General features: G+C 38.6%; 2 protein-coding genes across 2 annotated transcripts in view; both read right to left on the reverse strand.

Moving 5' to 3' along the window:
• Window positions 1-16616: 16616 nt before the first annotated feature.
• Window positions 16617-48201, reverse strand: LOC306869122 (ubiquitin carboxyl-terminal hydrolase 31-like). The gene is made up of 16 exons (XM_079415736.1): window positions 47580-48201; window positions 43400-43537; window positions 39146-39240; window positions 38967-39059; window positions 35690-35825; window positions 35267-35414; window positions 34350-34524; window positions 34077-34188; window positions 33867-33961; window positions 33460-33537; window positions 32217-32346; window positions 31364-31483; window positions 22960-23185; window positions 22693-22851; window positions 21225-21377; window positions 16617-20919 (listed from the first exon to the last, which is right to left on the reverse strand). The coding sequence occupies exons 1-16, from the start codon at window positions 48105-48107 to the stop codon at window positions 19418-19420; spliced, it is 3888 nt and encodes a 1295-aa protein (XP_079271862.1). The 5' UTR covers window positions 48108-48201; the 3' UTR covers window positions 16617-19417.
• Window positions 48202-57668: 9467 nt separating this feature from the next.
• LOC306860296 (ubiquitin carboxyl-terminal hydrolase 31-like) overlaps window positions 57669-72089 on the reverse strand; it is a 22519-nt gene continuing 8098 nt past the window's right edge. The window contains exons 3-13 of the mRNA XM_079401920.1: window positions 70613-70707; window positions 70434-70526; window positions 67155-67290; window positions 66732-66879; window positions 65815-65989; window positions 65542-65653; window positions 65332-65426; window positions 64928-65005; window positions 63690-63819; window positions 62840-62959; window positions 57669-59976 (exon numbers count right to left, since the gene is read on the reverse strand). Of these exons, the coding sequence (XP_079258046.1) occupies window positions 59947-59976; window positions 62840-62959; window positions 63690-63819; window positions 64928-65005; window positions 65332-65426; window positions 65542-65653; window positions 65815-65989; window positions 66732-66879; window positions 67155-67290; window positions 70434-70526; window positions 70613-70707 (1212 nt within the window). The 3' untranslated portion in view covers window positions 57669-59946. The remainder of the gene's footprint in view (window positions 59977-62839; window positions 62960-63689; window positions 63820-64927; window positions 65006-65331; window positions 65427-65541; window positions 65654-65814; window positions 65990-66731; window positions 66880-67154; window positions 67291-70433; window positions 70527-70612; window positions 70708-72089) is intronic.

A 72089-nucleotide genomic window follows, 5' to 3' on the forward strand; every position in this document is an offset into this window, starting at 1 on the left:
TGTGCACTTGGATGGGTTAAACGCAGAGCACCAATTTCGAGTATGGGTCACCATACTTGACAATACGTCACGACTTTACTTTACTTTACTTTACCATGCTTCACTGTTGGGACTGTATTGGACAGGTGATGAGCAGTGCCTGGTTTTCTCCACACATACCGCTTAGAATTAAGGCCAAAATGTTCTATCTTGGTCTCATCAGACCAGAGAATATTCAGGTGTTTTTTAGCAAACTCCATGCGGGCTTTCATGCATCTTGCACTGAGGAGAGGCTTCCGTCGGGCCACTCTGCCATAAAGCCCCAACTGGTGGAGGGCTGCAGTGATGGTTGACTTTCTACAACTTTCTCCCATCTCCCGACTGCATCTCTGGAGCTCAGCCACAGTGATCTTTGGGTTCTTCTTTACCTCTCTCACCAAGGCTCTTCTCCCCCGATAGCTCAGTTTGGCCGGACGGCCAGCTCTAGAAAGGGTTCTGGTCGTCCCAAACGTCTTCCATTTAAGGATTATGGATGCCACTGTGCTCTTAGGAACCTTAAGTGCAGCAGAAATTTTTTTGTAACCATGGCCAGATCTGTGCCTTGCCACAATTCTGTCTCTGAGCTCTTCAGGCAGTTCCTTTTGACCTCATGATTCTCATTTGCTCTGACATGCACTGTGAGCTGTAAGGTCTTATATAGACAGGTGTGTGGCTTTCCTAATCAAGTCCAGTCAGTATAATCAAACACAGTTGGACTCAAATGAATGTGTAGAACCATCTCAAGGATGATCCGAAGAAATGGACAGCACCTGAGTTAAATATATGAGTGTCACAGCAAAGGGTCTGAATACTTAGGAACATGCGATATTTCAGTTTTTCTTTTTTAATAAATCTGCAAAAATGTCAACAATTCTGTGTTTTTCTGTCAATATGGGGTGCTGTGTGTACATTAATGAGGAAAAAAATGAACTTAAATGATTTTAGCAAATGGCTGCAATATAACAAAGAGTGAAAATTTTAAGGGGGTCTGAATACTTACCGTACACACTGTATGTATATATATATATATATATATATATATATATATATATATATATATATATACTTTACTTACTTACTTTTGTCATTTAGCAGACGCTTTTGTCCAAAGCGACTTACAAATAAGAAAAAGTAACTAAAACTAAAAAGTTACAACTCTATAAATACTATCTACCCACATATTTAAGAAAATAAAGAAATTAAATAAAATTAACACATGCATATAACAACAACATTTCAATAATAAACATATCAATGAAAAAATTAAATAAATTAAATTAAATTAAATTAAATATATATATATATATATATATATATATATATATATATATATATATATATATATATATATATATATATATATATATATAAATTTTAAACAGATTAACAGATCAAATAATACACAAGTTTTAACAGAAGAGTTTATGCAAATGATTTCATATAATTACACGATTCTGCTTAGAAATCCTCCAAACATTGCTCTCATTCAGTTCCATTGTAAATGCCACTGTAACATCAGTTTTTGCTTTTTAATTAATTTACTATTGTTTTTGTTGTTTCAACATTACCTTGGAATGTTTATTTAAAAACTATCCTGCACTACATTTCCCTCGTTGAAAACCGTATTTGATGTGAAAATATGGATGTAAAAAAAATAAAAAATAAAAAATTGTGAAAGCAGTTTCATGTTGACTAATATGACTTGGAGTGGTAACCAGATGGCTATAGGTTCAGAAAAAAAAAAGAAGAAAAAAAAGTGTTGGGGGGTAGGGGTGCGATCCATGGGGGAAAGTGCTTCAGACAATAAATATTCCTCCAGGCTGGTCCATAGAGACTGTTTCTGTAATAACTGTTCTGTAAGTCAAAGCCTTGGCTAAAGTGCAAATTAATAATTAACACTTTGATTGGCATGGTGTTAGTCATGTTGTTAAAGCTTTGGGCTGGTTTTGTTAGAATCACAGGTTCAGTGGCAGGTATAGATCAGTGTGAACTCCAAAGAGGGAATTTCACCTTCATTGTGTTCGGCACTCAACCCCAGATTGCTCCAGAGGGACTGTTCCCGCAATTAGCGCACTGCAATTTACTTTGGATGAAAGCATCTGTTACATGACAAGTAATGAAATGAGATACAAATGCCCTGTTCAAACAGGAGAAATACGGCATTACAACTGAGTCAAAACATGTTTCATTATGCTCGAGTGTAGCAAAGACGCCAGTGGCATCTGTTGTTATGGAACGTGGCATTGAAGTTTCTTGAGGAAGACAGAGTAAAGCGATCAGTAAAATTTTACCACATGAGGGTTACCCTGAATTAAAAATGAGTTTCATTCAACTAATATTACTGAGGTAAAGTCAGGCTAATGATACATGGGGCAACTTCTTGAGTAATTTTACCGCAAAACTTTTTTGAGCAATGTTGCTTGGGCCATTTGTCTTGTTTGGTTGCCCATTGACAGCAACATTGCCAAAAATTGCCCGGTAACATTGCTCATAAAGTTACCCCATGTATCATCAGCCTAAGTAATAATTAAGATAGAACCACAGAAACTTGTGTGCCAATTGTCATTTGACAACAATTATGTTTTCAGTTGTTGCAATGTTGTTAGTTGTGTAATGTCTTAACCATCCAGATTAAAATCTGTATGTAATTACAGATGTTGTGTATGTACTGATTTGCTTGAATACAAACTATCTGCTAGTCTAAGCCTCAGATGGTCCTTGAACATTGCTTAAAGAAAGCACTGTGGTTGGTTGCTTTGATTTTGATTGGACGATCCCATCCTGTGTAAGGTTTCGAAATAAACAGCAATGCCTACTTTATGATGACCGTCAAAAGAACAGCATGTATATGTGAGACTGTTCACAAAATTACTTTATCCTTAATGTGTTATAAAATATTCAGACAAGCTTTTGGATAATTATGCAAATATACTTTCCTTGAATCTGAAGGGTAACTCTAGGGTACAACTAAGTACAACTTAAGCTCTTAAAGCTTGATGCTCTACATACTGTCAATTGCTGGCTGATTGACTGAATGAATGAATGAATGAATGAATCAGTTTGTTTAATAAAGACTGTAAATGTATAAATGTTTACATAGCAACATTCTGTTGGACTGGATTGTATAGTGTAAGGATGCCACTTTATAAACATGCTAAATATAATAACGTTTAATGAGGATTTGTTTACAATTGAGACAACTCAAGTAACATTTTACAAAATAATCATTGAAATTGCTTCAGATTTCTGTTTATAAAATCTCCAGTACACTTGCCCCATAGACTTTTGATCTATTGTAAGAATTATGCTGCACTATGTAAAATGGCCTGGGAATGGTTAATAAAACTGAATGGGTCATGCAAAAGAACATTGTTTTGATTGTGCTTCGGGTGCCTCTAGGCATGTGCATGTGGTTAGAAGCACTGATGTACTGATGTCATCTGAGCAGATAAGTCTTATGCTGTTGTTTTGATTAATTGGAAACAGTGATGTTTTTTTTAAGTTAATGTTGTTATAAAAGTTCACAAGTTGTCAGCTCTGCGCCTTTGTGGATGAAACGTACCCCCCAAAAAAGGCTCAAGAGATAACCAGTTTAGATAGTTGCAAGTTGATTATTTAGACAACTATAACGTTGTTAATTTGGCAACCCATTAGATTTATCATTTATACAGTCCATCCTTAAAAATAAAATCTAGCACAGTACAACAACCCATAATGACATTTCCCTTTACAATAGCTAACGCAACATAATTAAATCACTCTGCTCTGTTAGAGAGCTTCATCTGGTTAAATAAAATATCTTGCCTGTTGAGGAAGAAAGAATCCATCTCTGGGTGGTTTATAGTCCTTTCAGGGGTATTTTAAGCCACCTCTAAACAGCCAATCCAATGTTGATTTAGGTTTTATTACGGACTCACATCACTTATGTCACTTTCCATTTTTGTATAGGCTCTCTTCTGTTGGGAGTTTCTTTGTTTTTACAACCAACGCATTGTCAGTTTGGAAGATGCATGCGCTCATTATTATTATCTTTTTTTTATATATTCTCTCACACAGTGTACCTTTAAGTTGAATTTAAAGCATTCCTTAAAATGCTTTTTTAGCCTGCTTTGATTTATTTACTTATATTTATTCAGACTTGTTAGCAGGTTTGCTTCAGTTCCTTTGGCACAAAAGAACAATTTGCCAAAGTGTCAAGGTTATGTTAAATGTAGATATATTAGATATGGACATTAGCAAGGATAGATTTTACGACATGAAAGCATATCCATGTCATTTAAAAGCAATGCACTTATAAGGTTGAGACATTAATAAAAATATTTAATTGTTTTTGAAGAGACAGTGCTAATATGGCCTGATTTATTGTCTCTGTGAGCTCCTGTTCTGGTGCTGAAGAATTTAGCAGCTGCATCCTAATAGAAGTAATGAGAAATCCCTCTTGCTGACAAATCTATTAAAGCACCAATTTACTTTCTAGAGCTGCTGTAGGTGATATTTATGATGCAAATGTGCGAGGGGGAGACAGAGCTGACGACCAAGTCATTAACAGTAAATGTATCTGCATTTGCATTTTGAGTGTCTCGGTTTAAAGATGATTTTTAGACACCCTGAGCTTTTACCTCCTTTATATTCCCCCACAGGCTTGGTGGCAAGAAGCCCTTTAATGACAGCCTACCATAATGTAGGTTTGCTTCATGAGTGCCAATGAGTTTTAAAGGCATTTTCTCACTTAGACAGGCTGTTAAACAGCAGCTGTACTCAAGGGCATTAATTTGCATATTATCACTTCACGGGTTTAAAAAAAAGAGAAAAAAAATACTATATGTATATTTACACAGTTTACACATTGTGATGCATTAATTTGGTAATTAAACAGCAAGTGGGTGAATGAAATGCACATTACAGCTATGCATCATAAGAACTGAAATTCTGTGCATTTAATATCTTTCAGAAAATGAAATTAGGGTCAGTGAACTCAGGATGAACAATAAGGAGTGAAAAATACCCAATTCAACATCCGCTTAATCCCCATGACAGTTAATAGGGTTAATTAAAAAACAGAGAACAAAGACTCACATACCCATTAGCTTTTTTGGCTAAGCTCGGAGAAATATTAGAAGAGCCTGAACTTATTCGTCCATAAATAAATAATGTTGAGAGCTGCTTAAGAGGGCATCTGGCTCCCCAGCCCCATATTAGCACTCAAGGGACTTATGGATCCTGATAAAGCTCTATTCTGCCTCCATTATGACTGCATGAAAATGAAACTGTCCATTTAGGAAGGCACTGAGAAGATGGGGGACGGCTTAGCTGTGGTCTTAGATGTGTAATAATGTATGTTTCCTGTTACAATACATTTTATCTGTAAAGTAATTGTGTGATTTAACAAATAAAACTCAATAAAAAGGACAGATGGCTCTAATGCAGGGTCCAAGATGAACTTTTTGCAACACCTGCCAGTGGTGGGTGAATTGAGATGTTTTTATTTGCCATGAAACTGTACTTTACGTGTGTGTGTGTTCAATTCAATTCAATTCAATTCAATTCAAGTTTATTTAAATAGAGTTAATTTGTATTCATTAACCCTATTTATTGTTTATTTTGTATATTATTGTATATATCTATCAATAATAAATGTAACTCTTTTGTTACATTACAAATGTGACTCTTTCCAACATTAGTGCCAATAATATGTTAAATATTTTTGCAATAATATTTTAATTTTAAAATAAGCACTTATATTCCAAATAAGACAAAATGTATGCATATTTATCTTTATACCCCTAAATAAATTTAAAACCTTTATTTGTTTAGCTATTTAAAGTCACCATCGATGTCTTTTAATAAAAAAAAAAAAATTAAAAAAATGGTCTAAACTCAATTTATTCGCTCATCTAAGCACATTGTGCACAAGTGTTCATTTTGGAACTCACTTCAGCCTTTTCCTTTCCTATGATATTAAATATTTGCAGTGTTCCAGGTGCACCGTTGCATGACCATGGAGACGTAACCCTGTTACGAGCAGTGCTAAGACTTATATATTAGATGCCAAGAACATTAGGCTATATGACTAGAAACAACAGCAACAACTTTAAAGGAGGTGGTGGAATGTATAAAGAGAAAAATATGTTTACTCCAGCTATCAGCCTTTGTTTGGAATTATATTAATCAAGTTGTGAAAGTACGAGAGCTGTAATATGACCTAACTGACAGGTGCAGAAGCTTCATTAAATCTGAGTGAAAGCTTCAGAAGCACCAATCAAACCAGACGGCATCTACTGTCATGATGAATGAATGTGCATCAGTTCTCTGCAGTGATATATATCAGTAGGCCTTGTGAAATGCTGTAATTATGCATGGCTGATCAAAAGCAAGTCCATCCCTCTCTCGCACAAACACATGCTGTCGTGATTGTTGCATGAGTCTCTGAAGATTTGAGCCTAAGTATCTGTGTTAGGCTGTTCTACATGCATTGGGCTTTCCAGCATATAAATGAAGGCCAGTGGAAACGCTGTTTGATTATTGATCGTTCCCTTGTTTGTGAACAGAAGCAGAAAACTCTCAGAGTTATGTAGACATCGAGCTTGTGCACCATTCAGAACCCAATTGAGAATGTCTGTAAAGTTCGATTCAATTCCTGATTTCAAATTCAGTCAGCAAACAGAATGCCATCTTATATTTTGAATTGGAATTCAAAGGATAGTAAAATCCTGTCATCATGTACTTACACTGATGTCATTCTGAACCATATCAATTTCTCTTTCTGTGGAACACAAAAGACATTCTGAAGACTTTGCTGCATTCAATTACAATGAATGAGAACTGAAGCTTTCAAACTTCAAAAAGGACATAAAAGCAGAATAAAAACAGTCCATGCCAAGTCTTCTGAGGCCATAGCTTTGTATGACGATCAGACTGGAATTTAAGCAGCTTGTGCTGTTAACTATTATTGCTGAAACCATTACACACCAAGTTGATTCTGCAGAACCGGATCAATCTGATGCATAAACAAATCACTCAAACCTGTTTTGTGAACTGGATCGACTGATTTTTGTAAAAAAAAAAATATAAATATAAATATATAATAATAATAAAAATAAAAATAAAGAGTGATTAATTTACAAAATGGAAATGTCTACTCTTCTGAATGCAGCAAGGAGATTTTCAGTGAAGAATATGCTTTAAAAATTCACTACAGGAATGTTTGGAACAATATAAGAGTAAATCATGACAGAATTGGCATTTTTGGGTAAACTAGTATAATAAAAAATTTAATGAAATTCAAAGAAATTCCTGTAACTAAGTGTAGTTTTAAATTATATATGTACACTATTCTCAAGTTTGGGGTCAGTAAGATAATGTTTTCGAAAAAGTCCCCTATCAAGGCTGAACTTATTTGGTAAAAAAAAAAAAGTTACGGTGAAATATTATTGTAATTAAAACTGTTTTCTGTTTGAACATACTTTAAAAATACATTTAAAAAAAATAATAAATGCGTTTTAAAATGTAATTTATTTCTGTGATGTCAAAGCACCATTACCCCAGTCTTCAGTGTCACATGATCCTTCAGAAATCATTGCACAAAAAAAATTCTTATCAATGTTGAAAACAGTTGTGCTGTTTAATATTTTTGTGAGAATTGTCATACATTTGCTGAAAAAAAAAAAAAAATGTGTTGAAAAATTTTCACTCCTAAATTTCACTCAGCTTGTAAATGACAAAGAAACGGCAAGTGGAAAGATTTTATTTTTTTGTAAAACCTACTCCAATAATCTTTATTTTATTTGCAACTTTGAAAATCATTTTTACAGTGTTGATTTTGGGATTCTTTGATGAATAGAAAGTTCAAAAGAGCAGCATTTATTTGAAATAGAAATCTTTGGTATCATTAGAAATGTCTTAACTGTCACTGTCACACCTAGTCTTCTTGTCTTTGTGGTTTAAAATCCTGTGAGATGTGGGCAGCATTAATTCTTAAAATACTAATTTTTGCCCACACGAAACTGTCTGACAATGACTAAGACAGACTTTAAGAATTACAGCAAATCATATTAAATGAGAAACCTCCGGATGCTAGATGAAGTGAAACAGATTGAGTATCAATATCTTGGAGCAACTCATCCAGTATGAGGGGTGATAAAATCATATAGCATTTGAGCTCTGCTTAATGGCTGAGTACATGAACCCCAAAGATCTATATTAAAATCAAGCTTGGGTTTGGATTGCTGCGGTGGGAATCTCAGTCAAACACTGTGCTTTTGTTTCCATGCCAGATAAACTCTGTATTTGTTTCTGCAGATAACATCAGACAGGAAAGAAAAGGAAACTATAGCAAGTCATCTCGAAAACAAGAACAATGGCCCCCCAAAAAATATTTTGCTCCTGCACGCTCACATTGTGTTTTCTGAGCATGTCATCTTCCCCAGAGCGGGAGGGTTTAGAGGATGAATGTCCTGAAACAATCCTTGATGATGAGGGTGTGAAGCAGGCGAGAGGCTCATCAAGACCGCAGGGAGTCTAGTGTCCAGAAATCCCTGCAGGGTTCTCTGTTTCCCGCTCGTGTTGTTCAGTGGGCTGCGGTGGTCTACGAGGATGTCCTGCATCAATCTAAAAGCTGTCGGCCCAGTTGACCTCATTGCAGCACAGGAGAGACAGATCCCGGACCTCTTTATCTGTGGCCATGCTCTGGGTGTGTTGTTCCTGTTGTATCTCTTACTCTACACATCACTCTACAAAGGTAATGACAGAATCATCTGAGGAAAGAGAAAGTGGCACACAGGAAATTAATAGTGAGGGAATGTATTCAGGCCTGGGCGGACATGGAGTGAAACAGCTGAGTATATCTGATATGAGAATATCAGTGTTTCTCAACCTTTTGATCTCAAAGCCCTTCATTGTCAAATATGATATGAGAAGCCCCTAAAGATACTTCCACTCTGATCGTGCAAGAAAAACTTAACTATTTTATGAGGTGGTGTTTTCATATGTATTTGTATGATGTGAATCATAAGCAAAATGTATGATTTTTTTTGGGAGGGGGGGGGGGGGGGGGGGGGTAAGCATAAGGGCCCAACCTAAACATAACCATCACTGTGGCATGAGCAGATCCTATGAAAATGCACAAATTCATACAAATTAGCCACCAATATGCCAAAACATAAAATAGTATAAATTATTCAATAAAATAACGTGTTTATAGCTAAGTGTTCTTCAGCATTTAAACTTTTTAGTACCAATATTTTTTTATTATTATTATTATTATTATTCAGAAATATCAATTTCTCAGCAATTTCTATCCAATAAAATATTTTAGAACTTGCTATAACTACAAAAAATTATATTCATTATAAAATTCACACTTTAAAAATCACTTCATATGACCATGAGAACACTGGTTTATTAAAAATAAATAACAGAAAAAACAGACTACAAAAATACATTTACATCTTGATATTGTGTTGTTGTTGTTTTCTTATATTTATGCTATTGTATTACTTAGTATTATTTTTAATTGTTTTAAGCTATATTGTGGCCCTTGGAAGTATGCTGATGGCCCCTAATGGGGCCCGGCCCTCTGCTTTATAACCACTGATTTAAAGGGATAGTTCATGCAAAATTACAATTTTGTCATCATTTACTCACCCTTTAGTGCAGCCATCCTCAAATCTGGCCCACTCCTGCAGAGTTTAGCTCTAACCCTAATCAAACACACCTGAGCATGCTAATGAGAGTCTTCAAGATCATTAGAAAATCACAGGTAAGTGAGTTTGATCAGGATTGGAGCTAAACTCGGCAGTAGATTGGCCCTCCAGGGAAAAATTTGAGGAACCCTGCTTTAGAGCATTGGTCTCAAAGTCAATTCCTGGAGGGCCACAGCTCTGCACAGTTAACTCCAACCAAAATCAAACACACCTGATCCAGCTAATCAAGGTCTTCAGGATTACTAGAAACTCCCAAGCAGGTATGAGTTGGAGCTGGTTGGAGCCAAACTCAGCAGAGCTGTGGCCCTCCAGGAATTGAGTTTGAGACCACTGCTTTAGAGTGATATGAGGATGAGTAAATGCTGTATTTTCATTTTGGGGTGGACTATTCATTCAAGCACTATCACAATAGCAAAAATACTGTGATTTGTTTCTACTATATGATCAAGGACAAGAAGTTAACTGAAGAACTTATGAGTTTCAGACAAAGTTTGTCCAATTAGCTTCTGTGCATTTCTTTGCTGCTAGAGAAATGAATTCCCAAAATAACCAATGATGACTAACTTTATAACAAAGATTTTAGCAATAGCAAATAAAACCGATTTGAAAAAGAAGCATTACCATTGGTAATTAGTCCAGTTGCTCTTAACCTTCAGCCTCCATGACAAAGTTGCCATCTCATTTCCCAGCAGGAAGAAACTAATAAATAAGGCCAAAAATTCCCCCTAAGCAATCGACTGCAACTCGGATTTATGTCGGACTTCATTTTTATGTGCAACACCCACTTTTACAATCATTACCCAGTGGATGAAATCAAGTCCTGATCATTTTTCTCATGTTGAAAATCTGTTCTTAGTTTCATGTTATCTTCCGTGACAGGTGAAAAATATAAAATAAAGCAAAAAGAGAAACGCAAATGTGTTGCACAAAGCATGGCAAGTAAACTTTTCACATGACACACAATACAGTCTTTAATCCAAGATCTCAAAAGCATGCCTTCAAATAACCTTTAGAAAACAGCCACCCTCCCAGTAATTGGGGCTCCTCTCCACAAAGCTGTAAATATACAGTTGCTTGGGATCTTTTTGATAATCTGCAGCTGTAAACAGCATCACACTGGTGACCTTTAGCAGGGTTTGTTGCGTGCATGTTAAACCCAAGGTCCTCTTCCTCTCACTCTGATGCTCCTATGCTTGGCTCTGAATAGTGGCCCTCTATGTCTAGCCTTGGAGGAATCAATTACTATTGATTTTCTTACAAAGTTCTGTTCACTCTCCAGGGTAGAGTCGGAGAAAGGGGATGAAACCCACTGGTGAATTACTAAAGTAACCTGCTTTACTATGGCAGAGAGAAATTATTGAGTGCAAACAAGAAGAGCACAGTACGATGGACCAGGTGAATGTACGTAAATGATGCCATCTGCACCACTTAAAAACTCTTGTCGTACTGGAGTGTACCATAGTTTCCGCCACGTGGCTGCTGTCTACCTCTCTTTATTGAGCCACCACGGGAAGAGATCCAGACAATGTCTGACTTCTTGTACGATTGAGAAACCAAAGGGAACAGCAGCAGTGTCCAAGTATACTAAAGAAAAAGCTGTAGTTCTCAATTCACAACAACATGATCTAGTTAAAGGGATAGTCCACCCCAAAAATAACAATTCTGACATTTGTCGTTCCAAACTTTCTGCCTTCTGTAGAACACAAAACAGAAGTTAAGAACAATGTTCACACTGCCCCTTTCCATTTAATGAAAGTTAACGAGAGACCCTGTATCTCTCTTTTCTTGTTTATACTTTTGCATATGTAAACTGTGTGCATCCTAAGGCTTTCACATATATCATATATGCATTATACCATTATCACGGATGAAAAATCTCAATAACAATATTATTGCAACATCAATAGATATGTTGAAAAAAATAGTGCTATCAGTCAAATTAATCTCTAATCTCTAACACTCTAAATTTGTAGTGTGGTGTAATACAAAAATGTATAAAAAGAACAAACTGTGGTCTTTTTCAGAGAATCAAAAAAAAAAAAATTCCCACACTGGCAAACCTACATTTTTTGGTGGGTAGAGGAAACTCACTTTTGGTTTTGTGTGCCAGTAGTAGCACACTGGCTGTATCCAAATATGCATATTCTATACTATATAGTAGGTGAAAAACAATATGTGAATAGAGTAATATGACCCCATTCATTGTATTCATAAAACAGTAGGCAAAATTTACAAAATGTATCTTAATGACCTGCTGCTTCTGTTGAGATTTTGAAGTGCACATCTTACTATCCCATGAGGCCATGTGAGAAGATTTGTGCACGTCATAACTGACGCTGGTAGGTAACATGAAAATGACAACATGATAGATGTGGTATGGATTTTGTTCATAAAATACACATTCATACTAAATAGAACAAACTTTTTTTTTAAGTTGCAAAGTAACTTATCAAAAGTACCACCAATTCAGAAAGCATGCGATTTCAGAAGCAGCCATTGTGGCACCATCTTTTTTTTTTTTTCTTCTTTGTTTTATGGTGGGTGACAATTTAGGGTTGAGCTGGAATACAACACTTACTAAGTGGAGTTATGGGCTCTGGGTTATTGATGATATCATTGTATGTGTAGTATTAATATATTATCAATATTCCATTTTTTTATATGTATAAAATTGTAAAAATTGTAAAATGTAAAAACTGTATAAATTGTACAGTCCACTTTTATAATACAATTACAGACATTTTTGGAGCTCAACAGAGAAAGAACAGTAAAAAGAAACTCGTACAGATCTGGAATGACAAGTCATGTCTTTTCATGAACGGACCCTTTATCCATGGTTGTACAGATAATTTAACAGCTATTATTGTTGGTCATATTGAAACAATTCTCAGTTTTCCTGTTCCTCTAATGAGACCAATGCATTATCTTTCTTAGCGCAGTTGCAGTTAGAGGTCAGCTTGCACACAAAGGGGCCTCTGTTGATCGGTATTCAACACATTTTTCATAATTTCATCGTCCCTCTGCCCTTGACTAGAGGTGCGGCGTAAAGTGAAAAATTTGCATCTCAAAGGTAAATAAGCATAATTTGACGGTCTTGTTTATTTTCACTGCCTTCACTGAGGTTAGATCTGAAACAGTTGGGAACATTTAGGAGCTTTTTGAAAGGTTTGTCCCCTACATCTCACATCTGGCAACAGATATCCTGATCAAATTAAATGTGCAATTAAACCAAGTCATGTAAGTGCGTACTCACTCCACAAAGGAAGGAAAGGAACTAATGCGCAAGGCTTACAAGGCAGATTTAAGGCTTCCTGTCTCAGCAGGACTTGTGGGATGCGGACTGATGCCACAGACATTGGAGCGCTGCAAGGGAGTAAAGGAAGTGACAGATATCACCTCACAGGCTAAGCTCCAATGGCCTGTGAATGACTCTCACAATCCCCACTACTAACTGTCAAAATTAGCCAACACAATTGGGCTGAATGGCGATGAACACAGTCTTCATCTGGCCTGGAAAGACTTTGGAGCACTGATCAGACTGCAGATCGAGCAGGGGAGGGGGAGATATCCCAGGGCAGTGAGAAAGGAGACAGCATTAGACTGTGATCATAAACAGCTGGGTGGAATTCACAGTGATGCAGTGGACACAAATATTGTGAGATTCCTACCTGTTATCAGTGGTGAAGGTTTAGCTGGTAAAGCTTTGTTGGAAGCTCCACATTAGCTCCTGCTGGTAGATGTTGTAACTACACCATCTGGGAGCAAAAATTTACTTTTTCCACTGATGGTTGAAAAAAAGTAGCTGCATAAAATACCCTTATGAAGAATAAACATGTTTTTAGTGTAGTCAAAGTGTAGTAACCTTTCTTTTTTTTTGGCATATTGACCATTTGTATAACCACAATTTTACTATAAATACTGGTTAGTGTAGCAGAATCATGGCTAATTTGTTGTTACCATGTTTTTGTTGTTTATTTGTAGTAAAACCATGGTTAATTTTAATACGGGTAATTTTGTAAAGCAACTAAGTTTTTTTCCTTTTCTTGTCTTTTCACCTTGAGGTATCAGTTCTGATGTTACACCAACTTCTAACGAGGCAAATAGCATTTGTTTCTTTCCCTCACTCCACCCCAAACGTCTGTTCTGCGAGTTTGGTGAGAGGGTACGAAATGCCGCCAAAAGGCGAACTGTTTTACGGCAGCAGCGACAGTGATATATTTACGACAGTGAATTTCACTTACCTGTAGGGGGCTCTAAAAATTCAAAAATATACAAAACACATATACATATACATACACACACAGAACAAAATTATAAACGCAACACTTGTTTTTGCCCCCATTTTTCATGAGCTGAACTCAAAGATCTAAGACTTTTTCTATGTACACAAAAGGCCTATTTCTCTCAAATATTGTTCACATATCTGTCTAAATCTGTGTTAGTGAGCACTTCTTTGCCGAGATATGCCACACCTGTGAGGTGGATGGATTATCAAGATACTGATTAGACAGCATGATTATTGCACAGGTGTGCCTTAGGCTGGCCACAATAAAAGGCCACTCTAAAATGTGCAGTTTTATCACACAGCACAATGCCACAGATGTTGCAAGTTTTGAGGGAGCGTGCAATTGGCAAGCTGACTGCAGGAATGTCCACCAGAACTGTTGCCCGTGAATTGAATGTTCATTTCTCTACCATAAGCCGTCTCCAAAGGCGTTTCAGAGAATTTGGCAGTACATCCAACCAGCCTCACAACCGCAGACCACGTGTAACCACACCAGCCCAGGACTTCCACATCCAGCATCTTCACCTCCAAGATCGTCTGAGACCAGCCACCTGGACAGCAGCTGCAACAATCAGTTTGCATAACCAAAAAATTTCTGCACAAACTGTCAAAAACCGTCTCAGGGAAGCTCATCTGCATGCTCGTTGTCCTCATCGGGGTCTCGACCTGACTGCAGTTGGTCGTCGTGACTGACTTGAGTGAGAAAATGCTCACATTCGATGGAGTCTGGCACTTTGGAGGCGTGTTCTCTTCACGGATGAATCCCGGTTTTCATTGTACAGGGCAGATGGCAGACAGCATATATGGCGTTGTGTGGGTGAGCGGTTTGCTGATGTCAACGTTGTGGATCGATTGGCCCATGGTGGTGATGGGGTTATGGTATAGGCATAGGTATAGGTATGTTATGGACAATGAACACAGGTGCATTTTATTGTTGGCATTTTGAATGCACAGATATACCGTGACGAGATCCTGAGGCCCATTGTTGTGCCATTCATCCACGACCATCACCTCATGTTGCAGCATGATAATGCACGGACCCATGTTGCAAGGATCTGTACACAATTCCTGGAAGCTGAAAACATCCCAGTTCTTGCATGGCCAGCATACTCACCAGACATGTCCCCCATTGAGCATGTTTGAGATGCTCTGGATCGGCGTATACGACAGCGTGGTCCAGTTCCTGCCAATATCCAGAAACTTCGCACAGCCATTGAAGAGGAGTGGACCAACATTCCACAGGCCACAATCAACAACCTGATCAACTCTATGCAAAGGAGATGTGCTGTACTGCGTGAGGCAAATGGTGGTCACACCAGACTGTTTTTTCAGCCTAAGGCACACCAGTGCAATAATCATGCTGTCTAATCAGCATCTTGATATGCCACACCTGTGAGGTGGATCATCTATGGATTAAGCGGTGCAAAAAGCACTTTAGGTGAGCCTCTTTCTAGACTGTGTAAATAAATATCGCAGATTATTAAATATTATTAAATATTCAGGAATGCATTTGCACTCAACGCCCAGGGCACTTGCCAGTCCTCAAAAATAGCTGCTAATGATGACAACACTCCGAGGAACTGGGCTGTTCACTAACACAAATGGCTGTCAGAATCTGTAATGAAGAGGGAGAAAAAGGAGCGAGATGCTGATGATGCTGTATTTAAAAAAAGCAAACAAAAAAGACGGGAGAAGAGAGAAAGGTGTTTGAAATACAGCACATGATAATGTATTAGGTCTGCCGGTGCCTCTGAACACCTTGCCGACACAGTTTGCTTAGAGACAGCTTTCACCTCTGCTGAGCAACGTGAAAACTGAGTGAAGTTAAGCTAAAAGCAAACAATAAATATTGTAGTTGTCCCTGGAGGCTTGAGATGCTGAGGGAGGGATAAGCCCTCAAAAAAAAATGTTTGTTCGGGTTGAAGTGTAGCCTATATTGAGGCCTCAAATTAAATAATAGCCTTCCTTTCTCTGCAGTGCAAAAACATTTTGGCCGCTATTCAAGCAATCACACAGAACAACATGAGCTTTTCTCAGAAAGAGGGATTACACGTGACCATGCACCTGCCATGGGAAAAAATAAGCACACTGTTTACATTAACTTAAGGGATAATTCTGTCATTATTAACTTCCAAACCTGTATGACTTTAATTTTTCTGTTTTTGTTGGTAACTGTATTTTTGTCTGTAGAAGCCCAAACTGTTTAATGGAAGTCAACAGGAACCAACTGTCTGGTTACCAACATTCTTCAAAATATCTTTTGTTCCTACAGGTAAATCATTCAGGTTTGGAATAACATGCGGGGGAATTTTCATTTTTGAGTTGATTACCCCTTGAAGACATGAATATCTCACTCAAACCACAATGATTCCATTAGTATTCACTTTATTATGAACACCTTCATTTATAAAGGGGCTGAAGTCCTCCAAAGGGAGTCTAGAATTGCCTGTTTTTTCCCCCAACAGGAAATCTTATCGCTTCATATTTTTAAAAGCATGGTGGAAAGCCCCATCTTGTGGTCAACATTGGATATTACACTGCTTGCTGCAAAGAAACATTCAAACCCAAGCAAATAAAATGATTCAAAATAATTATGAGGACAAATTTGAGGTTAGACCTCTAATGCAGGTCTATTTGTTTAATCATAATTCAATGCCAACTTACATTGGGGAGACAATATTATGAATACAAATGATTCTTCAAAGAAATGCATTCTTTGAAATAAAACATTCAAAAAAAAAAAAAAAAAAAAGTGCATACATAAAACATACAAATAAATTAACAAAAGCATTTGACGCGGTCTCATGCAACCAAACATTTACATGGTTTTCGTTATTTTCCTCTTTTGGTTGACCTAGACTGTTGTTCATATAATAAAATGACAGCCCAGTTATTAGCCCACCAAAGCGGGTACCAGTTTGTGAACAAATACACGAAAACCGAGAGAAATACATGGGCCGAGAGAAATCATTCAAGTCCAGTGTGTAAACCAAGAGCACTCATATTATACCGTAAGACTGATACAGCTTCATTATAATGATAAAATCATCTGTCCTATCCAAACGCTTGATAAGACCATATCATATTAGCACTTTAGCCATTGAAAACATCCCATATGCATTAAGACTATAGAGAGGGTAATAGCACTTCTCTGAATTCATGGTACGAGAACTTCACAACTTAAAACATGGAATGACATGAAAAACAGTGAATGTAATGTTTAGTGTATCAGCATTGCAAGCGATGCGGGACTTGTGTGCACTGATTGAATGCTGACGATAAAGTTAGATAGCTGATTTAAGATACAACATTCCCTACATACTACATGTGAGAGCATGAGCAGACCACATCATGCCAGCGAAATGTGAAAAAACCAAAACAGGCTGCGAATAAATATGAAAACTAAATTTATCACATGGAAACAGGGAGGTCTTACCCTAAAGAACAGCTTATAAATTAAAATAGATTTAAAAATAAAAAAAAAGATAGGAAAATAGCATGAAAATACAATGCCAATTGCTAATTCTGGAATACATATGATTAAAGCTAATAATTTATGTTCTCATATTACAATATTTAAAAAATTAAAAAGTTGTGCAAAAAAGCAAGAAAATGGAAACAATTCATGCTGTTTTCTTAAAAAAAAAAATTCAGACATTAATAACCAGACTCGTCTTGTTACTTGCATAGTTAAGTGCATGCATTAATGTAATCATGCAATACTGCTTTTTACAAATACTTTTTAGTGCACACACAATATGGGCGCCTGTTGCAAAAAGGAAGCGTGCTACACATTAGGTTCATTGCTGAATTATCTATTTTAAGATAAAGTGTGCTGAAAGAAATAGGTTTCTGAGACCGAAAAGCAGCATGAAAATGAGAACGGTTCAACAGTGGCATCAGCAGCGCTTGGATTAATGTTTTAATTACAAGGAGGGCAGCAAGCTGAACAGCGGCCGACGTAATGACGCTATTATGCAAATGTAACAATGACTTGCTTAACCTTACATTTCTCCTGTCATACATAACATTTTGAATTAGTCCAAATGAACTTGTCTAAACTAAATCGAGAAGAAAATATATTTAGGTGAAGTCGATGGTGTTGACAAGTACACAAAATAAAGGTCTTTCTGCAGAGCCATTTCAATTGGATATTAAAATCACAAAGTCTTGGCACAAAAAAATAAATAAATAAAAATAATATGAAACCCCTCATTGTGGTGAGCCATTACAGTCCCGGAAATAATTTAGATTTACATTGATTAAATGTTGGGGGGGGGTTATCACTATTGCATATGCACAGTATTGATATTTAAAATAATTTTTCTAAAACGGTAACATTAAGTTTAACATGTTTCCCAAATACAGAAGGTCATATATCTGTTCTCCTACAAAGTGTTGAAAACTATTGCACTGGTTGTCCACACAAGTATGGGAGATTAAAACCATCATGCAAGGGTTTAACCCCAGCTCGGAGCAAGCCAAATGAAAACCGCTCATATATGTTGGCATTGGATTTGGGGGCGTGAAATGGTTCAAGTATGATTATGTGGCTTTTAAACTTTCATTGTAAAAACAAAGATATACAAAAGAATTCATGCAGGGCTTACACTGCCTCCATTAATATCCAGATAAAGAGATCACACAGCGTTTTGCAGGAATAAACTAAATATTGTGAGTTTAAAGATTGTCCTCCACTAATTTACCATTCGAAAGATCACATTCATTCAGCAACAATTCAGCTATCGGCCTGTAGTTGGCATTGTTGCACATATTTCTAAGGGCAGTAATGCTACTGGAACACTTGTAACTGCTCTCGAGTACAAAAGAAAAAAAGTTGGGGTAGGAGAGCAGGCTTTGAGAGGTACCAAAGAGATTGTTCTGACTCTGCTGAACCCCCCCGATTCGTTAAGTCTACAGTCGCAAATTCGTCCAGGTTTCATGATGTAACTCTTCTCAATCAAATGCTGTATCAGTGCCAGGGGAACAATGGACTGTAAATAGCACCAAGTGTAGATGTGGAGTGAATTGGTACAGTACTCCAAGGAATATTCACAAGAATCTAATTTCATCATAAGTGACTTGTCCAAATAAAAAGGAACGGTACCAAGTTAAAAAGTATTGTACATAGTATCCATTACATCTAAGCATTATTCGAGGGAGAAAAAATATATACAAAGTGCTAAGTTAAAACATTCCTATTCAGAGTCGTGAACAGTAGTAGATTCATATACCATACCTTGCCAGAAGCAACGATTTGGTTCCACGGCAGGATAGAAAGGCGCTTTCTGATAATTTACATATTTTCTTTGAGAAAAGTAAAGTACAGGTATATACTATATACTTTATATTCTTCTTAGGCACATCAAAAAATAGCTGCATTACAGAAAATAATGGAACTGCTATTAAAATTTCATTGAGGCGTCTGTGTTGGCCGTGCAGAGGATTGCATGCTGGAAGAAAGCTTTTTAGAGGAGGAGATCTTTTCAAGAGGCCTCTTCCCATTGATGGGAGACTGAAGGCTAGTCTCAGAATTGGAAGACTTGGACTTGCCAACTGTTAAGAGAGAGCGTTTGTTGGGGGTGGAGGTCTTCGAAGATTCTTTCTCATTGGCGGCAGCCTTGCAGGAGCGCGGCTCTGGAGAGACCTGCTGGGAAGAGTTTCCAGAACCTTCGCCCTCGTCAGCATCAAGTCTGCACTGGCTGCTGGACTTGGCAGCCCTCTCGACAGCCTTCTTGGCAAGAATCGTGGTCTTGCCCAGATCGGCCGACCGCCGAGTCTCTTTCTGCCGAAGCGCACTCTTGAAAAACGAGAGGCCCTTATCCTCGGATTTGCTGCTGCGGCGGAGGTCTCTCGAGGAGACGCTTGGGGAGCGCAGGCTGGTGACTGAGGAGCTACTGCTGGAGCTTCTCACCGGCCTCCTTTCTGGCCGGCTCGCCTCGGCAGTTTTAGGTTGGGATGTTCGCGGGGAGGCACTGACTCTTGACTTCTCTGCCAGGGGACTGGTGTGCGCCAAGTCCTTGCTGGAGCCTCTCTCCACCAGCTTCTTCTTGCCAGACACAGAGATCCTCTCAGCCATTGAGGAGCTCTTTTTGGATATGGGCGAGGGAGAGGCAGAGGACTGGGGTGTGGAAGTAAGGGACGGCTTCCCCTTTGTGCCTCCAGACACCAGAGACTCCTGTGCCTGCAAAGACTCTTTCCTTCTGGAGGGCGTTCCTGAAGGTGTACCCTTGGTACTCTTGGGAGAATCGCTCTTCTCTTTTAGATTGGTCGCTTTGGTGCCCTTTGCCTGAGGGCTGGAAGACACTTGGGAGGATGGAGACTTGGTGACAGAAGAGATGCTCTGGCGCTTCTTGGAGGGCTTCTCTTGGTCCCCCTTGGTTTTGGTGGAGCTCTTCTTGCTGGAGCTCTTCTCATCTGCTTTCTTCTCCGACCCGGAGCTCTTATGCTTCTGCTCTTTGGCAAGCACTCCGAGAGCATTCTGGTCCACAGCATTAATCTGGTTGTTGTTGTCAACGGGCTCGCCTTTAGAGCTCTTCCTGTCAGACTGTGTCGGAGCTCTGCAATAGGCCTCATCTAGGATCCGTTTCCCACTGCCGTCATCACTGCCAATACCCTCCATCATGGCCAGTGGGGCCTTACTGCTGGGCTGACGCTCGTGTCTGCTGTAGCCACCAAAGCAAGACGTGGACACTTTGTCGTCACAAGCTTCACCTATCCTCTCGAGAGGAGGGGAAGAGCGTGAGTCCAAAGAGAATCGTGAGGGCGAGTTGGATCTCATTTGTAGTTTCTGTGACAGGGACCAGGAAGGTTTCATCCCGTTTTCACTGAAAGCCAGAGGGCTGGTAACTGACGATCTGGAGGACAAGCTCTGCCGCTGGATGCTCCTCACGAAGGGCCGGGTTGAAAATCCTCCTTAACAAAAAGAACAGAGAGATTTAAACTAATGCGCTGATACCAGACTGAATGAAAAGAGCATTGGCATGCAGTTTTGTCTTAACTGAGCAATGCGGGAGATCCTGTGTTAGTAAGCGCTAAAGCTACAAGAGAGAGAAGACAATAAAGAAAGGCAAGAGTAAAACACTGGCACAATACACAGAATAAGAGGACACAAGGAAGATGAGTGCAAAATACGGTACTACTCAGCTTCTGAAGATTTAAATGTTAAAAGACACCAGAAAGATGAACACCCATGTTAGAGGCATAACGAAGCTCCTCACCATCATCTTCACTGCGATCACCGGGAAACTCCACTGACTCTGCCAGAGAGATCAGGGATGTGCGTCTCGAGGAGGCTCCTGAGGCCAGGCTGGGCGGCCTGCTGCCCGGAAGCCGGTTAACCCAGTGTTCACATAAAGATGAACTAGTGGAGCCTAAAGAGTAACAAAAATCCAAAAACAAGGATCTTCATTTACAGGGCCATGTTCTGCACTGTTGTAGAAGAGTATTCTTCACAAAAAACATTCCATTTTCTGTCCACACTCTGACCCTTAGAATTAATTGGATTGTTTTGATACAGTACTCTTCATATGCTGATCTTTTAGACTTGTAGACTAACCACTGCTGATCATCAGGGTTGTTGAATACGAAGACAGATGTTGATATGTAAAAGCTGTTGGTCATATGGCAGTTACTGCCATACAACACGACTTTTTGTTCCAAACAAATCAAATTGTATCGTAATCATATGGTACAATTTTTTTTTTAGGTATTGGCAAATATCGTATTGCTGGCTATGAGAATCGATGTCATATCGTTTTTAAATGAACCAGTGGGAGGCACACATGCAAACTGTTGTAATTCCTACACCGTAGGAATGTAAATACCCTCAAATTAAAGCTGAGAGTCTGCAGTTAAAGCACATCTTGTTTGTTTCATTTGAAATCCATTGTGGTGTATAGAGCCAAAAATTTTAGAATTGTGTCGATGTCCCAATATTTATGGACCTGACTGTACATCACACAATACCCCGTGAAGTTAAGTTTAGACTATGGATTTGGTTAAGTTCAGAAAATCATGGATGGATGTGACCACAACAAACCATAGTGCTAACTAACAGCATGTGACACAAAAGTTATACTAAGGTTTAGATTTAGGTTAGTTTGTTACATTGGCAATCAGTACTGTGATGGACATGACCACTGACATCTTTAGAACTGGCAGCAGGGTGGTGTCTTGTTTTTTTTGTTGTTGTTGTTGTTGTTGTTTTTTTGGGGGGGGGTATAAAACAGCAGTACTGTGTTTTTGTTTTATTTTTTTAAATCACAAAAGCACCCTAAGAGTAATTTACAATAATTCAATATTTTTGGTTGCTCAGTGTAGAAAGTGAGAAATTTCATTGCTTGGTGGACTGTTTCTGTAATATGCTCATGACTCTGATGTCAATATTATGATGATTTTAAATTACCCATTTTTTCTAACTTTGTCTCCATAAATAAGCCGGAGGCCCTTCAATGCTAGATATGTCTAGACAGTACAACAAACTTTTATTTTCTATTTCTCCAAAATGGAATCAGGCTCTACTAAAAGTCTCATCAAAGAGTGCCATACTAATATGAAGCAGTTTCATCAGGCTGGAAAAAGAGGGTCACTTGGTTCACATGCCAGCACCTTCACAAGCCTTCTAAATGAACAAGACAAACAAGTAAAAAAAAAAATGCCCAAAACTCAATAAGGAACAAGAGTCACCTGCGACAGAGCTGTTTGCCGACCACGAGGGAATAGTTGTCCTCCTTTGATAGAACAGAATGTATGCGGTTTGCTGACAGACATCCTCCTCAGCTACAAGCTGAACCTCACTGTCATCAAAGCAATACCACTGCCCATCAATGGAGTTCTTACAGTACGCTGTTAAGAGTAAAAAGACAGGGACTGAAATATTAAATACATCAGTCAAGAAGGTAATACAGCAAAATTTCGACATAAATCCAAGCACTTAAGTTCTTAGTGCATTACCTGTGTAATGCCCTCCGTGCATGTTGCCATGATGGTTACACACAGCATAGAGGTCATAAAGGTAGTCATCTGGGTTACGGCCAAGTCCATAAGGTCGCCTCCACGGGGACCAGTGTGAGGGTAAACTCCAGCTGCTCTGGCTTCTCTTTACCACATGAGGTGCCATATCCATGCCAATCAAAGGAAATCGCACCATGTTTTGCATCTTTACCCTCCTGTCCCCTTCCTTGAAGACACAAGGGCCACATATTAGTAAGCCATTTACACACATTACACACTTTTATCCAAAGATAGTGAACTGGAATGCTAACACGCAACTCTCCGGGTCTCAGAGGTCAGAGGGTTAAATCATGCACTATATGCAAATTTAACAGTTCACATCAATGAAAGCAACAGATATGCACTGCATTTTTTTCATTATCAGCTAATTTCTAGACGAAAGACTACAAAAGAAGAGAGAGTGGCATCAGCACTGGAAAGATAAGTTTGTCTAACTACTTTTGTTGACTTTTTTTCTAGGCTTGATTGTGTTTATGGGGTGCAATCTAATGTCTTAATGCTTCGTTTATAAAAAATAAAATAAAAAGCATTATTTTTCACATAATTTACCTTAATTCCACACTCTGTCCCTTCTCCTCTAAACACACTGATCATTTCCTGCTTTTATGAAGCCACTCCCTCAGAAATACGCGATGGGGTTTGATTGGTTAGCTGGTCTAGTGTGTTGTGATTCGCTAAACTGCCACTAGTGTGCGTCTAAACATCACGTCCCTCATCTCAGCGGCATGTGCTCCGGTTGTATTGTAAACAATGACGTCGTCTTTATTTCTCATCAATTTGAGCCTGATTGAGTCTCAGAAGATATTAGTGAAGAGGATCGCCCAGAACCTGTGCAAGCATGGCTCTTAATGGTATGTTTTTTGTTCTCATATTTTAGATATGCTGTTATTTGTAAGTGCTACTGCTTCTGTTAGCTTTTAATATATGGTTTTATCCTGATTAAAGCTTTAATACAGTACAGCAACCACACGAGCGTCCATGTATAACGCTTCTCATAGCGGTGTGAATATAAATGTATAAATGGAACAGTTCACTGTTGGAGCTGCTGAGAGAGAGAGTCATATAGCCTATAGTCTCACTTCAGAATGACGGCTGAAGGTCTGGAATCTATGGTAGCTTTCATTGGCCAAGGCCATGAGGCCATTTGACCGACATGTCAAACAACCAATCACAGTTCACTTCGTTCAGCATCACGTTTTGGGGCGTGGAAATGTCACCACAACAACAGATCGGTGTGTAAAACCCTCAGACGTATTTTAAAGATTCTATGCCGCAAACTTTAAATATTTCACTTACTTTTGAAAATCCAGAGTTTATTTGATCCTGACAAGCGTTTGTTGTCACAGTTGTAAACACGACGGCTTTCTTCTTTCGTGAGGGGGTTTAACGTCACGGCATTTTCGTCTCCAGGCGGAACGTTAAAGAACGTGACACACACGTCTAATCCTGTATAATTCTACCAATCCAACGACAACTTCGAAACTCCTGAAGTGTTTCCACTTTTTTGTGCCATATGCATCAGATGTTTAGCCAACGTTCCATGGGCGTGACATCTGAGGCTGAGACTATACAGCCTATAACACTAGGATATCAGAGACCGAATCAGACAAATTCAAGATTTTTATTCGTCACATACACAATTATACAGAGTATAACCAGCAGTGAAATGTAAGATTTGATCAGAACATCGAAACCTGAGGAGCCGAAATTCCACAGAGGCCCAAGAAAACAGGACAATGCCATAAATCTGTCCAGATCTTAGCGCCAGCCCGTCTGAAGAAAGCCTAACCAGCAAGCCTTTGACAAAAAAACTTGCAACATTAAGACAAAATAATACTTACTGATAAGTCTAACGCAGTTAAAAGACGGTCAAATTTAGGGCAAGTAATCAAGACTGATGGTCAAAGAGATGGCCATCACGTGTGTTCCACGATAGAAATCACGAGCTTCCTTAGATTGACTTTTCCCCCACACATAGAAGACACAGACCAGACCGAAATTCCTTAGTCTCTGAAGTTCTGTGTAGAACAAAGACATGTTCTGTGGACAGTCTTTTCCATATGCACCTAAAATCATCCTAAAAGGACTTATGAGCAACTAATCATTTCTATGCATAACTCCATATTATGTATGTAACCCACACAATTAACTATCATGTTTTAATCACATATTGTGCATGTCTTTTTAATAACTACTGAATAGGTTAATAGTCATGTTTGGCATGTATGAGTTTGGAAATTCATGCTTTAAAATGTTTCTTCCAATCAATTCTTTGTCAAATGTATCATAGTCTTGTTATAGAAATCATGTCCAAAATGATACTTTACAAGAGCAGGAAAATTCGGACCATGTGACTGATACAGGATTTATGATGGGGAAGAAACAGAGCAACACCCCCCTAGCTAAGATAATTTCTAATTGGTCAAGACATCCATTGGGACAGGTCCGAAAGCAGAGTTTAAAAACTCAGCACACCATCAAATCTTGCGTCTCTTTTTTTTGCTTCAACTTTTGCCACAGTGTTTTGACGCTGTTTTTTAGCGCTCTTTGAGCATGCTCTGGCCTACTTGCCAGCTGCTACCACGATGAGAAGAAAAGCCACCTAGTCTCATTACATCCTTTTATCCTTTTACTTTAATTTCTGTTCTTTCCGTCGAGTTTCGTGTGCTAAGTTAAGTTTGCCAACGCCGTGTCTCCGAGTCCGACCTCGCGTGCCCATCTAAAACTTCAACCAACCCACAACTCCACAACTTCAGCCAAGACTTCACTACAAAAGACCACTGAACTGTCAGCCAATCAGTAACCTCGGGAAACCCCCTTTCCTTCAACAACGACAAAAGGGAATCCCTTAACTCCCAGGGCAACGCAAGCAACTAACTTCCAGATTTTTGCTGAGCTGGTGCATTTAATATTAATTTTAGCCTCATTGAGAAACTCAATGCGAGGGTTAATGAAGTGATTGATGGTTGTTCAGGTCTATGCAATAGCACATATTGCTGTAAACTTGGGATTTCACATTTTCATTCTCTTAAACTCATCCTTTCCTCACTTTATATTTTTCTGCAGTGTGTGAATGTTTGTGTTCATGTGCTAGATTAGTTTACATGTCTTAAATTTATCAAATAAAGCCTTATACTGAAAAGAGAAGTATCTTGTGTTTTGTGCTTACAAGTTAACGTCTTAAACTGCCGATCTTTGTTACTGTGCTATTTAATAGTGTTTTCACTTTATTGTGGATTTACGGCTTGTTCGTGAATCACTGCCGACTGAGTGATCAGCTGTGAAACAGGGAGTCTGTTCAAATTCCCTATACAATTATAAATGATTCCCTTTGAGCTAAATTGACATGTTTCCCTTAAATTGCATATTACCTGTACAACACTCTCACACGTTTATTATTTTAACATTTTGGAAGGAGTAAAATGTTGATATGTGCAGTGCCGCATTAAGACTTTCCGGTGCCCATACTTTTTTGTGTGGTGATCTACTGTTCAAATGAGAAAACTCACCGAGATCTACAAAGTGAAAAATAATAAAATACATAAAAAATTTGTAAATAAAGCTAGTTGGGATGTATTTTATTGCATTAATTTAATTTTAATATAAATGTTCAATTCCTTGTACCCACGTAGAACCGTACCTGCATTTACAAAGCAGTGGTTCTCAGCCTTTTTTACTCCAAAACCCCCTCCTCTCCAAATCAATACTGCAAGCCCAAACTTTTCTATTCACTAAAACCATTGTATTTATTACTTTTCAAATTACATGTATTTTTTTTTAGTGTTTGGAGCCCTGGGTTGCAGCTTATGTTGCCCATAACGCGGCCCTGCATATGTGGTTTCAGCAACCAGATGCATTTACACTTGTCTATTTCGTCTGGAATGCATCCCAGACCACCTCCTGAAGTGGTTTGAGTGATCGGATTTAAATCTGCCTCGAAAGCATTTCGGAGAGCATTTACACTAGGGCTGAATGATTTTGGAAAAATCTAATTGCGATTTTTTTTTATACCAATATTGCGATTTAACATGCGATTATTTTTTAAAGCTTTTTATATTCTGTATTATTCAACAAAGACAAGTAATAAATCATTGTATAGTATGCAGTGTTGGGCACGTTGCTTTAAAAAAGTAATTAGTTATATTACTAGTTACTTCTCACAAACAGTAACTGACTTACATCATTATAAAAGAAACTAATTACCAGGGAAAGTAACTGTTACTTTTTTTTTTTTATGTTCAAATGTGTCAAATAACTTGGATGCCCCCAATTTTAAATATGTTAAATGAATGAAATGGTCACTAAATAGAATAAATTATTATTATTATAAAACATTGTACACTAATCTACACTATTTTAATGTTTCTGTGGGACAATGTGAGAGACGCCTATCAAATTCAATTGATTATTGTAAACAGGGGCGGCGTTAGGGGTGGGCTAAGGGGGCTGGAGCCCCGAATGTTTTCAGTAAAGCCCCGAATGTTTTTATTACTATGCCATCAATGAGTTTCCATGCCCAATAAAGTAATTTATATTAGAATTTAAATAAATAAATAAATAAATATCTCTCGACTCTCACGTCTACAGTGTCTGTCAATTTACGCGTTGTCATTCACACCCGACAAAAACCGCCCACTGAGTCTAGTGCTTCTGACTGACATGTAAACTGGCCAACCATCGATGAGCGTCTGTACGATCCAGCCAATGAAATTAGATCTTTTGGAGCCAGGCGGTTTGTTGGCGTGTAGTATTTTACTAGATCAATTTATTTGAAAAATAAAATGGATATTTCAAAATTCTTCAAAAAAAAAAAAAAGGAAGTAAAACACCCCCAGCCAACACTTGAACGCCAAGATACAACAGCTTCAGGTATCTGTAACTTTTAATCATAGTATTATATTTCTTATTAGGTTTTAAATTGTGTCTGATTTAACGTTACATTTTGAACATCTAACAGTTAACGGTTGCGCAGCACAGTCTTTAGGACACACACACACACACAGAGCAATAAACAAGATAATAAAAAAAGACATTTCACTAAGGAAATGGTTCCAAACAAAGCATGTTGTTGTGCTCTGCAGCAACACACAGCGGTGTTTACTGAATAAATTTGCGTGAGTAAATGATTCACTGACCCATTCATAAAAACAGTTGCTTACTTTTTTTCTGAATGAATCATCTCTTTCGAACGAATCGATTGATTAAATGACTGACTGACTCACTCATTAAGGCAGTGGCTTGCCGCCACCTAGTGGCAAAGTACCATTCAAATTTTTTTCATCTGTATTCCAAATTTTATATTTGATACATTAGCCTCATAAGATTATTTATGCAATTTGTGAGTGCTGTGTAAGTGCTCCTTCAAAAATATAAGTGTATAGAGCCCTGCGTTTATAATTATACTTGGATGAAAATGAGTCATCCTTAACATTTTTGGTGTTTTGGATTCACTACAGCTGGAGAACAATTAAATACAAAATAGGTTATAGGCTCTACTGGGTGATTTTTTATTTTACTGAGTAACATTCATCATTTTCCCATATAGTGTATAGATTTTTAGGCATTCTGTTATCTCAAACAGCCTGAAAAAGTGCATTTAGCTGACGTAAATGGGAAAAAAATCTCCCCGGGGCAGCATGCCCCCGGACCCCCCTAGGTTTGGGCTAAGCCCCGAATGTTTACATCGTCTGGCTCCGCCCCTGATTGTAAATATTACCAACCCTCTACTTGGCAATAGAATCTCCATTGGCTTGTCTTTTTTTTTTTTTTGTTTACTCACCAGACTAATATTAATTATCTGATATACTAATATACAGGTCCTTCTCAAAAAATTTGCATATTGTGATAAAGTTCATTATTTTCTGTAATGTACTGATAAACATTAGACTTTCATATATTTTAGATTCATTACACACAACTGAAGTAGTTCAAGCCTTTAATTGTTTTAATATTGATGATTTTGGCATACAGCTCATGAAAACCCAAAATTCCTATCTCAAAAAATTTGCATATTTCATCCGACCAATAAAAGAAAAGTGTTTTTAATACAAAAAAGTCAACCTTCAAATAATTATGTTCATTTATGCACTCAATACTTGGTCGGGAATCCTTTTGCAGAAATGACTGCTTCAATGCGGCGTGGCATGGAGGCAATCAGCCTGTGGCACTGCTGAGGTGTTATGGAGGCCCAGGATGCTTCGATAGCGGCCTTAAGCTCATCCAGAGTGTTGGGTCTTGCGTCTCTCAACTTTCTCTTCACAATATCCCACAGATTCTCTATGGGGTTCAGGTCAGGAGAGTTGGCAGGCCAATTGAGCACAGTAATACTTTACAGTCATGTGGGGGGGTTTCTCCTCAACCACTGGTGGTTGAGGAGAAACCCCCCCACATGACTGTAAAGCGCTTTGGGTGTACAGCAATACACAAAGCGCTATATAAATGCATCATTCATTCATTCATTCATTCATAATACCATGGTCAGTAAACCATTTACCAGTGGTTTTGGCACTGTGAGCAGGTGCCAGGTCGTGCTGAAAAATGAAATCGTCATCTCCATAAAGCTTTTCAGCAGATGGAAGCATGAAGTGCTCCAAAATCTCCTGATAGCTAGCTGCATTGACCCTGCCCTTGATAAAACACAGTGGACCAACACCAGCATCACTGACTGTGGGTACTTGACACTGGACTTCAGGCATTTTGGCATTTCCCTCTCCCCAGTCTTCCTCCAGACTCTGGCACCTTGATTTCCGAATGACATGCAAAATTTGCTTTCATCCGAAAAAAGTACTTTGGACCACTGAGCAACAGTCCAGTGCTGCTTCTCTGTAGCCCAGGTCAGGCGCTTCTGCCGCTGTTTCTGGTTCAAAAGTGGCTTGACCTGGGAATACGGCACCTGTAGCCCATTTCCTGCACACGCCTGTACACGGTGGCTCTGGATGTTTCTACTCCAGACTCAGTCCACTGCTTCCGCAGGTCCCCCAAGGTCTGGAATCGGTCCTTCTCCACAATCTTCCTCAGGGTCCGGTCACCTCTTCTCGTTGTGCTGCGTTTTCTGCCACACTTTTTCCTTCCCACAGACTTCCCACTGAGGTGCCTTGATACAGCACTCTGGGAACAGCCTATTCGTTCAGAAATTTCTTTCTGTGTCTTACCCTCTTGCTTGAGGGTGTCAATGATGGCCTTCTGGACAGCAGTCAGGTCGGCAGTCTTACCCATGATTGCGGTTTTGAGTAATGAACCAGGCTGGGAGTTTTTAAAAGCCTCAGGAATCTTTTGCAGGTGTTTAGAGTTAATTAGTTGATTCAGATGATTAGGTTAATAGCTCGTTTAGAGAACCTTTTCATGATATGCTAATTTTTTGAGATAGGAATTTTGGGTTTTCATGAGCTGTATGCCAAAATCATCAATATTAAAACAATAAAAGGCTTGAACTACTTCAGTTGTGTTGTAATGAATCTAAAATATATGAAAGTCTAATGTTTATCAGTACATTACAGAAAATAATGAACTATCACAATATGCTAATTTTTTGAGAAGGACCTGTATATATTAAAGCTTATGTTTGGAAAATGGCAGTTGTTTTTTTTAATATCTCACTTAGCATCAGTCAGTCAAACATTATATGATATTATGATAATTTAGCATTAAATGATGATAGAACTTTAGTAATTAGAATAACCATGTATGAATGCATGTGTCACGTTCGCTCGAACTGATTCGCTGAAATCAAAACAGGGAGGATAGTAGGTGAGCGCCAGCCGATGAGATTGCCGTTTGCGCATTAGTCCCGCCCACTACCTGAAAATCCGGCAGTTCTTAAAAGCCGAAGAATTCCAAAGGATCTCCGTTATTTTGACAGGAAAATACAACAAATTATATCGTTTACATGTAGCGCATCAATTCTGCATGATATGCAAGACCGCAAACTGCGGACTTGGCAACATAGCGTGCCAACTTGATGCTTCCTCTGAAGACTGCTTAGATGTGTTCGACTTGAAGCAGCACAGCTAGACCGATCGCTGCGTGTCATCAAATACTGCGAGAGCTATAAGAGAGCGGACGTCTCCTTATGCTTTCTCTCGCCGTACTTTGATGTCATACACCGATCGATCTTCAAGTCGAACACACCTCTTTACTCTCGCGTGTCACGTGTTTTTTCATATCACAATATTATCGCAAATGCAATTAATCGCTCAGCCCTAATTTACACCTGGTCTTTTCACAATTGGACAGCTATCCGATCAGAGACAACGCACAAAGTGACCAGGTGTAAACAGGCCCCATCACACATATGCATGCAGAGAATACCATTTGTACAGGGAATGTGATTTGATCAGTTCAACACCTGTCTAAACCTCTTGAGGTGCAGTATGAGAACATCCGGCAGGGTCCACAGGCTGAGTTTGATCCGCCCCTGTTGCAGTTGCCTGCAATGGGGGCAGCGCCAAGCATCATCTGGGGCCAACTGGAAGGCATACAGGAAGCAGACATAAACAAAATCAGTCAGAGAGGTTTTACATTTACAAATCTGGCTGTTCTTTCATTTTCCTTAAAGCACAGCCAGTTCCAAACCCTTCCTTGGCTGCCCAAGGCCGGCTCTGGCTAACCACGGTGTATATTTATACGATATGTGGAACCGTTCCAGGGTTAAAGATGTGTTTGCAAAAACCTAGCAATTTTAAAACAGCACTGACAGCAGAAATAGAGTAACGTTGACATATGCACCCACAAAGACAGCTCTGGAGAAGTGGAAATTAAAGAAATTAAAGGAGTGTGAGGGCTCTTTTAAAGGAATGGTTCACGCAACAAATCAAAAGTCTGTCTTCATTCCTCACTCTCATGTCGTTCAAAACCTATATGACTTACTTTCTTCCATGAACACAGAGAGCTGCTCTTTTCCATACAAAGAAAGTGGATGAGGGCTGTCAAGCTCCAAAAATGACATTAAAACATCATAAATCACCTCTTGTGTGAGGAAGGGACAGAAATTTAAGTCATTATTCAATAAAAATCTTGTTCGACAGCCTTGGACTTTTTTCATTGTCATTGTATGGCTTAGTTTTGTAATTTCTCCCTTTGAAAGTAAGTCAAACAGGTTTGGAAAGACATGATAGTGACTACATGACATAGGATTTGTTTACCCAAAAGGGAAAACTGTATGTGAGTAAAACTTGACGTGTATTATGCCAGACTTTTACCTGCTCCTCTTTGGTGTAGAGCTGGAAGCACTGAGCGAGGGTGCAGGCCTGCGGCTGATGGTGCTGCTCTCTGTGCAGATACACACTCTCAGCATCAGGGATGTACTCTTCCTCAGTGTGTCCAAACAAACTGCGGAAATCAGAACATACGCTGGAAACAAATCTCTAACCAGACCAGTCAAGCATATCTGCGATCCTCTCTGTGACTTCAACAGACATTTATTTTTTCTCTGCAGGATATTTTCTCTAACAGTCTGCCAGAGAATGTTTAATACATGCAAACATGTGGTCAAGAAACTCCTTTGACACTTACAATGTTGAACTTCAAAAAATGATTGAAAGGACCCTTCCTTTCTGGCTTCACTAAAGTTTTTTGCTCTGAAATTTTTAGCCATACATTCCCCAAACTACCTTCAGGAAGTATACAGCAGTATAAAGTTTCGATTAGAAAAACAAATAAATAAATAAACCAAGTGGCATCTAAAAGGCTCCTTTTGTGTTTTTCTTTTTTTCTTTTTTTAATGCAGGGGTTCCCAAACTTTACCTTCAGCTAAACACATTTGATCTAAAATATTTATTTAAAGAATGCGACTCCACCGGGCTGGGACACCGGCAAAGGATATAAGTATCGCTTTTTATTTTATTTATTTATTTTTTTCCTTTATATGTTTACTATTGAAATGTTGTTGTATGCATTTGTCAATTTTATTTAATTTCTGTATTTTCTTAAATGGGTGCGTATAGCGTATTAACAGAGTGTTAACTTTTAGTTTTAGTTACTTTTTCTTATTTGTAAGTCGCTTTGGATAAAAGCGTCTGCTAAATGACTAAGTAAGTAAAAGTACTCCCTGAGATTTAAAATATAATATTTCAATGTAACATTACACTTGCATGTTCACGGTTAATGGTCACATGACATGCAAGGGAAACAAAATATTTTTATTAAAAAAAATATATATATGTATAGTCATTATAAATGAGATATATATTTTATTATTTTTATTATTAAAAATGCATCTTTTTTAATTTTCATTTAATTATTAGCTTTTCATCAACTCATGAACTCCCTGCAGTTCCGTCGTGAACCCCCAGGGGTTTTCAAAGCCCAATTTGGGAAACCTTGATCTAATGCAATGATGTTCAGCAAAAAGTGTAGTTTGTCTAAATATTATTTTGAGGCCACTACAAGAAAAAAAAAAAAACACTATAGACAAGTTATTAATTATGGCTGTGTTTGACTTACCATTCCTTGGTCTCTTTGTCCCACTCCACTACAATCTTAACATGAGGAGGTCCACCTGGCCCACAGGATTTATATGCTCTAAAAAGGAAAGATTGAGGAAAGACATGATGTTTGCCAAGAAAGAATCAAGGTTTGTAGTATTTTGTTTTATTACACGTGTTAAATTCAATGATCACACTAAAGCAGTTATGATAAACTTTTCAACTACACATTAATTCATCTAACGTAACAATGTCTTGTGTAGTTAAAAATGCTGTTGTAATAAAAGTACTGACAACTCGCTTTCCTGTGGAAGAACATGTATATTGTTCTACTATTAGTGCACAGACAGTCTAAATCAGTCAGTAGGACACCTGAAGTTTAAGTTGACACAATATGCTCTGAACACATGGTTATGCATTACAAACCTTTCCACAGTGGGGTGACATAGTGGCTGTTCCTCCTGTGGCAACAGATATGTGATTCCAACCACTCCGACCACACGCAGACTAAAGGGTCCAACCTAAAATCACCAATCCACTTTATTAGAAGTGCGAGATGTATGCAAGAAAAAAAGTAACTTAATTGTACTGACTTTTCAAGACCTGTGTTTAACAACAAGTAGAGGTTTCACTGACCTGAATGTAAACCCCTGGCCTTAGTAGGTGACGCATTTTCTCCAGAATTTCTTTCTGTAACACATCCCATGTCACAGTGCGCTCTAGATATAGTACAAACGGAAGACCGAACCTGCAACAAACAGAAAGTACAGTACTGCAGTGATTTTCCACTTTGTGCTACATTATATTGTGCATAATGAGATTACAACATTTTATCCATGTACTGTAAGATATTGTGTCAAAAATAATGGAACTACAACTCGTGCGAGCATGTCGGAAAGACAATGTTACCTCCGTCCCTGATGGCCAGTGCAGGCTCTGTTACAGATCAGCAGAATCATTTTCTCACATCCAGTGTTTTTGTTGGGAGATGCTGGATTCATTGCACCCTGCATGAAGGACGGCGTTCGGCTGCTATCCACTCCGTATTTCAAATTGTTCTGATTCAGATTAGCAAGAAGGCTCCCTGGAAAAGGTTAAAAATGTTACTTGCATCACTAAAACCAACAAATAAATGATAGAAATAGTGTCAAGATAATTACGTTCATACTCTCCAGTCTACTTTTATGATGCTCCTAACCTAAGCTACTGTAGATATAGTTTCTATGTTTTCAAAGAAAGCACTACCTTTAGCTCAATTTCCAATATTTTATTTTCATGTTTCAATAAATGCTGATTTTTATAATTAGGATTATTTGATACACATTCAGTTTTTCTTAAACCCAAAGTATACGTTGGTTTTTACGTGTATGCTAGGGTTTGCGTACAGTTGCGTAAATACTGTAATCAGCCTCTGATAACCGCACATACTCTGTACGCTCCACTCGAACATGCGCCTTGAGGTTTTTATTCCATTAATTTGTTGGTCCAAACAGGGGCAACATTGGCCCGCATTGTTTCACAGTTGAACTACTACTGGAGATGGTAACAACAATAGACGCCCACCTAGATGAGTGAGTAAAGAGATACCAGCACCTCTAGTTTAAACAAGTACAAAGACATTTTTATTGGTCAAATTCTGGAGAGAAATGGCGCAGACCAACACTGGACAAAAATAAAACTTTCTAGTGTTAACCACCTGTGTTTGCGTATGCTATCAAATGGAGAGTACTATGAAAGCAAGTGTGTTTGGCTGTTTGCGTCAAAACTGATATACTTTGAACTGTATACTTTGAGCTATAACCAAAGTGCAATGCATGAAAGAGTACCTCTTTTAGAGCGAATGTTTTCTAATCTAAAAGTCTCAGGAGTTTCAAAAGCAAAGACTGAGTCACTTTCTTGAATGATATCAAGATCGTCGTCATCGTCACAAAAGGAGCGGTGGAAACCGTCGTAATACATTTCAGTCAGGACAAACTGCACAGACATAAGAGAGACGGATGGTCAGAAGTGGTTTACACTCAACATCTTGGTAAAACAAGGCAAACAAACAGGAAACGGCTTTGGTTGATGACGTTATGTGGGAAGACGAACATACAAACGGCAAATCAAGCCTCCATCAGTGTCCACACCTCAGTATTAATGGAGAATCAATGTTGTATTCAGGGAAACAGTAAAGATCTTTACACCAAGACCGGAATTCAATGCAAAATAACATCAGTATTTTGGCAAGAAAACAGTGGAAACTGCACCTGGTCTGGTGGGATCTTGGTCTCACGTGACACAGCCTCTCTTAGTCTGGACACAGTGCTGTTGAGTGGTACGGCCACACCGATCCTCATGCAGTGAGAGTACTTGCCTTGATAAACCACGGTCACATACAGAGGCCTGAGGGATGCCAAGTGATACAACAAATTAATCCAAAGCAACTTCAGAGAGACAGTCGCCCTGGAGCAACCAACGGCACCAATAATGAAATTTCATGCATCACCCCATGCAAACCTACAGGCTTTTGGTTGCCAACCCAGATTTTTAGCCATTAGTTCACATCACCACCTGACTGTAAACTCAAAGGGTCCGTCACCCGGAAATAAAAATTCTGTCTTCATTTACCCATCCTCATGTCATCCAAACCCATAACACTTTCGTTCATCATTTTAATGAAAACTAATAGATTTCTGTCCCTCCACGGAAAGTCCATTCCACCAAAATTTTGATTGGACATTGGACAGTTTAATGCATTTGCTTAACACGCAAAAATAAATTTCATTGTCTTGCGCCCATCAAACAACCACATTTGAGAGAGTCACCATACCGCCATTTTGGAGAGTATCCCCTGGGATGCAAATAGCGTATGCTGTTCTGTGCCAGCCGCGCCACAAGGATACGCCGTTGTCGTTCAAATCAAAAACGTAAACAAACGTAGAAAGCTTATCCATGTGGTACTCTCCAAAATGGCGGTACGGTGACACAGATGAGACAAATTGTTTAATAAAGTTGTTATTTTCATTTTCTTTGCATACAAAAAGTATTCTCATCGCTTCATAACATTCATATTGAACCACTGATGGCAGATGGACCATTCTGACAATGCCTTTCATACGTTTCTGGGCCTTGATCGTGTTATTTACATGGCAGTCAACAGGACAGTCAAAAGCCTCCTGGTTGACGAACAAAGCTTTTACTGGTTTGGAATGACATGAGGGTAAGTGATTAATGACACAATTTTCATTTTGGGGTGGAGTAACCCTTTAAAACACTTAATTCATATAAATTTATTTTACAATGTCTTTATGAACTCTTTCAGGCGTGAAAGTTTTGGTAGAATACACATTCAGTGGAGGGACAGAAATCTCAGGTTTTCATTTGTGTTCCACAGATATATGAAAGTGTTATGGATTTGGAATGACAACGGTAAGTAAATGTTGCCAATTTACTTTTTTTGTTTAACTATTCCTTTAAAGACTAATTCAACTTTATTCACGTGAAAAAAAATATATATAATTCGGATGTGGATAAAATAAATAAACATTCCAAAAAACATTAATTTAAAATACAAGCTGGTACAATGTAACACACTACTTAAGGTCCTTTTATTGCATTCAGCAGCCTGTAAGGACTGAAAGCATTTAGAATTGCTCTAATGATGCTTGATCACCTCTCTAAACGCATTAGGAAGCAAACTCATCTCTAAAGAGGAAAAGCTGTGTGCAGTGGCCCCAGAAGGCGAAGCAGACTAAATCAACAACTCTTCATCAATATCTGCCCACGTAAAGTGGCATATCAGGGAAGCGTAGGGAATAAATGACCTATGAAATAATACACAGAAATAACAGCACTTGCTAAGCATGGATAAACAGAATTAAGGAGAGGGCAAATGAAATCTACTCCCACAGACCGTGACGACCAGGGCAACTATCGCTGAACTTCCAGATGCAATTTCCTCTACCTCGGATCAGTCATTGTTCATGCTGGCAGAGCATAAGCTCCAAATCTAGTCTTTCTCTGCACTAATGTTTTTCAGAACAGAGAGATGCCGACAGTGCAGAAAGCCACAGTGGGCGGAGGGGTCAAAATATCCCCCGATTCTTCTTTATGATGTAGAACCTCTTGGATTAGGGATGATATGAAAACACCGGCAGGGTTTTACTCAATAATGATGTGAAAGTGAAACCTGCCCAGCGATTCTACTCTCCCATGGACTATTATTCACTGGTTCAGCTGTAAATCACTGTCTGTTTTCTAATACCTCGGCTTCTTTAATCATTAATGTGTACTAATAAATTCAGCAGTAAGAATGCCACTGGATTAAACCAAGTGCTATCCTTGATCAACCACTGCTACACTGGCCTCTTAAAAATAGCATCAGAGCACCTCAGGAGAGAAGCAGAACAGGATGATCATTTGAAGGGAAAAGTATATATTTAGCACCTAAAACAAGGAGAAAGTAGCAACTTTGGAACCTTTATATTTTATGAAGAAATATTATGAGTAAAAGTACATAGATATCCATGGCATGCTGTCAATTTCCACAGAAAATAAGTTTTTGTCCATAAGCTTGTAAAAACAAAGGAAAATGTCTGTACTGTTTAGTAAAACACTTACAATGAGAAGATATGAGGCAAGTGTTAAGGTCATTGCACACCGAGTCCGAAATTTTCGCATGCGTTTTTCCGTTGTTTCATATTCCCCATCCTTTCCTATCAAAATGCATGCTACGGATGCAAAAACGCAGAAAAGCGAACCTGATCCAAATTTTTTTTTTTGACAGACGAAAGTTTCAGAGGTAGTGTGCAAACGTGATTGACACAACGTGAGGTCGTATTTATTTTTTAACGTGTGAAAATTTCGGACTCAGTATGCAGTGACCTTTAGTGTTGTTTTTGTTAACTAAAACTAAGACTACAAATCGTTTGGGTAACTGAAATAAAAATATTCCATGCAAACTAAACACGACTTTAAGTTCAAGGTAAAGCACTAAATCGGCGATATATCGAGTTTGTACGATATATATCTTTAAGCGATACGGTATGAAGCAATACCGTTACTATCGATATACAGTAGTTTGATACGAGCACATCTGAAAATATAAGACACTACATTCAATTATATCGCAACCCAGACTTTTGATCGATAGTGTATCTATATAGTTGCTACAGAGCGACAACAAGTTTCATGATTGGTGACAATATGTGGTGGGCTGTGTAACTGCAGATCCAGCCCAAAGTTCAGTTAAGAATTAAATGAAGCCATTCGTTCTCCATGAAATGGAAACTGAAAGTCCATAGCAGACTAAAAAATTAACAACATCATTCCAACAGCCATGAAATCGAACACTTCATTTAAACTCAGGTGTCTGAGCATATTTCTTAATATTCATCCTACCCCTGTTCATCAGTCACGCCATTAATAAAGACATGACGGCTGATCAATCTGCCTTCATGTCTATACCTACAGATGAAGCATGATGCTGTCATCAAAACACACAGAAAGGAATTAAATGGCAGTCTCTCTGACACCAGTACTTACCGTGTATGAGGTAATGGTATTGGGAGGGAGATGCAAAGAAATGGATCAAAAGTGTTGCTCTGTTTCTGACAGTGCGGACAGGTAAGCGAGGATCTGGAATCAACAGAGGCCACAGTGAGCAATTTCAACTAAGACGAACATTTAAATACAGCTGACAGACAGACATCTGTGTTTATTACCTGTACTGAGCTTGAAACAGCTCTTGAACAAATGAGCCGGCTGAAAGAGGAGGTGAAGGTCCCTCTAATGCTCCATCGTCTTCCTCAATAGGAGGCTACGGTGACAAACATGAGACTTTTAGTCAATATTTAACAATATTAACAGCTGTAATTCAAGACAAACCAGCGGAAGGTCAATTATTAAGTTTAATTTATTCATTTTTAAAGCACTTTCAAAACAGCCCAGAGTCTGACCAAAGTGCCATACATGAGGAGAATAATAATAATATAAAATCAAAAATAAAAATATGCTGCTCGGTATAACTTGGACACACACAATTTAATACAAAAATGAAACATCAACAAATTAACATGTTGAAAGCTAAGGAAAACAAATGTTTTAAAGGAGTTTTAAACTTTTGATCACCACAAGGAGAGTGTCAAAGCAAATTCTCCAAATATTACGCAACAATTTTTTACAGGACAGTTACGAGCTACAAACTGCATCATATACACTACAATGCAAAAGTTTAGTAATTTTTTTTTTTTAATTCAGCATTAAATTGCTCGAAACTGACAGTAAAGATGAAAAGATTTCCATTTTTAAATAAAAGCCTTTTTTTTTTTTACCTTATACTAATCCTGAAAAAAGTGCATCACTGTTTTCACAAAAAAAAAAAAAAAAAAAAAAAACCATCAACAACATTTTTTTAATATTGTTAAAAAATTTTCAACATTGATAATAATAAAGGTTTCTTGAGCATCAAATCAGCATAGAATAATTTCTGAAGGATCATGTGACACTAAAGGCTGGAATAATGATGCTGAAAATTCATCTTAATGAATTAATAAATTACATTTAAAAATATATTTCAAGAGAAAATGGCTATTTTAAATTAAAATAATGTTTCACAATATTTCTGTTTTTACTGATCAAATTAATTCAGCCTAGGTAAGAAACAAATTCTCAAAAAACAATCGTACACATATCTGCTATTAAACCATCCAGAATGCTGCGATTTAAACACTATCTGCACAATCCAAGCGCACGCTGTTGACAGACGTCAGATTAAAGGTGCATATGATTATGCTGCACCGTAAGGTAGTGCTTGAGTCAATAAATAAAACCCTGATATACTGCCTAGACAGTGCAAGAGATTAATAATTTGAGAGACTGGCGTTCTTCTATAAGTTTAAGATTCCAGCTAAGCATCTGGCTCTTCAGAAGCACAGGCAGTCAGCCAGGAAACCGTCAGTCTCGTGATTCTTGGCACAAACTCCAGGAAACCACAACGCACATCTAAATCAATCGGACAAGCTGAATGACCTCATGCGAGTATGCAAGTTGCTGACCCTGACCAGGACATCACAGGCTGTAAAAAGAAACCGAACGAGCCCTCTTCCGAACAGGCCATAGGATGTGATTTTACGTCCCATGCATTTGATATAGGGGAGAATTTAAGTGCCCTAAACTCTGTCCCAATTTTTGTCAGACTAATGTCTGATGCGAAACCCCCAGCTACCATTCCAGGGCAGAATGGCTCTATAAATCCAGCCACGTTTGGCTCTTCTCCTGTTCTGCTTTTTAAACAATTGAAATCCCAAGCTTTTATGGAGCTGCTGATACAAACTAGGGGTGGGAGAAAAAATTTAATAAATAAATTGATTCTCCGATGCATCACGATTCTCTCTTCAACGATTCAGAATTGACTCTGATCTTGTTTTTTTTCCCACATATGGCATGTGTGCGCTAGAGACACGGCGGGCTTCATTGCACAGAACATGCGCTGTGAGACAAGTGCACATTGCTTGACAGTGTGTGCCTTCCACCCGCTGTGTTTTCTTTAGATATGCTTTCATTTATGCCGTTTGGAATGCAGTACTATATGCATGAAACTCACGCACTGACAGACTTTCACGTGCGCTTTGTGTTTGTTTGTCCTGAAGCTCGATTGCGGTTAAATGCACTTGCATTTTCGAATACTTTTATATGAAATTGACGCACAGTTAGTTATGTTCTCAGAGCAGGACAAAACATCTGATATATTGAAATAGATCTGTGCATTAGTGTGAATGCAGCCTGTTAAAGCTGCCACTGTCTATGATCTCATCAGTAATAATCAAACGGCAATAATGATGAGGGGGAAAAAAACAAAACTATTGTCTGTAAACTTTCAGACACTTAAAGAACACTTATTTTAAATAAGTTTTTTTTAAGCAGCCTGTTTATATAATAAAAATAAACTAAATTTTGCACAAAATAAATTTTATATAAAATTATGAAAATGTTGCCATGTGTAGTAATATTGAAAACTGAGAATGTGACGCATCGTGATAGAGTTGATAATGATAATCGTAATTTAATTGAATCGTGAAACCAGTGAAGATTCACACCCCTATTTTTAAGATGGCAGTACTGACATACAGAGATTCCATCTATAAACAAAAAGCATAGAAGCTGTAATTTTGGTTAAAATGTAAAGTTGTAAAGATGTATTTGCACAGCAGAACAATTAATTGGGGAAAAAATGTAGATCAAGAATCGTTTTGAAATTGGATCGGATAGTGAAGTGCCTGAAGATTCCCACCCCTAATACAGGTGCATCTCAATACATTATAATGTCGTGGAAAAGTTCATTTATTTCAGTAATTGAACTCAAATTGTGAAACTCGTGTATTAAATAAATTCAATGCCCACAGACTGAAGTAGTTTAAGTCTTTGGTTCTTTTAATTGTAACGATTTAGGCTCACATTTAACAAAAACCCACCAGTTCACTCTCTCAACAAATTAGAATACTTCATAAGACCAAATAAAAAAAAACATTTTTAGTGAATTGTTGCCCTTCTGGAAAGTATGTTCATTTACTGTATATGTACTCAATACGTGGTAGGGGCTCCTTTTGCTTTAATTACTGCTTCAATTCGGTGTGGCATGGAGGTGATCGATTTGTGGCACTGCTGAAATGGTATGGAAGCCCAGGTTGCTTTGATAGCGACCTTCAGGTCATCTGCATTGTTGGGTCTGGTGTCTCTCATCTTCCTCTTGACAATACTCCATAGATTCTCTATGGGGTTCAGGTCAGGCGAGTTTGCTGGCCAATCAAGCACAGTAACACCATGGCCACTGAACCAGCTTTTGGTACCTTTGGCAGTGTGGGCAGGTGCCAAGACCTGCTGGAAAATGAAATCAGCATCTCCATAAAGCTTGTCAGCAGAAGGAAGCACGAAGTGCTCTAATATTTCCTGGTAGATGGCTGCGTTGACTGTGGACTTCAACACAGTGGACCAACACCAGCAGATGACATGACAGCCCAAATCATCACTGACTGTGGAAACTTCACACTGGACTTAAAGCAACATGGATTCTGTGCCTCTCCACTCTTCCTCCAGACTCTGGGACCTTGATTTCCAAATGAAATGCAAAATTTACTTTCATCTGAAAAGAGGACTTTGGACCCCTGAGCAACAGTCCAGTTCTTTTTCTCCACAGCCCAGGTAAGACGCTTCTGATGTTGTCTGTGGTTCAGAAGTGGCTTGGTAGCCCTTTTCCTGAAGACGTCTGAGCGTGGTGACTCTTGATGCAGTGACTCCAGCTTCAATCCACTCCTTGTGAAGCTCTTCCAAGTGGTTGAATCAGCTTTGCATGACCGTATTCTCAAGCTTGCAGTCATCCCTGTTGTTTGTGCACCTTTTCCTACCCAAATTCTTCCTTCCAGTCAACTTTGCATTTAATATGCTTTGATACAGCACTCTGTAAACAGCCACACCTTTCAGTAATGACCTTCTGTGACTTACCTTCTTTGTGTTACCTTCTTCTCGATCATTGCCAAGTCAGCAGTCTTCCCCATTATTGTGGTTTCAAAGAACAAGAGATACCCGGAATTTATACTGTAGGGATGGTCATTAATTGAAACTCAAATGTAAATATTCTAATATTTTGAGATATTGATTTTTGACTTTCATGAGCTGTAAGCTCTAATCGTCAAAATTAAAACAAACAAAAAAAACGTTTTAAATGTTTTACTTTACATGCAATGAATCTAAAATATATGAAAGTTTCACTTTTTCAAATAACTTACAAGAAAAAATGAACTTTTTCACGTCATTCTAATTTATTGAGATGCACCTGCATAAACGTCATTCTGTGCAACCTCTGTAAATAGCTAGAGTGGTTAACAGTCTCCTAATTCAGCTGAAATTACTGTGTGACATCCTTAGACCAAACTGCCAAACATTTGGTCATTAAACCCAACTATGTCCATTCACAGTCATACCTTTATAGAGGCTCTGATGTTAGGGTGTACAAGATGGTTGAGGTCTTCATGGACACGGTCGAGTAGCCAGAGAAGGAACTCCTGGGCATCTTGTTGGGCATTTCCCCGGTACTGCATGGCACTCCTGGCCACAGCATTCTACCACAACACACAGAGTATCAGTCAAGTTTTGAACAATAAGACATGAATGCTTCTAATCTACAGAAGCAAGAACGGATATGGAAAACTTCTATTCAGTGTTGACAGCTGTACTTTTTAAGGATTCACTTTTGTGTGTTTTTAATCATTTAAAGCCTACTGCATATGGCATTATTTTACTGCCAAATGTCGAGAGCGCATTTTTGTAGCGCGAAAGTAGATTAATATAATGCGCGAGCACGAATCTCCCCGCTCGCACGCAGATTTCCTTTGCTCTTGTTTGCTCTCGCACAAAACCGGACGCGCGCTCCCGTCTTTCGGATGAGACGTTAAACCGAGGTCCTGACTCTCTGTGGTCATTAAAAATCCCATGGCACTTCTCGTAAAGAGTAGGGGTGTAACCCCGGTGTCATGGCCAAATTCCCTCTACTGGCCCTTGTCTATCATGGCCTCCTAATAATCCCCATACACTTGATTGCCTCAATGACTCTCTCTCCTCTCCACCTGTAGCTGGTGTGTGGTGAGCGCACTGGCGCCGTTGTACTGTGGCTGCCGTCGCATCATCCAAGTGGATGCTGCACACTGGTGGTGGTTGAGGAGAGACCCCCCCCCCCACATGATTGTAAAGCGCTTTGGGTGTACAGCAATACACAATAAAGCGCTATATAAATGCATCATTCATTCATTCATTCATATACGCTGCTCTCGCGCAGAGAAAGTGCGCGCACTTAAAACGTGTCTAAACGTGTTAAGAGATGTGCGAGTGCACAGGAGCGCTCCATCACTGCTCCATCACGAGTACAATTCATGCCAACGACCCGTAATATAACTGCATATTTAGCAAGAATTCACGTTAAACATATTTAGCTAGCTATAGAAGAAAAGGATCACTCAAATCAGAAAGAATGTGAAGGCTATGATGGCTGCAGTGGACATGACCGGGAAGTTATATTTCTCAAGGAATTTATTTGTTCCTTCCGAATATTTTCAGTTGACAGCTGACTTTTTTCTCAGAAATTTCAATAAACCATTCTATTAAAAAAACTAAACTATTGCTATTCTCACATGTCAGGCTTTACAGGTTTAATATAACACTGAATAAAACACATATGCTGCTCCACCAGCAGTGGACTGAAATAATACCTAGGGACCACTTGAATATATTAAAAAGTGTTAACCAAAGGGAACCAAACAGGTTGCCCAAATTCTTTTAAAGCACTTTTCCATGAAAACTACCTATGGCTTATTTTTGGCTTTATTAAATTTTGAGTGAATTACTCCCCAATTATAAGTTGAGAAATATCAATAATTAGAAGATAACATTGAGATAATTTAAGGCAACTGTAAATATAATTTTTATTTTATGTAAACTTAAAACATTTAAAAACATCACTAAAATATTTTTGTGTAATCTGTTACAAAATAATTGAGTTCTGTGAACTTATTAGGGTTTACAGTGTACTTATGGTTGTAAAGTGGGATAGGAATATTTGCATTTAAACCTTAAAGCAGACTAGCAACCAACAAAACACCATTGCAAAAATAATCACTGTTTGGGAGTAGTTTGACACATTTCCATGAATCACTTCTTTCGAAAAGTATGTTTCCAATAAGTTATTAAAAACTCAAAACTGCTAATCCGATTCGCAGTTCAATGATTCAGCAAGTCACTAACCCGCTCAAACCGAGTCAGTACAATCCAACTCCTTAACGACTTTTGTGAAGCGATGGGAAATACTGCGATGGGGCCTACTATGCAACTGTATTTTAATGTTGGTCATTATGGTGGTACTTGGAGAGCCAAATATTTTCTAAGGTGTTACTTGGTGTAAAAAGTTTGAGAACCACTGGTTTAGTTTATTTTGAAGCTTTATTTTTTTGTTCTGTTTTTGGTTATGCTCAACCAAGGCTGAATAAAATTGGCTATATTCTGGAATGTGATTAAGTACCTAGTTTGGTTGTAAAGTTGATGCAAGAATCACCAGTCATCTCAAAAGAATCACCAAGACATAGCTAGAGGCAGGGGCGTAGATTACGCGGGGGACGTGTCCCCCTCACTTTTTATAAAAAGTAAATTCGTCCCCCGCACTTTTTCATTGGACAGTTGTGTTCTCAACATGTTGAGGTTTTAATGGAGCAATGTATATAAATGCAGAATGATTTAAAATTCAAAAAGACAAGATAATTTATACATGATGTTTACGTTTCCATGGCAATCAGTCACTCAGTTTGTGACGTCACAACATGCCCAGTCTCGCGCCCGTGGTCCCGTGCTGTATGCATCCTTCATTAGAGGTCGAGATGAGTTCAAAGCGGCAAGAAACTCTTCACTCCTCTTTTACGAAGAAGTCAAGCAGCGTAAGTTGGCATGTGGTATCCGAATAGTGTTGCACAATGTTGAGTGACTCTGCCTATTGCTCTTGTTGAATAATTAGCAAGTTTTGATGTTCATTATATGGAGAAATAGAAAAGCTGCCTGGACAAACATGCACTTATTTATTTTCAGTGTATTTTTCCGTAACTCTTTTGTAACGTCTTTTATTTTAACACGTATGTATGTTATCAGAACCCTTCAAATAAGAATAAAGATAATGTTGAACTGAGATTTTACAGCGTTTGCAGCATTGTGACATGTTTAACTCTAATGTTCAATTCTACATTATGTATTTCAATCAAGCACTGACGATCTTAATTTAGGGGTGCTCTGTCATTATTGCACTAATTTTACGTTTTTATGTGTTGTCAAGAATGAACAAGAAACAGTCAGCCTAGGTTTGTCAAACTTCACAGCTGAGAAGAACTGATAGAGTGGCTTTTAACACCTGGCTGTTTTTACATTGTATAAAATCTATTAATACACAAATGTTTGTAGGATTATATATGGACCAATCATAGAAAACACATAATTAGTCAAATATAGAAAAATTAAAAATAACATTAGTATGATGAACAACTTCTGAGCTATCATTTTTAACTACAGTATGTAATTATTAGCTTGCATATTGGTTGTTTATTAGTACTTAAGCACATATTAATTCTGTATTCTTCATGACCATATTCTGCATCCCATAATCCTAAACTTAACAACGACAGCAACTACCTTACAAGCTATTAATAAGCAGTAAATTAAGAGTTTATTGAAGTAAAAGTCATAGTTAATAGTGAATATGTGTTCCCCATTCTAAAGTGTTAAAAATAATTTAGGATACAAATGATTGGTTATTGTCCAGCAGTGCACTTAATGTGTTATTTTCTTCTGTATGTCACTATTCCCTGTATGTACATGTTTCAAACACTACTTTATTTGCTGTAGACAGAGGCAGAAGTGAATACACAGTTGAGAGTGAATGAGGCAGAAAGTTTCAGTGAGGCTTCAGAGGTAAAGATTATTTACAGCGTTGTCTATGATAAGATATTTCTTTTAAGATAGACTAATCAGACTAATGTATAACAGAACAGAACAGAATAAAGGAGTATGTGAATGTGCAAGTATCCATTACTGTGTGCCATGTACTCTACATACAACACACACAAAATACAATTAGAAATATGTAAACAATAGTACCCTTATAAGGACATCTTTGTAACTTATACTCAAAAAGGTGCACATATAGAGTACCAATATGTACCGTAATGTACAACTATGAAACTTTTTGGGGTAAATAAGGTACAATGTCCTTTTAAGGGTACTGTCTCAGCGACAAGCTGATGTATTTCATTCTTTCTTTTTCCTTTTTCTCTCTTTCTTTCCTTCTATTTTATAATCATATATAATAATATAATCATAAAGCATATTAAGCAAAAAGGTATGATTAAAAATAAAACCTGTCAATTAGACAAGGGTTAACTGAAAAAACAGGTATAACACTAGACATCTCCCCCCCCCCCCCCCCCCCCCCTTTTTGAAATGATGGCTACGCCCCTGGCTAGAGGTGTCACAGAGACGAGTGTAACTTCTCAGGACTCATGTCGGTTAGATAATCTTTCATGTGGTTACAGCAGATAGGCAAAATATTCCCAGGTGTGCTTCAACACAACTCACTTTGAATTCGCGGCTGTGCTGCGGCGTGTACTCAAAGGTCCACAGGGCTCGGACCAGCCCCGACAGCTGCTCGGTCACCTCTCCTCTGTCCTGGCCGCCCTTCCTCTGCACGACCCCGTTGGTCTTGGGCTTCTCGTCGTCCGGCTGGTCTCCTCGGTACTGCTCCAGCGCCAGATACTCGGCGAACAGCTCCGTGTTGCTCAGGCACTGCAGAATAGCGTTCATGAAGCACGTATTGCCGTGGTTCTTCAAACCGGCCACTCCGGGGATTTTGTCCCTACCAAGAAACCCCCCGCAGTCGCTGTCATCCGACGCGACGGATCCCTTGCCCTCTTTCTTGAAGGCTGTGAACCCCCCATCGTCCTTGTCGCCCTCGGGCGCGTGCAGCTCCGATCCGAAATGAGAGAGCGTGGAGAGGGTCTTTAGGACTCTGCTCATGAAACTCCCCACGGAGCGCACCGAGCCCCGGCGAAAGAGCTTCTTGCTGAAGCCGGACTTCTTCTCTTTGCCCGAAGCTTTGCTGGACATGTTTGGACCGTTTAGGGCATCCCCTCTCTTGCCGGCGAGAATCTAGCTACAGTTGCTAAAGCACTGTGCAAACGCTGGCTGCTTATTTAGAGCATAAAATCCACTCGAGATCAGGCATGTTACTTCGCAAAGTCACGGAGAGCTAGCTAGCCGGAGGCAGTGCCTGTATTATACAAGTGTTTGCTTCGGTGACACAATCCGAAGTTGCCTTGAGAAAATGCATTGTGAGACGCGCACGCCTGCCACTTTTTTCAGATAATAAAACCTGTCAAATTGGCAGTAACCCGGCTATTAACTAGCAGCCATCTACTCGCTGCGCATCTATAACACACTCTATTATTCGCTCACTGGATGCACCCTCTAGTAAAAACAAACCGTAGGGTTTGCATGCTGCCTATAATCCAGTGAAGTGATTTTTTTCCTAGCTAACACTGTGGCTAGCTAGGCCTGCCCTGGCTAACCGTTTGTCATGTCAATGAAACGACGGGCAAAAGTGAATTTCTACCAGAGATCATCGTGTCTAGCACCAGCATCGAAGTCAAACGCGCTTGACTGCCACGCGTGATGATCAAACGCTGTAGGCATGCAGATGACTGTCATAATACGGGACAGTGGTTAGCTTGCGCTGCTAGTGCGCGAGCCGATGCCGCTTCCTCGTGCATAATTGAGCGATGCACTGCAACTCCACCCAGGCAACGACGCTCCGCTCCGACCGCTAAATATGATTAATTCGCGCTCAGCCGAGATGCTTCGGCTTGTTTGTCTATTTTACATCCAACAGTCGCAGCGACCGCTATCCAGCGCGAGACCGACACTACAGCAGCAGATGCGCGCGAACCAGCAAGAGAACGGCGTGCATCACAGATCTCAAAACGTTTTAACTCGGCGGTTTTCTTCTGGTGTCCGGTGGATTCTGATAGTGATAGTGGTGGTGTGTCGGTGGGCCGTCGCGTCCGCGAGCGCTTTAGTTACTAAAATCACTGACACTGCAGGGCGGCGGTGCGCCCGTGACGTCACAGCCCCGCAGCCGTTTCTGCTCGCTACTGTCTTGGTGTTCATGGATTTGGGGTGTCCTCAACCTTTAGGGAGTCGTAGTGCTTGGACTTCGTACTAGGCAATGCACGACAATAACATAAATGTGTTACATTTATTTATACATAAATAAGCTTTCCATTGATGTATGGTTCGTTAGGATAGGACAACATATGGCTGAGATGCAACTATTTGAAAACCTGGAATCTGAGGGTGCAAAAAAAAAAAAAAGAAAATCAAGTTGTCCAAATGAAGTTCTTAGCCATGCATAGGCCAGTGGTTCTCAAACCTGTCATGCACCCCCAGCCCTGCACATTTTGTATGTCTCCCTCATCTATCACACCTGATTCAACTCACATGCTCATTAGTGGAGACTGCAATACCTGAAGTGGGTGTGTCAGATATAGGGAGACATACAAAATATGCAGTCCTGACTCCTGGGAGTTTTGTGGTCCAGGGTCACATATTGGATAGCTATTAATTTGTAATTAAGAATTAAAAAAACTAAGAATATTTTGGGTGAAAAACTGCAACTGGCTAGCTAAGTAAATCATGTTTATGACTGTGACATAACTAAAGGCTTTTTAAAAGACTACCCTATTAAAAAAAAAAGAAAAGAAAAAAAATGCCACAACTTTCATCTGTTCTGAGGAGGGCAATCATTAAAGCGAGACACTGCAGGTGAATAGGGTAAAAAATAAAATAACGAATAGTTATCGCCTTACTTACCTAGTTGTGCCAGTTGCATTACACTGATAATTGCAAGCCTTTTTGTATTACAAGTTTTCTAAAATGTTAGATTTAAATATGCAAATGAGTCATTATGTAATGAAATATGCGCTAATTTGCATACATTTCTAAACACTGGATCAAAAATCTAAACTCTGGATCAAGTAAGTTTCAAAATTCTTGTTTGTTTTTGTTTTTTAGACATATTTGAGTCAAAAGTTTTTACAGAGGGAATTTGGGGTATCTCATTTTGTCACTCCATAATTCAGAAAATACTTAGAACAGACAGAAAACAATACATTTTCACAATTTTTGGGGGGGAATAAATTGTTGTATATAATCAAGCAAATTATATATGAACAAATCCCTCTATAAAAACCTTCAGGATATAGACAGGAATAAAGATGTAAAGTTTGATGTGTGTAAGTGCTACTGAAGTGGAGATATATGGCTCAGTGTAGGAGAAAAAACTCATTTTTAAGAATATGTATTGTAATTGAAATCTATTGACACAAATAGATAAACTGCTATAAAAGAAACACTTAAAAGTGTCTTTAGGATGTTTTCTTTCCACTAGTCTTAAAAAACACTTTATGAAAAACCAAAAAGCCCAAAATCTCAAACTTGACGTGCATGAAAAAACAGTGTTTTGCTGGCAGTGTCTCCCCTGAAGAAACTTTGTGGGAAAGATTTAACAATTTCCTTCAAAGACTATTTTTGCTTTGCAGCAAAGATTAGAGAAGACGGTGAAAGGACTGAGGACACTAAATGTGAAGACTGTATGTTATCAATGTGAGAGGCTCCGAAATCTGAAGGTGCTGAGGCGGTTACATTAGTCACAAAGACGCCACAGAAACCTGTTCTAGATTCATTTGAAAATCTTGTCAAACAGGATTTTAACCCAACTGACTTTTATGCTTTGGGAAGTGTCCTACTTAGGGGTTTTGCATATACACCATACAGAGTATTTAGCAAAAATTTTCACATTTATTTATTTATTAAGAAAAGGGTACTGATGCTATTTATACTAAAGCATTACGCTCTTGCTCGCCCTTGTTCAAAAGACCCTACTAAATTTTTCTTAAAAGAAAGTATTGATTATGTTGACATATCAAACACACACACACATACAGTATAGTGAACATTTCAAATGGATCAAAAAAGTTAATCAAAGTTGTCCTAAGACAAGAACGCATTTTGGTTCTAGGTTTTAGGACAACTTTGATGAAATGTTTTGGAATCCACTTCAAATGCTGACTACTTTACACAACACACAACACACAACACACACAGGTCTGCCAAGAATTGTCAATGACTCCGGAAGAAAACTTCCTGCAAAGCTAAGTATTGTGAAAGTTAGGCACTTGTGTAAAAATGCTCAGGATGCTTTCAAAAATTATTTATCAATTAACTAAATCAAAACAACATTTGGTGTGAGCATCCTTTGCATTTAAAGCAGCTTTTGCCTTAGGGGCACTTGTGCATAGTTTTTCAGGAAGCTTTGCAGGTAGGTCTCTTGAAGCATCTTGGAGACGTTTCCACAGTGCTTCTGGATTTAGTCTGTCTCAGTTTGTTCTGTTTCTTCATGATATTCCAGACAGACTGGAAACAAAACAAAAATATCACTGGATCATTGCAATTAATGGCAAAATGAATGTTTGGAAAGCAAAAGATAGAAATAAATGACTTAAACCCTTTATATTTTGGTGAAAATAGTGACTCAAGGCTTTTGCACAGTACCATGTGTGTATAATTAGATTAACATCTATCTTATTCTACTACTTGTTTCAGTTTTTATAACCATTTCTTACTATGTGTAAGTTTGGCAGTGTTATTTCTTAGGATTACTGATAAACTATACTGTCGTGATTTGTATTTGATATCTATTTTAATTTTAGTTAAATAATGTCTGAATTTATTATGTCTGTATAGGTCTTTTATTAAGTTTTAGTTTGATTTAATTTGAGTTATTTTAATACTTCAACAAACTAAATGGAAATGAAATGATATATATATTGAATTTATAAATGTGTATGTATATATATTTATGTATGTATGTGTGGTTGTACATATACATATATATAGTTGTTTTTTTGGTGTTTGGCTTATTATGTTAGAATCATTATTATTTATACCTTTTGTTCTTTAATATTTTGATTTTTAGCTTTAATTTTTTCATTTAAATGTTAAGTTTGAAATTTGTATGCATTTTTATTTAATTTCTTTATTTTTAAAAATCTATCTATCTATCTGTAACATGTAGATTGATGTTGATAGTTAGATTTATGTAAATATATCAAAATTACATATTTAACTCTGGAATTTATAGTACAAATGCATGTGAACCATCAGACATGGTGTTTGGCCTGCCTCCACAGCTGATCCAGTTGTTACACATTCAAGGTCGTTTGACTGAGGTCTGGTGAAACATGAGAGCAGCATCTCTATGGCAGAAAGCTCTCTGCTCTTCCCCTGCAGCCCATCCATCCTGCATAACACTCCATCTACACACACAACTCTTCTCTTCTGCATGGCAGTAAAGAATAGCTGGGATGCTCAATATAGGACACATATTAAAAATGCATGACCTTTAATGACTGTTCATTTATATCTTTATTGCTTTTTTCCCTGTGGATTGTGATAATTCTGTGGATTCTCAAAGCACCATGTATGTACGTCATCCCAGATCAGAAGCAGAAAATGACTTCTTTATTTCAAAGGCAAGTCGTTTATCGCCTTTTCATATGAACAACATGAGATAAATGACTACAGTTCTCATGAAAAAGACATATGTGTTATGTTAGCGCATTCAGAATGGAAAGCTTTCTTTGCCAACAAAAGCCCTGTTTTTCTTACATACCTGGCTTTGAATCAGGCTAAGATGCTGTCCTGTTTGGGCAAATTCTCTGTAATAATGCTTAGCTCTTGCGTCGCTCCCCAACAAATCTATCACTTCTGACATTTTAGCCAATAGCAATCTGAGCTTGGTGCAGGTTGTACGGAGGGATTGGCTGGCTTGTTGCTAAGAGTCAAAATACAGTAACTCATTGGAGAGACAGGGCATTCCCACACTGCTGAATAACGCACCCCATAAAGCAGAGACACATACACAAGGCAGACAAGCGTGTCACAGCTTGTTGAAATATCATGGGAAATTGCACAAGTGCACCTGCAACAAGCTCCCTGGATATGAATATGTTGTGCAATCAAAAACATAGAAAAACACACTACTAACTAGAATCAGTTCAGGACAGAGTAATGAGAAATAAGAGCGTTTGTTATGCATGAGTATTTCTAAGTGATTTAACTTTGTACATTGTGGGTAGCACATTTTATTATTTTTAAAATAAGGTCTGGGGCCCCCAGGGGGCCACAAGGTGTTCCATGGAAGGGGTGGGTGTAGTTAATTTTAAACTTACTGAATTTGGCATTGTTGTTGTTTTATGGTGCCTTCTAAAGACTGGTTATAAATCATGCCATTAATTGGGATTGTATTATTAATACAAAATAATAAAAACAAATAAAATATATTGGTAAAAATAATATTCTTTTAAGCACTTCTTTGCAAAGTGCATACATTCAAGAATTAACAAAAATATTTATAATGTAAATATTTATATTCACAAATAAAATTCATATATATATATATATATATATATATTGGATGTATTCAGTAAAAACTGTATTACTGTGAAATATTATTGCAATAGAATAATAATGTAATAGAATAGTTTTCTTTTTAATATATTTTAAAGTGTAATTTATTCCTGTGATGGTAAAGCTGAATTTTCAGCATCATTACTCCAGTCTTCAGTGTCACATGATCCTTCAGAAATCACTCTAATATGCGGATTAAGAAATATTTATTATAATCATCTACGTTGATATTTTTGTGGAAACCATGATACCTTTTCAAAGGTTTGGGATAAGAAAATCACAAATTAATATTTTTATTCAACAGGGTCACAATAAAGCCAGGACACTTCCAAAATAGTTTATTTTTATTTTTTTATTCTTTCCAGATTAAAATATATGGCTGCTTTTATGTTTTCATTTTTTTTTATTAATCATTATATTTTCATAAAAAATAAAAGAGGAAAACAGCTGGTTTAGGATCAAAGTTCTCTCACAATTGTTCCAACACTGAAAAACCTAAAAATGCCCTCTGCTGTGCTAGTTGTGTCAATACAGCTAAAGACACTTAAATTTAGGGCTGTATACCTTGGAGAACCTGGCGATACGATACATACCTCGATACACAGGTCACGATTCGATACGTACCTCGATACAGAGCTGTCTCGATACGATTTGATACAATGTGACACGATTCGATACGATTCAATAAAAATACATGGGCCAGAGCCAATTAGTTAATGCTGAACACATTTACTCAACAAACAGAACTCTGCATTTTTCTTCAATTTATTGAAGACAAAAGTGCATTATAACAAAGTGCATTTTGCTTAAATATTTGCAACTTTAAGTGCTCTGATTAATTGTACACAAATTGTATTAATCTGGAAATTACCACAAGTCAACATTTAACTTTCCAAGGGTACAGTCTGAGCTCACACAAGCACAAAATCTTCTTCTTATTATTCTTAACTTCTTATTAAATCTTCTTATAATTCTTTTTTGTGACACCATGTACTGCCATAACATATTTCACTATGAAATCACTTAAAGGTGCCATAGAATGCATTGATACAGTATTTTAAATTGTTCTCTGATATCTACACAGAAGGTATGTGGCTTAGGTAAGGGCAAAAAATGTCCAGAAACGATTTTACATGTCCATTTACAACCCTAGGATTTCTCTTAGAATGAAACGGTCTGTTATTGGCTTATTTGGCAGGGTCATGAATAATAATGAGCTCTGCTCTGATTGGCTGTTTCACAGTGCTGCTCAATGTTGAGCTCTGGTCTGATTGGCTGTTTCACAGTACGGCTCGTCAGCAAGAAGGAAGCACAGGGAGGAAAATATATATTTAAATACTTTCTCTCGCAGTTATATCGTCGGGTAATTATACTGTATATAAAACGCGGGCATCAGGGACCCGTTATTAATATGCGAGGCATTGAAACTGCTTTTGAACGATCCATCGATCGCGTTATAGTTCACTTTCAAGAGACACGATCACACAAACTATGTTTACATTATGGAGCAACAGTACTTACCACACATTTCACAAGATCAGATGCTTGTCAGTGGTGCTCAGGATCTGTAAGTCATTCGCCATCATCCTCATCTCTCCTTACTGAGAGTGAAATCTTATGAACTGTAACAGGCTACCGCTAGCAAGGAGCTAACCATGTCCCTTTAGTGGCTCGCGTTATTTGCTTTCTGTGCCTTTCTGAATACAGACACCAACCCATCCCTGCACTTCACACCCCCTGCACGGCCTGGAACATAACATTTATTTTGTTATTTTCGCTGTTGTCTGCGCTTGTTTATTTACAATACCTGCAGAGCTTCTGATGGTTCGGCCGGCTTAGAACAAGTGCGGGTTTATGCAAATGTTGGGGGCGTAGTGATCCCGACTGTTGCGTCACAGTCGGTGTTATGTTCTGATTCGCCTGTTTTTCAGTGGTCTTTTTTAATCACGAGATTTACATATGAAGGAGAAAACTATGGTGTTTGAGGCTCACTGTATGTCATTTCCATGTACAGAACTGTTATTATTTAAATATGCCAGGGTAAAGACAGTTTTTCATTCTATGGCACCTTTAAATGCTACATCTTGCTTTAACATTTTCCATGAGTTTTTTTGAAACTCGCGGGCGCCGCTGCGCCCCCTAATGGCTGGGCGGAGTATCGATACTAAGGGCTAGAATATCGATACTGTATCTTTTTTTATTATATCGGTATGTATCTAAGAATCGATATTTTGAGCACACCCCTACTTAAATTACACATTGCTCTGCATTCAAGCATGGGTTAAAAATGCAGAAAGGATGAATATCAGTATATTTATAATATTCATCCTTTCTGCATTTTTATTTATTATTCTGCATATTATATATATTCAGGGCAGTGGCCAGGTCTAACGGACCTGTACGGGAGAGTAAGACGACCCTGCCCTACCACGAGTCATAGGGGCTCACCATGGGCAAGTGACAGTACCCCTCTATGCCTCCCAACTATGGGTCAAATAGTAGTGGTCAAATAGTAGTTGTCAACTTGGGAGCAGGAGTTGGCAGCTGTCACACTCACCTGGCTCTCTCACTCTCCTCTCTGCCTATGCACCCACTCTTGACGCATCTCCTGAGGACAAGGACGCCTTTTATGCCCACGTTAGCGAGGTCATTCATTCCGTCCCGACCGGGGACTATTTAGCTCTGCTTGGGGACATCAACGCCAGAGTTGGAGGGGATGTCATTGCCTGGAGGCCGGTCTTGGTAGCATCAATGACAACTGCTCATGACCTATGCTTACCGTGTTCCTTTTCATCTGGACCTATTAGATCCAAGGTTACCTGGATGCACCCCCGGTCCAAACATTGGCACCAACTTGACTCGCATTATGGTTAGGAGGCGCCAACTCAACGCTGTCAAGAGGTACAGGAGCATGCACTCTGCAGACTGTGACACCGACCACGCCCTTGTCTGCTGCATTTTAAAACTCACCCCAAAGAAGATTCACAGTGCCACTCCAATGCCCACTCTAAAGCTAAACACTGAGCTGATGCGGAAACATGAATACGTGGCAAGATTTTGTGCGCGTATGGAGGGCCTTCACTTCAGAGTTGACGACATTCCTGAAAACATCTGGGCCGAGCTAAGAGGTTCCATGACGGAGGCTGCATCTGAGGTCTTCGGACTTTGTAGTAGGAAACAGCCAGATTGGTTCCTTGCAAGCTCTGCTACTCTGCTCCCGGCCCTGGCTGACAAGCGTGCTGCTCACACTGAACAAGAAATTCAGGAGATGTGCAATTCTTTTGCCGCTGCCTGCACAGAGTTCGGACTCCCCATAAGCCTCAGTAAGACAGTGGTGATGGCTCAGAACGTTCCTGCTCCCCCTCACGTCACCATCAACGGCACAGTGCTATCAGTTGTCGAGAAATTTGTCTATCTCGGCTCAACTCTGACAGCAAACAACAGCCTTGATGGTGAACTGAATACCAGAATCGGTCGTGCCTCAACAACCTTTGGGCGACTTCAGTCTCGTGTCTGGAACAACAGCCACCTTTCTCTCAAAGTAAAGGTTTGTATATGAATCCTGTGTGCTCTGTTCTACTATATGGAAGCGAAACGTGGCCTACATACCGGCAGGAGGAGCACAAGCTTAATGCTTTTCACTTCCGTTGTCTACGACAGATCCTTGGCCTGTCATGGCAGGATCGGGTCCCGAACACCACCGTGCTGAAGCTCACTAACAGCAGTGACATGTACACCGCGATCCGGAGGAGACGTCTTAGATGAATCGGCCATGTGTGTCGTATGCCGGATGAACGTATCCCAAAGTCCATCTTCCATGGGGAGTTAGCCGTTGGACACCGCCCTCGTGGCCGACTCAAGCTCCGCTTTAAGAATGACGTCAAGCGGGACATGAATGTCTTTAACATTAACCCTGACCGATGGCATCATATTGCGGAAGACAGGGCAGCTTGGCGGTCTGCGCTGACAGAAGGCACCACTCTCGTCATGCCAAGCTTACATCAGCTTTTGCACAGAAAGATGGCATGTTAGACATCGTTTAGATCGGAGCTTGCGCTGCGAAAGGCCTTGATGATGATGATTAAATAAATATATACACATATACATACACATATACACACACATATAAAAAAAACAACCTTTCTGAATTCAAAAGTGTTTATTTAGTTTGACCAGGTTCTAGCATTACCATCATATACATTTTCCCCAGTAGTAACTTGCAATTACATATATAATATACTATGTGAATACACAAATTGTAAGCATAAAAAAAATACAAATACAAAAACATGTTATAGGATAATAAGTATAGGAACAGCAGTGAAAGTGCAGCAAAAGATAAAGTGTAGCAAAAGACAATTCAGTCTGCTTTTGCCCGTTTTCAAAATACATTTTGCAGATTGCACGCTTTAAATGGAGAGAGAGAAAAAAATGTGAGGTGAGATACCAGCCTCAGGAGAAAAAAAAAAAAAAGACTCACCGGGGCCCATCAGAAACAAGTTTAAGTAAACAGGCAACTGAAATGTAGACCGTGGCTGACAAAGTCCAACAGACATAAAGGAGAAGTGAGATTGGTGCATCAGTGTGCGCATCCTACTTTCTCCGCCAAGAACTTGGGAGACAGGACGGGAAAAAAAAAAAAAAAAAAAAAAAAAAAAGCGAGTTTAAGGGCTGCAGCGCCCTACACAGTGATGACCATCACTCTCCAGTGTCACGGCCTGGACGATGGGCGTTTTCAGTGCGCTGTCTGGAGCCTCGGAGGCCATAACAGAGGCACGTTTCACCACAAGACACTGACTCAGTGAGCAAGCAACTTAACACTCCACCGATACGAATCCAAACCTCCTCTCTAGCTGCTAAGACACAAGGTTGACATTAACTAACTAGGTAACTGAGAGGATATGTAAACATACAGGTCTTGAAACCAAACTAGAATGTGGTATCACATAGTCAAGGTAAGTAAACATGTAGTATTATTGTTTATAAAACACTAGCCATGTAAACTTCGCCTTGATCAGGCATTATTAAGAGATCGTATGAATCTCTGCAAAAAATTATAGCTTGTATTCCACTAGTAAAAGCCCTTTGTGTGTGTGTGTGTGTGTGTGAGAGAGAGGATTAGGAAAAATAACATGCACTGAATATGATGCTCTTTAGTCTATATACAAGATGTCTAATAGATATGCTTGAAGCCTAGCAAAGTGATGTGTTATTTCCCTGACCACAAGTCCAAATGAAATTCAGATCTTGTGTCGGTTCATTAAAGGCAACATTGTTGAAATGTTTTTAAATAAACTACAGGATTATGTATATTTGGAATCAACTTTCAAAAAGTTGAACCGAAGCAAATCAAGAACTGCAGTGTTAAACTATGTAGATGTTCATTTTTGTCACTCTTCTAGAAGTGCCCGTTCTGTCTCCATCTCTTACCAAAGTGTCAAGAAAATAAGCCCTACAACGGCACTAATTAACAGTCGCTGTCATGCAAATAAAGCGTTGTTCGAAACGGTATTGCCAAAACAAATCAGACCGAATGCTTCCGTGGCTTCGCCTTAATTCTCCAATTAAACCAAATCTAGCTCTGTCACAAAGTCAACAGTGTTTGGTGTTTTTCATCCCAAAAATACGTTAAAAATAGTTCCAGTTTATCCAAAATCCAAGTGGAATGAATGTGGGGATGGAAGACAAACTATTTCTGCTCTGTTCTGTTTTTAACCAACTCAAGGCAGCAACAGTAAAATCTCACAAAATGTGAGGAAACTTTGAGGCAAACTGTTATGGATGTTTTCACCCAGTATAAAAACTAACACTATGCGAGTCAAAAAAATAAATAAAACCATAATTCCATCTGCTCTTACAAACACGCTAAAACAAAAATCCTTGCTATAAAAATCCACCTTCCCTCCCGTCAACGTTATATATAATCCACCTTATTAATGTAATCTCAATAAAAAAAAAAAAATACTTTTACTTTTTTTTAAAAACTCTTAATTATAATTTTAAACAACGAGGTTCAACTTTCTGGCATAATATACAGTTTAAGTTGTTGTTTTTTTTACCATTTTAACAAAATTGCTCACTGGACCACAAATGACATAAACACTTTGTGAAAGTCGATAAGAGACCCTGAGTAAACATGATTGGACCAGGCGTGATTGAGGCCCTTTTAGCTCAACTTACTAATGACATGCATATTCCTACCTTTCAAACAAAACCATTCAGATAGATCCACCAATGTCAAGAAACAACAATCCGGTATAACTGTGCAGGCACAAACAAGTGTCAATTAATCTAAAACAAAACAGAACATCCATTCCAAATAGGTTGTCATTCCGCTTGAGACAATTCTCTCTCGATGTGATATGGTGCGTGTTGTTTTGCCCGGCAACTGCAGGACCGGAGGATATAAAACACAGTTGTTTCACATTCGAGACCCTTGTTCTTGAAGAATCTGCAAGAGAGGACCAACTGTTAATGGATGGATTGGATGATGAAAGTGAGCATGTCTAAATAAAACAGGGAAAGACATTAAATATTTAATATATGACTTAAAATTCATCCCAAAAAAAGGGGACAGCTCATTTCTGTGAATCAGTCCAACAGTGAATTCACGTAAATGTTGACAGAAACACCTCAATAGTGTTTTACATATAATTTCTGAAAACAATTTAAAAAGTGTAAATATATGGCTGTACATCACTATGCATTGTTTAAAAATATAAATAATACATCTTAAGAGCATTCATTTAAATATGAATGTAAACAAACATTTACATAAACAAAATATAATAAAATGTATATTATATATACACAGGTCCTTCTCAAAAAATTAGCATATTGTGATAAAGTTAATTATTTTCTGTAATGTACTGATAAACATTAGATTTTCATATATTTTAGATTCATTACAACACAACTGAAGTAGTTCAAGCCTTTTATTGTTTTAATATTGATGATTTTGGCATACAGCTCATGAAAACCCAAAATTCCTATCTCAAAAAATTAGCACATTTCATCCGACCAATAAAAGAATGGCCATTATGTTCATTTATGCACTCAATACTTGGTCGGGAATCCTTTTGCAGAAATGACTGCTTCAATGCGGCGTGGCATGGAGGCAATCAGCCTGTGGCACTGCTGAGGTGTTATGGAGGCCCAGGATGCTTCGATAGCGGCCTTAAGCTCATCCAGAGTGTTGGGTCTTGCGTCTCTCAACTTTCTCTTCACAATATCCCACAGATTCTCTATGGGGTTCAGGTCAGGAGAGTTGGCAGGCCAATTGAGCACAGTAATACTTTACAGTCATGTGGGGGGGTTTCTCCTCAACCACTGGTGGTGGTTGAGGAGAAACCCCCCCACATGACTGTAAAGCGCTTTGGGTGTACAGCAATACACAAAGCGCTATATAAATGCATCATTCATTCATTCATTCATAATACCATGGTCAGTAAACCATTTACCAGTGGTTTTGGCACTGTGAGCAGGTGCCAGGTCGTGCTGAAAAATGAAATCTTCATCTCCATAAAGCTTTTCAGCAGATGGAAGCATGAAGTGCTCCAAAATCTCCTGATAGCTAGCTGCATTGACCCTGCCCTTGATAAAACACAGTGGACCAACACCAGCATCACTGACTGTGGGTACTTGACACTGGAATTCAGGCATTTTGGCATTTCCCTCTCCCCAGTCTTCCTCCAGACTCTGGCACCTTGATTTCCGAATGACATGCAAAATTTGCTTTCATCCGAAAAAAGTACTTTGGACCACTGAGCAACAGTCCAGTGCTGCTTCTCTGTAGCCCAGGTCAGGCGCTTCTGCCGCTGTTTCTGGTTCAAAAGTGGCTTGACCTGGGGAATACGGCACCTGTAGCCCATTTCCTGCACACGCCTGTACACGGTGGCTCTGGATGTTTCTACTCCAGACTCAGTCCACTGCTTCCGCAGGTCCCCCAAGGTCTGGAATCGGTCCTTCTCCACAATCTTCCTCAGGGTCCGGTCACCTCTTCTCGTTGTGCTGCGTTTTCTGCCACACTTTTTCCTTCCCACAGACTTCCCACTGAGGTGCCTTGATACAGCACTCTGGGAACAGCCTATTCGTTCAGAAATGTCTTTCTGTGTCTTACCCTCTTGCTTGAGGGTGTCAATGATGGCCTTCTGGACAGCAGTCAGGTCGGCAGTCTTACCCATGATTGCGGTTTTGAGTAATGAACCAGGCTGGGAGTTATTAAAAGCCTCAGGAATCTTTTGCAGGTGTTTAGAGTTAATTAGTTGATTCAGATGATTAGGTTAATAGCTCGTTTAGAGAACCTTTTCATGATATGCTAATTTTTTGAGATAGGAATTTTGGGTTTTCATGAGCTGTATGCCAAAATCATCAATATTAAAACAATAAAAGGCTTGAACTACTTCAGTTGTGTTGTAATGAATCTAAAATATATGAAAGTCTAATGTTTATCAGTACATTACAGAAAATAATGAACTTTATCACAATATGCTAATTTTTTGAGAAGGACCTGTATATATTAAAGCTTATGTTTGGAAAATGGCAGTTGTTTTTTTTAATATCTCACTTAGCATCAGTCAGTCAAACATTATATGATATTATGATAATTTAGCATTAAATGATGATAGAACTTTAGTAATTAGAATAACCATGTATGAATGCATGTGTCACGTTCGCTCGAACTGATTCGCTGAAATCAAAACAGGGAGGATAGTAGGTGAGCGCCAGCCAATGAGATTGCCGTTTGCGCATTAGTCCCGCCCACTACCTGAAAATCCGGCAGTTCTTAAAAGCCGAAGAATTCCAAAGGATCTCCGTTATTTTGACAGGAAAATACAACAAATTATATCGTTTACATGTAGCGCATCAATTCTGCATGATATGCAAGACCGCAAACTGCGGACTTGGCAACATAGCGTGCCAACTTGATGCTTCCTCTGAAGACTGCTTAGATGTGTTCGACTTGAAGCAGCACAGCTAGACCGATCGCTGTGTGTCATCAAATACTGCGAGAGCTATAAGAGAGCGGACGTCTCCTTATGCTTTCTCTCGCCGTACTTTGATGTCATACACCGATCGATCTTCAAGTCGAACACACCTCTTTACTCTCGCGTGTCACGTGTTTTTTCATATCACAATATTATCGCAAATGCAATTAATCGCTCAGCCCTAATTTACACCTGGTCTTTTCACAATTGGACAGCTATCCGATCAGAGAAAACGCACAAAGTGACCAGGTGTAAACAGGCCCCATCACACATATGCATGCAGAGAATACCATTTGTACAGGGAATGTGATTTGATCAGTTCAACACCTGTCTAAACCTCTTGAGGTGCAGTATGAGAACATCCGGCAGGGTCCACAGGCTGAGTTTGATCCGCCCCTGTTGCAGTTGCCTGCAATGGGGGCAGCGCCAAGCATCATCTGGGGCCAACTGGAAGGCATACAGGAAGCAGACATAAACAAAATCAGTCAGAGAGGTTTTACATTTACAAATCTGGCTGTTCTTTCATTTTCCTTAAAGCACAGCCAGTTCCAAACCCTTCCTTGGCTGCCCAAGGCCGGCTCTGGCTAACCACGGTGTATATTTATACGATATGTGGAACCGTTCCAGGGTTAAAGATGTGTTTGCAAAAACCTAGCAATTTTAAAACAGCACTGACAGCAGAAATAGAGTAACATTGACATATGCACCCACAAAGACAGCTCTGGAGAAGTGGAAATTAAAGAAATTAAAGGAGTGTGAGGGCTCTTTTAAAGGAATGGTTCACGCAACAAATCAAAAGTCTGTCTTCATTCCTCACTCTCATGTCGTTCAAAACCTATATGACTTACTTTCTTCCATGATCACAGAGAGCTGCTCTTTTCCATACAAAGAAAGTGGATGAGGGCTGTCAAGCTCCAAAAATGACATTAAAACATCATAAATCACCTCTTGTGTGAGGAAGGGACAGAAATTTAAGTCATTCAATAAAAATCTTGTTCGACAGCCTTGGACTTTTTTCATTGTCATTGTATGGCTTAGTTTTGTAATTTCTCCCTTTGAAAGTAAGTCAAACAGGTTTGGAAAGACATGATAGTGACTACATGACATAGGATTTGTTTACCCAAAAGGGAAAACTGTATGCGAGTAAAACTTGACGTGTATTATGCCAGACTTTTACCTGCTCCTCTTTGGTGTAGAGCTGGAAGCACTGAGCGAGGGTGCAGGCCTGCGGCTGATGGTGCTGCTCTCTGTGCAGATACACACTCTCAGCATCAGGGATGTACTCTTCCTCAGTGTGTCCAAACAAACTGCGGAAATCAGAACATACGCTGGAAACAAATCTCTAACCAGACCAGTCAAGCATATCTGCGATCCTCTCTGTGACTTCAACAGACATTTATTTTTTCTCTGCAGGATATTTTCTCTAACAGTCTGCCAGAGAATGTTTAATACATGCAAACATGTGGTCAAGAAACTCCTTTGACACTTACAATGTTGAACTTCAAAAAATGATTGAAAGGACCCTTCCTTTCTGGCTTCACTAAAGTTTTTTGCTCTGAAATTTTTAGCCATACATTCCCCAAACTACCTTCAGGAAGTATACAGCAGTATAAAGTTTCGATTAGAAAAACAAATAAATAAATAAACCAAGTGGCATCTAAAAGGCTCCTTTTGTGTTTTTCTTTTTTTCTTTTTTTAATGCAGGGGTTCCCAAACTTTACCTTCAGCTAAACACATTTGATCTAAAATATTTATTTAAAGAATGCGACTCCACCGGGCTGGGACACCGGCAAAGGATATAAGTATCGCTTTTTATTTTATTTATTTATTTTTTTCCTTTACATGTTTACTATTGAAATGTTGTTGTATGCATTTGTCAATTTTATTTAATTTCTGTATTTTCTTAAATGGGTGCGTATAGCGTATTAACAGAGTGTTAACTTTTAGTTTTAGTTACTTTTTCTTATTTGTAAGTCGCTTTGGATAAAAGCGTCTGCTAAATGACTAAGTAAAAGTACTCCCTGAGATTTAAAATATAATATTTCAATGTAACATTACACTTGCATGTTCACGGTTAATGGTCACATGACATGCAAGGGAAACAAAATATTTTTATTAAAAAAAATATATATATGTATAGTCATTATAAATGAGATATATATTTTATTATTTTTATTATTAAAAATGCATCTTTTTAAATTTTCATTTAATTATTAGCTTTTCATCAACTCATGAACTCCCTGCAGTTCCGTCGTGAACCCCCAGGGGTTTTCAAAGCCCAATTTGGGAAACCTTGATCTAATGCAATGATGTTCAGCAAAAAGTGTAGTTTGTCTAAATATTATTTTGAGGCCACTACAAGAAAAAAAAAAAACACTATAGACAAGTTATTAATTATGGCTGTGTTTGACTTACCATTCCTTGGTCTCTTTGTCCCACTCCACTACAATCTTAACATGAGGAGGTCCACCTGGCCCACAGGATTTATATGCTCTAAAAAGGAAAGATTGAGGAAAGACATGATGTTTGCCAAGAAAGAATCAAGGTTTGTAGTATTTTGTTTTATTACACGTGTTAAATTCAATGATCACACTAAAGCAGTTATGATAAACTTTTCAACTACACATTAATTCATCTAACGTAACAATGTCTTGTGTAGTTAAAAATGCTGTTGTAATAAAAGTACTGACAACTTGCTTTCCTGTGGAACATGTATATTGTTCTACTATTAGTGCACAGACAGTCTAAATCAGTCAGTAGGACACCTGAAGTTTAAGTTGACACAATATGCTCTGAACACATGGTTATGCATTACAAACCTTTCCACAGTGGGGTGACATAGTGGCTGTTCCTCCTGTGGCAACAGATATGTGATTCCAACCACTCCGACCACACGCAGACTAAAGGGTCCAACCTAAAATCACCAATCCACTTTATTAGAAGTGCGAGATGTATGCAAGAAAAAAAGTAACTTAATTGTACTGACTTTTCAAGACCTGTGTTTAACAACAAGTAGAGGTTTCACTGACCTGAATGTAAACCCCTGGCCTTAGTAGGTGACGCATTTTCTCCAGAATTTCTTTCTGTAACACATCCCATGTCACAGTGCGCTCTAGATATAGTACAAACGGAAGACCGAACCTGCAACAAACAGAAAGTACAGTACTGCAGTGATTTTCCACTTTGTGCTACATTATATTGTGCATAATGAGATTACAACATTTTATCCATGTACTGTAAGATATTGTGTCAAAAATAATGGAACTACAACTCGTGTGAGCATGTCGGAAAGACAATGTTACCTCCGTCCCTGATGGCCAGTGCAGGCTCTGTTACAGATCAGCAGAATCATTTTCTCACATCCAGTGTTTTTGTTGGGAGATGCTGGATTCATTGCACCCTGCATGAAGGACGGCGTTCGGCTGCTATCCACTCCGTATTTCAAATTGTTCTGATTCAGATTAGCAAGAAGGCTCCCTGGAAAAGGTTAAAAATGTTACTTGCATCACTAAAACCAACAAAAAAATGATAGAAATAGTATCAAGATAATTACGTTCATACTCTCCAGTCTACTTTTATGATGCTCCTAACCTAAGCTACTGTAGATATAGTTTCTATGTTTTCAAAGAAAGCACTACCTTTAGCTCAATTTCCAATATTTTATTTTCATGTTTCAATAAATGCTGATTTTTATAATTAGGATTATTTGATACACATTCAGTTTTTCTTAAACCCAAAGTATACGTTGGTTTTTACGTGTATGCTAGGGTTTGCGTACAGTTGCGTAAATACTGTAATCAGCCTCTGATAACCGCACATACTCTGTACGCTCCACTCGAACATGCGCCTTGAGGTTTTTATTCCATTAATTTGTTGGTCCAAACAGGGGCAACATTGGCCCGCATTGTTTCACAGTTGAACTACTACTGGAGATGGTAACAACAATAGACGCCCACCTAGATGAGCGAGTAAAGAGATACCAGCACCTCTAGTTTAAACAAGTACAAAGACATTTTTATTGGTCAAATTCTGGAGAGAAATGGCGCAGACCAACACTGGACAAAAATAAAACTTTCTAGTGTTAACCACCTGTGTTTGCGTATGCTATCAAATGGAGAGTACTATGAAAGCAAGTGTGTTTGGCTGTTTGCGTCAAAACTGATATACTTTGAACTGTATACTTTGAGCTATAACCAAAGTGCAATGCATGAAAGAGTACCTCTTTTAGAGCGAATGTTTTCTAATCTAAAAGTCTCAGGAGTTTCAAAAGCAAAGACTGAGTCACTTTCTTGAATGATATCAAGATCGTCGTCATCGTCACAAAAGGAGCGGTGGAAACCGTCGTAATACATTTCAGTCAGGACAAACTGCACAGACATAAGAGAGACGGATGGTCAGAAGTGGTTTACACTCAACATCTTGGTAAAACAAGGCAAACAAACAGGAAACGGCTTTGGTTGATGACGTTATGTGGGAAGACGAACATACAAACGGCAAATCAAGCCTCCATCAGTGTCCACACCTCAGTATTAATGGAGAATCAATGTTGTATTCAGGGAAACAGTAAAGATCTTTACACCAAGACCGGAATTCAATGCAAAATAACATCAGTATTTTGGCAAGAAAACAGTGGAAACTGCACCTGGTCTGGTGGGATCTTGGTCTCACGTGACACAGCCTCTCTTAGTCTGGACACAGTGCTGTTGAGTGGTACGGCCACACCGATCCTCATGCAGTGAGAGTACTTGCCTTGATAAACCACGGTCACATACAGAGGCCTGAGGGATGCCAAGTGATACAACAAATTAATCCAAAGCAACTTCAGAGAGACAGTCGCCCTGGAGCAACCAACGGCACCAATAATGAAATTTCATGCATCACCCCATGCAAACCTACAGGCTTTTGGTTGCCAACCCAGATTTTTAGCCATTAGTTCACATCACCACCTGACTGTAAACTCAAAGGGTCCGTCACCCGGAAATAAAAATTCTGTCTTCATTTACCCATCCTCATGTCATCCAAACCCATAACACTTTCGTTCATCATTTTAATGAAAACTAATAGATTTCTGTCCCTCCACGGAAAGTCCATTCCACCAAAATTTTGATTGGACATTGGACAGTTTAATGCATTTGCTTAACACGCAAAAATAAATTTCATTGTCTTGCGCCCATCAAACAACCACATTTGAGAGAGTCACCATACCGCCATTTTGGAGAGTATCCCCTGGGATGCAAATAGCGTATGCTGTTCTGTGCCAGCCGCGCCACAAGGATACGCCGTTGTCGTTCAAATCAAAAACGTAAACAAACGTAGAAAGCTTATCCATGTGGTACTCTCCAAAATGGCGGTACGGTGACACAGATGAGACAAATTGTTTAATAAAGTTGTTATTTTCATTTTCTTTGCATACAAAAAGTATTCTCATCGCTTCATAACATTCATATTGAACCACTGATGGCAGATGGACCATTCTGACAATGCCTTTCATACGTTTCTGGGCCTTGATCGTGTTATTTACATGGCAGTCAACAGGACAGTCAAAAGCCTCCTGGTTGACGAACAAAGCTTTTACTGGTTTGGAATGACATGAGGGTAAGTGATTAATGACACAATTTTCATTTTGGGGTGGAGTAACCCTTTAAAACACTTAATTCATATAAATTTATTTTACAATGTCTTTATGAACTCTTTCAGGCGTGAAAGTTTTGGTAGAATACACATTCAGTGGAGGGACAGAAATCTCAGGTTTTCATTTGTGTTCCACAGATATATGAAAGTGTTATGGATTTGGAATGACAACGGTAAGTAAATGTTGCCAATTTACTTTTTTTGTTTAACTATTCCTTTAAAGACTAATGCAACTTTATTCACGTGAAAAAAAAAATATATATAATTCGGATGTGGATAAAATAAATAAACATTCCAAAAAACATTAATTTAAAATACAAGCTGGTACAATGTAACACACTACTTAAGGTCCTTTTATTGCATTCAGCAGCCTGTAAGGACTGAAAGCATTTAGAATTGCTCTAATGATGCTTGATCACCTCTCTAAACGCATTAGGAAGCAAACTCATCTCTAAAGAGGAAAAGCTGTGTGCAGTGGCCCCAGAAGGCGAAGCAGACTAAATCAACAACTCTTCATCAATATCTGCCCACGTAAAGTGGCATATCAGGGAAGCGTAGGGAATAAATGACCTATGAAATAATACACAGAAATAACAGCACTTGCTAAGCATGGATAAACAGAATTAAGGAGAGGGCAAATGAAATCTACTCCCACAGACCGTGACGACCAGGGCAACTATCGCTGAACTTCCAGATGCAATTTCCTCTACCTCGGATCAGTCATTGTTCATGCTGGCAGAGCATAAGCTCCAAATCTAGTCTTTCTCTGCACTAATGTTTTTCAGAACAGAGAGATGCCGACAGTGCAGAAAGCCACAGTGGGAGGAGGGGTCAAAATATCCCCCGATTCTTCTTTATGATGTAGAACCTCTTGGATTAGGGATGATATGAAGACACCGGCAGGGTTTTACTCAATAATGATGTGAAAGTGAAACCTGCCCAGCGATTCTACTCTCCCATGGACTATTATTCACTGGTTCAGCTGTAAATCACTGTCTGTTTTCTAATACCTCGGCTTCTTTAATCATTAATGTGTACTAATAAATTCAGCAGTAAGAATGCCACTGGATTAAACCAAGTGCTATCCTTGATCAACCACTGCTACACTGGCCTCTTAAAAATAGCATCAGAGCACCTCAGGAGAGAAGCAGAACAGGATGATCATTTGAAGGGAAAAGTATATATTTAGCACCTAAAACAAGGAGAAAGTAGCAACTTTGGAACCTTTATATTTTATGAAGAAATATTATGAGTAAAAGTACATAGATATCCATGGCATGCTGTCAATTTCCACAGAAAATAAGTTTTTGTTCATAAGCTTGTAAAAACAAAGGAAAATGTCTGTACTGTTTAGTAAAACACTTACAATGAGAAGATATGAGGCAAGTGTTAAGGTCATTGCACACCGAGTCCGAAATTTTCGCATGCGTTTTTCCGTTGTTTCATATTCCCCATCCTTTCCTATCAAAATGCATGCTACGGATGCAAAAACGCAGAAAAGCGAACCTGATCCGAATTTTTTTTTTTGACAGACGAAAGTTTCAGAGGTAGTGTGCAAACGTGATTGACACAACGTGAGGTCGTATTTATTTTTTAACGTGTGAAAATTTCGGACTCAGTATGCAGTGACCTTTAGTGTTGTTTTTGTTAACTAAAACTAAGACTACAAATCGTTTGGGTAACTGAAATAAAAATATCCCATGCAAACTAAACACGACTTTAAGTTCAAGGTAAAGCACTAAATCGGCGATATATCGAGTTTGTACGATATATATCTTTAAGCGATACGGTATGAAGCAATACCGTTACTATCGATATACAGTAGTTTGATACGAGCACATCTGAAAATATAAGACACTACATTCAATTATATTGCAACCCAGACTTTTGATCGATAGTGTATCTATATAGTTGCTACAGAGCGACAACAAGTTTCATGATTGGTGACAATATGTGGTGGGCTGTGTAACTGCAGATCCAGCCCAAAGTTCAGTTAAGAATTAAATGAAGCCATTCGTTCTCCATGAAATGGAAACTGAAAGTCCATAGCAGACTAAAAAATTAACAACATCATTCCAACAGCCATGAAATCGAACACTTCATTTAAACTCAGGTGTCTGAGCATATTTCTTAATATTCATCCTACCCCTGTTCATCAGTCACGCCATTAATAAAGACATGACGGCTGATCAATCTGCCTTCATGTCTATACCTACAGATGAAGCATGATGCTGTCATCAAAACACACAGAAAGGAATTAAATGGCAGTCTCTCTGACACCAGTACTTACCGTGTATGAGGTAATGGTATTGGGAGGGAGATGCAAAGAAATGGATCAAAAGTGTTGCTCTGTTTCTGACAGTGCGGACAGGTAAGCGAGGATCTGGAATCAACAGAGGCCACAGTGAGCAATTTCAACTAAGACGAACATTTAAATACAGCTGACAGACAGACATCTGTGTTTATTACCTGTACTGAGCTTGAAACAGCTCTTGAACAAATGAGCCGGCTGAAAGAGGAGGTGAAGGTCCCTCTAATGCTCCATCGTCTTCCTCAATAGGAGGCTACGGTGACAAACATGAGACTTTTAGTCAATATTTAACAATATTAACAGCTGTAATTCAAGACAAACCAGCGGAAGGTCAATTATTAAGTTTAATTTATTCATTTTTAAAGCACTTTCAAAACAGCCCAGAGTCTGACCAAAGTGCCATACATGAGGAGAATAATAATAATATAAAATCAAAAATAAAAATATGCTGCTCGGTATAACTTGGACACACACAATTTAATACAAAAATGAAACATCAACAAATTAACATGTTGAAAGCTAAGGAAAACAAATGTTTTAAAGGAGTTTTAAACTTTTGATCACCACAAGGAGAGTGTCAAAGCAAATTCTCCAAATATTACGCAACAATTTTTTACAGGACAGTTACGAGCTACAAACTGCATCATATACACTACAATGCAAAAGTTTAGTAATTTTTTTTAATTCAGCATTAAATTGCTCGAAACTGACAGTAAAGATGAAAAGATTTCCATTTTTAAATAAAAGCCTTTTTTTTTTTTACCTTATACTAATCCTGAAAAAAGTGCATCACTGTTTTCACAAAAAAAAAAAAAAAAAAAAAAACCATCAACAACATTTTTTTAATATTGTTAAAAAATTTTCAACATTGATAATAATAAAGGTTTCTTGAGCATCAAATCAGCATAGAATAATTTCTGAAGGATCATGTGACACTAAAGGCTGGAATAATGATGCTGAAAATTCATCTTAATGAATTAATAAATTACATTTAAAAATATATTTCAAGAGAAAATGGCTATTTTAAATTAAAATAATGTTTCACAATATTTCTGTTTTTACTGATCAAATTAATTCAGCCTAGGTAAGAAACAAATTCTCAAAAAACAATCGTACACATATCTGCTATTAAACCATCCAGAATGCTGCGATTTAAACACTATCTGCACAATCCAAGCGCACGCTGTTGACAGACGTCAGATTAAAGGTGCATATGATTATGCTGCACCGTAAGGTAGTGCTTGAGTCAATAAATAAAACCCTGATATACTGCCTAGACAGTGCAAGAGATTAATAATTTGAGAGACTGGCGTTCTTCTATAAGTTTAAGATTCCAGCTAAGCATCTGGCTCTTCAGAAGCACAGGCAGTCAGCCAGGAAACCGTCAGTCTCGTGATTCTTGGCACAAACTCCAGGAAACCACAACGCACATCTAAATCAATCGGACAAGCTGAATGACCTCATGCGAGTATGCAAGTTGCTGACCCTGACCAGGACATCACAGGCTGTAAAAAGAAACCGAACGAGCCCTCTTCCGAACAGGCCATAGGATGTGATTTTACGTCCCATGCATTTGATATAGGGGAGAATTTAAGTGCCCTAAACTCTTCTGTCCCAATTTTTGTCAGACTAATG

This window comes from Barbus barbus (assembly GCF_936440315.1).
Source record: "Barbus barbus genome assembly, chromosome: 4".
Lineage (NCBI taxonomy): Eukaryota > Metazoa > Chordata > Actinopteri > Cypriniformes > Cyprinidae > Barbus > Barbus barbus.

Coding starts and splice junctions, on each gene's coding strand:
- LOC306869122 (XM_079415736.1), bottom strand. CDS start 48,107: ATGTCCAGCAAAGCTTCGGGCAAAGAGAAGAAGTCCGGCTTCAGCAAG. Junction 35,826..38,966: donor ATACCATTACCTCATACACG/GTAAGTACTGGT, acceptor GGCATCCCTCAG/GCCTCTGTATGTGACCGTGG. Junction 33,962..34,076: donor GGCCAGGGGTTTACATTCAG/GTCAGTGAAACC, acceptor TGGTGATTTTAG/GTTGGACCCTTTAGTCTGCG.